A 57,000-nucleotide genomic window follows, 5' to 3' on the forward strand; every position below is an offset into this window, starting at 1 on the left:
TCCTGAGACTGTAACTTGGAAATGTCCCACAAGCACTTTCTCATCCCTTTGCTTAAGAAACTGAGGCTCAGAGAGGTAGAATCACTTCCAAGTAGCAGAAGCCCAAGTCCTCAGCTCCATTGTCAGAGGCCTCCCACATCATCCACCAAGTAGCTATCGTCAACAGACCCAAGCTTGGGCTCTTAATATGGAAACTGGAGCTGTTTGACTGGAGCATGCCTTCTCATCAATACATATGTGCTCAGATGGCTCTGGGCAGAGTATTGAGTTAGATGCTGATAGCAGAGAAACGAATAAAGGCATGGCCTCTGCTATATCAGAGGAAGAAGAGGCCAAAGTTAACTCTGCCAGGCAGCTGGTGGGTGAGCATTTGAAGAGGGTTTCATCGAGAAGGGGATGCCTGAGTCCACTTGGAGGCTGAGTAGTCAAGTAGCAGATGGAGGCAGCAGGGAACAGCATTTCCCTCAGAGGGAAGAGCCTGTGCTAGTGTGCAGAGGCATGAGAGAGGATGTCGAAGGATTCCTCCAGCTCTGCCTCAGGTGTTGGTGGGTCATTAAGGGATGATGAGGGAGAAAAGGTATGTGTCCCAGGATCAATATCTCAGAGGAAGAATAAGGGTTCTCTTTCCAGAGTAAGATTCTCAGGCTTCAGGGTCCCAGGGGCTGCCCTTGGAAAACATGTCTGATAATTGTAAGAATCTCCTAACCAGTTCTTGCAGCCCTTTAGAGATTATATTAGTTTCCTGTGGCTGCCATAACAAATTACCACAAACTGGGTGACTTAAAACAACAGAAATCTATTCTCTCACCATCCTGGAGGCCAGAAGTCTTTTTTTTTGTTTTGTTTTGGTTTGTTTTTTTAAAATTTTTTTAACATTTATTTATTTTTGAGACAGGGAGAGACAGCATGAATGGGGGAGGGTCAGAGAGAGAGGGAGACACAGAATCTGAAACAGGCTCCAGGCTCTGAGCTGTCAGCACAGAGCCTGACGCGGGGCTCGAACTCACGGACCGTGAGATCATGACCTGAGCCGAAGTTGGATGCCTAACCAACTGAGCCACCCAGATGCCCCGAGGCCAGAAGTCTTAAACCAAAGTGTTGGCAGAGGCATGCTTCCCCTGAAGGCTCTAGGGGAGAATCTTTCCTTGCCTCTTCCAGGTGGCTTCTAGAAGGTGGCTCCAGGCATTTCTTAGCTTGTGGCGAGCTACATCACTCCAATCTGTGTCTCTGTCTTCACATGTTGTTCCGTGTCTGAAATCTCACTCTGCCTTTCTCTTATAAGGACATTTGTCATTGGGTTTAGGGCCCATTTGGATAATCCAGGATGATCTCATCTAGAGATGCTTCACTTTATTACATAAGACCTTTTCTTCCAGAAAAGGTCACAGTGACATGTTCTGGGATGTGGATGTATCTTTTGTAGGGGCTACCAGTCAACCCACTACAGGGGTCAACCATCCCACAAGCCTTGTTTTGAGGACACTGAGGCTTAGCCAGGAAAGGCTTTTGCCTGTGGTTAACCAGTCAGTGACAGAGCTGGCACAGGGACCCTGGAACTGATGCCACCATTGTAATCATAGCATGACACACATAATGCTTAGTGTAGGCCAGACATTGTTCTAGGTTATATATTTTTCCATTCAGAATGACTCCATTCTACAGAAGACAGAGGCACAGAGAGGTCTAGGAACTTGCCCAAGGCCACACAGCCAGTCTGTGAGTTCCATAAGTTTATCTTTGCTGGGTATTGTGAATTCCTGTTTATCCAGGGACCCGCAGAGAGCCTGTACTCTCCCCTGAGGACCCCATGTGTCTCCTGATATGTAAGAGTCAGTACATGTTTGTGAGTACCAGCCATGGAATGGTCCTTTGTGCAGCTCTGGGAATTCAAGGGGCTAGAACAGGAGTCTGCAGTCTAGCTGGGGAGATAAACACATACAAGATCATTTCGTGGAATGTAGGGAAGATGTCAGCCTAGGGGTGTGGGGAGAAATCTCACAGGAGAAGAGGCTGACATTAGGAGGCCCTCAAAGGAAGAATGAAATCATACAGAAGAAAAAGAATGGGAAGGATGCCCTAGGCATGGAGACCAGTGGCACAGAAGCAGGGAAGCAGGAATGAGGCATGGCCTGGAATGAGAAGCGGCTTGGTTTTGCTGGAACATAAAATGACGGGGAACGAGGCCCAGGGGTAGACGGAGCACAGGCTGAGGTTTTGGACTCCATCCTGAGGGTACTGGGGAGCTACCAAAGGTTTTAAGCAGAAGCTACATGGGTTGATTGGTGTTTTAGAAAGATTACTCAGGCCCCATCCTTGCTCAGGCCCAAGCCAGGCCTACTCATTGCTGGGATTAGATGGGGGGGGGGGGGGGGGCGGGGGGAGTCTCTTCAGGGACCCCTCCTGAGGGTGCCGTATGCTTTGCACCTGGAGTTCAGCTCTGGTCCCTGTCTTGGCAGGTGTGAGATGAATCTGAGATTTGGAGCAGGAGGATCTGTGCCTGGTTGATTCCCCTCTGTCTCCCCTTCTATTCTAGAAGCCCAGGTCATGCTGGAAGACTGAGTGCGTGGAAGAGAAAAGGTCTACAGACAGAATTTAGCCCAACATCTGCCTTCATGTGGGGTAGGCAAATGGTGGCTTCTGGGAAAGATGCCTAACAAGGCATTAAAGGAAGTTGGCAGGTCAGCATTTCCCAGACCATGTCCATAGAAGGTAGTTCTGGAAGATCCATGAACACATTGTCTGCTCCATCCACATCTGGCCATCATAAAGGCTCTGAGAAGTCCTGCAATAAAGACATTTAAAAAAAAATTTTTTTTTTTTAAGTAAGCTCTACTCCCAGTATGGGGCTTGAACTCATGACCCTGAGATCAAGAGTCTCTACCAACTGAGCCAACAAGCCGCCTCTGAAGACATTTTTTTTATTTTGTTTAACCCAGTATTCCCCAAACTTTTTTAAAAATTGAAGTATGGTTGACACATAGTGTTACATTAGTAGATGCAGGGTCCTTGTATTCTCTGAATGCCAATGAATTTCCCCTAAGAATGGAGAGCAGTAGTACCCACTTTGGGCTGTGCTGGTGCAGAAGAAGGAGCACTGGGCCAGGAGTCAGAAGGCAGAAGTAAAGTTGGTCCTTGCAGAGACACCCCCACTTCTCCTCCCCACTGCCTCCTTTCGGGCAGTTGTGTTCTCTATTACAGTGACCTCATGGCCCCCCTGTAAAAGGGATCTTGTGTTTTCACTGTGGGGTTCTAGTGCCGGGCACAGAGCCAGGCACTGAATGAATATATGAATGAGAGTCTAAAATGAGACCTGCCTCTCCAATAGGATTATTAGGAAATTAAATAAATGAATGCCTGTGAGATGAGTTTTCCATTAGTAAATTTTACAGCCCTGGTCACCTGTAAGGGAGTATTTTTTAAATACCCTATAATCCGAGGGGGCCTTACCCCACACCAATTTGCCATGTGCCTAAAATTCCACCATTAGTCACTCATTTGCCTTAGGGTGCTGAGGATCCCAATTAAAATGTAAATGTGTGACCTAGCGGTGTCTCTTTTGGGCCACCAGCACTCTGACGCGGCATCAAACCGTCATCACTGGCAATTTGTCCACCAGATTAATCTAATCCAGATGAAACAACTCAAAAGGGGGAAGGTCCTATGTGGAAGAAGGGGGAATATGGGACATAAAATGATGTTGCTGGGGGGCTCTGAGGGGCTTGGGAAGCAGGGGTGGGGCTATACACTAAGCTTGATGGCTGTCCCAAAGCCACCCTCCACCACTGCTCCCATCCAGACAGGGCTGGACCATGTTCCTTCCTCCCAGGACATCCGGGTCAGGCGGTTTAGAGGGGGACGGGCCAGGGCTGGGAGAAAGTCTGGCCCATTTTGCCCAGCGCTGCCGATCTGCCCCTGGGGGGGTCTGAGCCGTGTCTGCAGGAAGCCCACGTGACGCAGCCCTCCTGGTTCTCCTCCTGGCCGCTGGGGTCAGGCCAGCTGTGGGCTCAGGACCAGACACTCCCGGGACCGGGTACAGGAAAACAGGAAGGGACGTAACTGCTGGTCATGGTCAGGATTAGGGCCTTCCTCCTTTTCCCCTTTCTACCCCTTACTCCCCGGACCCCCACCCTCAGCACCCACCCAGTGGCAGCCCCTGCTGGCTGGCAGCTCCTCCTTTCTGGGCCAGAGGAGCCTGTCTTAGTGGTCTTATGCAAGGGGGGTTTGGAAGAAGTATTGTCTCTTGGCCAGAACTGCTTCATTCTTGCCTTAAGCAGCCCAGGCAGCCCCAGCGAGGCAGCGGATGGCGAAACTGAGGCTCCTTCTCCATCGGGTCTCCACTCAAATGTTGCTTCCCCGGCCACGCGGCTCTGCCACAGCATTCCCATTATTTCCTCCAGGGCATTTCTCAACCTGCTGATAGCAGCCAGCGTGTGGATGTGTTTATCCTCTCTTATCCCACCTTGAAATGAAGTTGCATGAGAGCAGGAACTTGTATCCAGCAGCTTCTAGCACACAGTAGGTGTTTAATAAATGCCTGTTGAACAAATGAAGGAATTAAGAACTGGGCCCGGAGAAGAGGACCAGTCTTTGCCAAGGTCACCTGGAAGTCAGTGAGGGGCCAGGCCTAGAGCCTGGATCCCCAGGCCCGGGGCTCTTTCTATTTGCTTCCAGGATGCATCCCCAGGGAGACAGTGCCCACTTTCTTCTGCAAATATCTCCTCTATCCACCCCAAGAAAGGAGTATTTTACTCTGTGGGCTCCAGCCACACACCCCACCACCCTACAGCAATCATGTCCTGACAGAAACCAGAGCTCAGCCAACTTTTTTTTGTAAAAGGTCTGATATGACTTTAAGCTTTGCACGTCATAAGGTCTCTTGCAGATGCTCAACAATACTGTAGCATGAAAAGCAGCCAGAGACGATATGTAAATGAATGAGTGTGACTGTGCTTCAAGAAAGCTTTATTTATAAAAGCAGGCAGTGGGCCAGACTTACCAGACCCAAATATAAGACATTAAGTTAAATTTGAATTTCAGCATCCTGCATTTTTTTCTACAACCCTAAGCTCGTGGGCCAGTGTGCTGCCCGGGTGGAGATTCTGAATTGGCGTGAACCTTGGAAGTGACAGAGAAGAGAATCATCATGAAATGTTTATCATGCTGGTGGCATTGAGCTGGGAGCCTTCCTTTCATCTTCCCAGCAGCCCTGCAAGGGTGGGATGTGGGACCCCCCCACCACTGACACCGTACAAGAAAATGGGGACTTATGGAAACTGAGAAGCTCAGTTTTTCATAGCTAGTCAGGGACAGAGCCAGGATCCAAACCCAGGGCAATCTGGCCCCAAAGCCTGTGCTCTCTTAAGCCTATCTCATTATATTTTGTGGAAACCAATGTTCAGAGAGGTGAAGTGACATGTCCAGAGCACACAGCAATGGGGAGTCCTGCCTGGACTAGGATGAAGTTTTCCTGGCCTCTCATTCTCTGAGTTTCCGGGGACAACCCAACAATTCTGTGAATGAACTTGTGAGGTGTCCACCTTTTGGATTACTTCTGTGTGTGTGTGTGTGTGTGTGTGTGTATACGTGTATGTACACATGCACGCATGCATGAATGCATGTAACCAAGAGCAGAAGCCATGGGTCCAGTCAGTTTCTGGGGGGCTGGATCTTGTCTGGCTGTAGATTAGATGGTGCAAAATGATGTACTGATTGATGGATTCGTTTAACCAGGGCTTCTCAACCTTGGCACAGTCAGGCCAATGATTCCTCATGCAGGGGGCTGTCCTGTGCACTGTGGCACAATTAGCAGCACTCCTGGCCTCCACCCACTTACTAGATGCCAGTAAGTAGCACACCCATCAGTTGTGTGTGACACCAAAAATGTCTCCAGACAATGCCACACATCTCAGTGTCAGGGGAGGGGACGGGAGCATTGGGAAGAAATAGTCCCAGGCTGAGAGCTACTAATTTTGCCTGATTCAGAGATCTGAATCTCCACGAGGGTATCCTGCAGAAGCCTGTATTCACCCACCCTCCAGAGGCCCACACATCTCCCTAGACCTTTGGCGGAAACATTCTGAGCATCGAGAACAGTACCACTGGGAAACCCTGAAAAAGCAGAAGAAAGGGTTTATGGTAGCCAAGCCGCGATAAAAGTCGCTGTGAACACAGAATAAACCCCAGTCCCTGTACCTGTGCTCTGCAGGCAGCAGGTGATGCCTGAAGCCAGAGGTTCCAGAAACTGTCTCTGCACCAGAGCACCCCGGAGCTTGTTCAAAGACCCACTCAGAGCCTGTCCTCAGGGACCCACATGGACTCTGGAGGATAGTCTAGGAAGCTGTCTGTCCTGTATTTCCTCTTGGACCAGCAAGCTCTGTTCCAATAGGTGTTTGAGGCTGACTCCTGAAGGCCCCTCAGAGGGAATGAAATGGAGGAAACTGGGGGCCCAGGGTTGCTCTCAGGAAGACTCTTTGGACAGGAGACTTGGGGGTGCAAGACTCCTGCCACGTGGGTGGCTGACTTCTTTCCGTCAGGCTGGTCTGGTGGAGAAAATGACCTCACCTGCTTGGAAGAACCCTTGGCGGTTACTGGGATCTGGGGTTGGGGAGGGGTCCCCAGGGCCAGACAGAGAAGAGCTTGGGGGCTGAGAACACCTCCCCCCAGCCTGGCTGCAGCCCAGCCTGGCTGCCTGTGGTCTGGCCCGGGAGCAGGGGACAGACCTCCCCCGTGGCTGGCACCCGCTCAGCGGCCTCTTCCCAGCCACGGTGGGGAAAGTGAGAGGGGCTGACGTGGGGCTGACCTCACGATCGGCTCCTCATCCTCTAGCACCTCCCTCGGGGGTTCACTGCTGCTGGGAAGCAGGACCTCCCTGGGGTCACTGGGTGGGGGGGGGGGGAAGCAATTAGAGGATGCCTCAGGTTGAAGTGGGGGAGGAGGTGTTGGGTCTGGGTCCCTAGCAAGGGCCAGGGGTTGGGGGGGGGGGAGACAAAAGGTCCCCTTGCATCCCAATACCTCTTCTGTTGCCTACAGGAGATCTGAGGTTTCCCTTAGGAGATTCACCATGGTAGAGGGGGTTTCAAATTTCTAGAAAAAGAGGCTCCTGGGTGGCTCATTCCTTTAAGCCACGGACTCTGACTCTTGGTTTTGGCTCAGGTCATGATCTCACGGTTCATGGGATGGAACCCCAAGTGGGGCTTGGTGCTGACAGCATGGAGCCTGCTTGGGATTCAATCTCTCTCTCTCTCTCCCCCTCCCCCACTCATGTTCTCTCTCTTTCTCTCAAAATAAATAAATGAGCATTTTTTAAAAAGTTCTAGAAATGGATCAAAAATGGACAGCTCTTGGGGACACCTGGGTGGCTCAGTTGGTTAAGCGTCCAACTCTTGATTTCAGCTCAGGGCTTGAACTCATGTTTGTGAGTTCAAGCCCTGAGTCAGGCTCTGCACTTACAAGTGCAATGGGATTATCTCTCCCTCTCCCTCTCTCTCTCTCTCTAAATAAATAAGCACACAAAAAATGGACAGCCCTCGCGGACACCATAGGAAGAGGCAGAGGGGACGTGAATATTCATATGATACCTGGTCACTTAGCCTACATGCCAGATGTTATGGCATCTACTCCTCTCAATGGCTGTAGAAGGGCCATGTGACAGACAAGGAAACCGAGGTGCAGAGAATTTAACAAGCTTGGCTGAGCTCCCACAGCTGGAAAGATGAGAGACCCAGCCCCCTGCTGGGTGCTTACTGTAGGTCAGCAAATGAACAGAATCCCCTGGGAACCACCCTGAAATGCAGATTTCAGTTTGACCTGTCTCAGGTAGGGCTGAGATTTTAAATTTCTCAGCTCCCGGGGATGTGGAAGAAGCTGATCTGTGCTCTGCTCATTTTACATAGGCTAACACTGTTAAGTGCCTGGCACAGGCTTTCAATAAACGGAAGCTAATATTTCTATTACCTGTGTAAAGTACCTACAACATGCATAGTAGGTGCTCCATAAACAGCAGGTGTCATTGTCCTTGTGAAACAGGATCACATAAAGAAGAGCTAGGTGAATTCTAGAGCCCCATGCAAACATATAATTGGAGCTAAAATGGACTTAAGACAGTCAAACTGAAGGAGTCAAGGAAGACTTCATGGAAGAGGTCCATTTGAGCAGGCCCTTGAAGGACCAGAAAGAATTTTCTACTCAGAGAAGGAGGAGGGGCAAGGGTGTGTAGAAGTAAAAGGGTATGGAAATTTACCAGATCACCTCATGGCCAGAGGGAGGGTGGGAGGGAGTGAGGTGAGCCCAGAAGGTTAAGTTGGGCAGGATGAGCCATGTGATTCCCAAAATGAAAATGCAGGGTCCCTTGAAGGAGGTTGAATGGGTATATTCGTGTCCTCCAGCTGCTGTAACACGTCACCACAAACTGGGCGGCTTAAAACAGCCATCTATTCTCTCACAGCTCTGGAGGCCAGAAATCTGAAATCCAGGGATTGGCAAAGCTAATCTCCTTCCCAAGGCTCTAGGGAAGGAAACTTCCTCGCCTCTTCCGGAGTCTGGTGGCCCCAGGCATTCTTTGGTTCCTGGCTGCATCCCTCCAGTCTCTGCCTCCGCCTTCACATGGCTTCCTCCTCTTCTTTCCTCTGTGTGTCTCTTATAAGGACATTTGTCCTTGGATTTAAGGTTCACTTGGATAATTTGGGATGATCTCACCTGGAGGTCCTTAACTTAATTACATCTCAAAGATTCTTTTTCCAAATAAGGACACATTCACAGGTTCCAGGGACTAGGACTTGGATGTAGTTTTTCAGGGGCCACCGTTCAACCCACTGGAGTGGGCTATGTCCCTCTCCAAGATGGGACCAGAAAAGCAGGCAGAGGAAGAAGCTAAGAATTCTCCCCGTAGGCTGCCCGCGTCTGGCCTTTGCCTGTGACACACTCTTCTTCCAAGAGCCAACCGTCCTTCTGGGGAACTGGGAGGGTTCCAGCTGGCCTGCCAGGGTGGAGGGGTGGTGCCTTGGTGAACAGAGCCAGGAGAAAGCCTGCTGACAGGTAGAGCCATTCCTGGCTTTGATTCATTGACCGTCGGGGCAAAAGCTGGACTGAGCTTCTTGGAATTACAAAAATGCCTCACACATATTTTCCTCCCAGCCGGTGGTTTTGTTCTCAGCCAGCGGAGAAGGCCTGTCTGCTCCGTTAACCCCCGCTCAGCCTCCCATTCCCTCGCCCGTCTGAGTCTGCGGCTCCCTCATTCCCGCCCCACACCTCTCCCCCTAGAGACACCCTCTCTTCACCACCAGTCATTGAGGCTGGAGTGGGCAGGGCTTGACCACGTCCTCATAATTGAAATATTTGGCTCTTCTAGTGAGGCCAAAGCAGGGCGGTGCTTCCCCCAAGTCAAAGGGACAGATTCAAGCTGGGCTCTGCTTCAGGCAGGAGGGGGCGTGGGAAGTGTACTGGACACTGTAGCCAGTGGCCAGCAAAAGACTTTCTTCTCAGCCCCAGAGGATCCAAGTGGCCTTGGAGCAAGGCAGGGGCAGAGACTCAAGGTCCAAATCCCTGCCTTTGTCATGGTACCATCCTCCTCACCCCTCCCCTCATGGACCACCTGGCCTAACTCCAGGCTCACAGAATCCTCCAGGAGGGAGGAAGTCATCTGAAGTCCATTTTGTAGGAATATTGTACATCAGTAAAAAACGTTCTTCAAAATCCTAGGGACAGAGGGATCTTCTGAGGCACAGTCAGCCCCTGCTGCACCCTCAGGACTCAGAAGCCCACTCTTGGGTTGGGCCAAAGCCCCAGTTTGCACCTGTGTCATCCTAGGCTCTTGTAGAATTCTATTCTTTGGGCTGCATTGGATGCCGGGCATCAGGTTTTGCCAAGACCACTACAGAAACAACCCCTGGGAATCCACTCACTGCAAGACCCATCATACGACTATTACCACCCCCCATGGGTCTCAAGGGAGAAATCGCCTTTAGAACCAGTCCCAGGATAGGCTCTGTTTTCCCTGAGCCTCAAGAAAGCCTCCTCCTTTCTGACTTAGAGAATTGCACAACAGACTACATTTCCCTTTTTCCTTTAGCTGCCAGGAATCTCAGAGCCAACTTTGAAGCTCAATCAGGGTAATTATGTGGCCCCTTGTGATCTGAAACACTTATTTTTCTTTCTGTGATCTTAGTTTTCTCACTCTGCTTTTATATTCTCTGATGCTGATTCTCTTGATCCATTTTACCAATGTTTTCATTAGGTGCCTTATGTTGTAAGCTGCTTTGCATGCTGTTTAGGACAAAGAGGACTATAAATAAATAAATACATCGTGGTTCCATTTCAACATTAATTGTATTGCTAAAAATATGGTAGTTTAGCACGATAAGTGAATTCTCCTACTGCATTGTCTAAATTTAGGGCAGAGGTGACCCAGAAATTATTTTTCTTCTATCACTAATTCTTGAGGTCCTTGGGTGTGAAGCCTGGCACATAAAGGCCCTTACTGGTCTTGACCAGGTGAGTGTACAGATGATGAAAATAAAGATGAGCAAACTCGTGGGGCGCCTGAGCGGCTCAGTAGGTTGAGTGTTCGACTTGGCTCTGGTCATGATCTCGCGGTTCGGGAGTTGGAGCCCTGCGTCAGGCTCTCTGCTGTCAGCGTGGAGCCTGCTCTGGATCTTCTATCTACCTCTCTCTGCCCCTCCTCCACCTCACACATGCTCTTTCTCTCTCAAAAATAAATAAATGTTTAAAAAATGTTAAAAAAAAAAAGATGAGCAAACACGAAGAGCATCTCTCATAAGCTGAGTGATGTCAGGGTAGTCCTTTAGTGTTCTGGGGCTTCTGTTTCCTTATCTAGAAAACGGAAACAGTAATGTAGTCCCACCTTCAAAATGGTTGGGAAGATGTAGTGACGAGTAAGAAAACACTTTGTAAACTGTAAACTGTAGGACCATCATGGAGCCTGTGAGCTGGTGTGTCCAGGGGGATAGCTGTTGGTGATCGTCCTGTTGGGATGGGAGTTCCCCTGTTCTGTTGACCCCCTGAAAGCCAGGATGGAAGAAGGCTCAGCTGGGTATCTGGGCTGCCCCTGGCTCCAGTGCATCCCTGGGGTCAGAGGCCCCTGTGTGCCGGTCTCCTCCAAGCCTGGGGCTTAGGCCACCGTCAGAGGACCCATCAGCTGGAAGGTTGTCCACTTGGCTTGCCTCCTTTCCCATCAGCCTGGCCTCTGGCCGCCTGGCCTCCGAGCTGTCAGATTCTGCCTTCTGCATTCATGGGGGAAAGGACCCCTTCCCCTTCAGAGAGAGCGCCTGTGCCTAATTCATTCTGCTTCCTCCAACTCCACCTAGCCGGTCCTGATTCCCACAGTGTTTCCATCTCCCTGCTCATGGGATCCCTTTGGCAGCCCTTCGAAGCAGACAGAACAGCATTCATCACCGATTCCTCTTGCAGTTTCACTGATAAGAGAGCTGAGCTCACCCGGGAGGGTCACAGGACTGCACGTGGCAGAACCGCTGAGGACCCAGGCCTCAAGGGCAGGGCTTTCCAGGCCGAACAAAGGCCTCCCTTCCTCCCACCAACTGATTGTTTTCACCTCTTATTGGGACAGTAATCCAATAACCAATCAACAGTCCTTTGTTCTGTCTGGCCAGGGCAGGGCAAAGCACAGAACACCTGTCCTCTCCTCAGGGACCCAGAGTTCCGAACTCCCCTGCCTCAGAGGTGAGGGAAATACCTAGGGGCCCAGGCACCTGGCTGGCCCCACAGCACAGCAGACAGGATGTGACATCCCTGTACTTCCCTCATTTCTGTGCCTTGGTGCTTGTTTTGTTTTCCTCTTGTTTCCTAGTAAAGATTTCTTTTGAAAAGCTACAACCTTGTCTCCCAGGAGAGAAGGGGAAGGAGGGCAGTGCTGGTGGGGAGTAGCCTGACCATGGGATCCAGCCCGCTGGGAGGGGCCGTCACCGGCTGGACTTGGGGAGGAAGAGACCCCAAATAGCTGTGGGTCAGGCCCCAGGGACCAGGCAGACTCCCCCTCCCGAGCCACTGCCTGTGCCACCCTTGACGATTTACACTTGGCATCTTCATAGACTCAGGAGGAGTGAGAAAAGGAAGGACTGCAAGGTGGCCTTTCTCAGACTTGGATAGCCACACAAATCCCCTGGGATCTTGTTAAAAGGCAGATTCCTATTCAGCAGGTCTGGGGTGGGGGTGGAAGCAAGATTCTGCGTTCCTGATCAGCTCTCAGGTGAGGCCAACGTTGCCCAGTGTCGTGGGTCAAGGCCCTTCATTGCACAGACAGCAGGGAGGACCACCGACTGAGCCCCCTGCTGACACCCAGTGCAGTGAGTGCTCTCTCCACCTTGGCCTCTGGTACCTTCTATGTGCCTCTTTCATCACTCACATCCTCCCGGATGTGCTCAGTCATTGTCCCCACTGGCCCTTGAGCTTCCAGAAGGCCTGGACTGTATCCTATTCACCTTTGGAACCCAACACAGGACCTGACGCTTATAAACGCTCATGAAAGAGCAAGCAGGTGACTCTCAGAAAAACTGCCCGGATCCTCAAATGAATCTCAGCTGGGGGAGCCCCAAGACCCAAACCCCAGAGCCTCTATGTCTATGGCTATCTGGTCCCAACCTCCCTTATTCCCCAAGGAAGGAGTTCCAGGAGGCTAGGAAGAAGGTTGCAGTGGAAGGAGGTCCCCACATGTGAAACAGACAGAGGGACAGGACAGCAACGTTCATTATGGGAGGGCTGCTTAGGCCTAGAAGAGCCGGACAGAAAACCCCCGTCCCAGCCCCAGCATCCTGCACAATTCTGGACAGGACCCTTACTTAGATTTCCTGCTCCAAAGTCATTCATGCCTACGCCCTTTAGCTCCCCTTGGACGGTCACTGGGCCATTCCTTGAGGACCGCAGCTGGAATTTTCTAGATCCCTGAAGTTCCATGTAGCAGAAAGAGCATGAGATTTGGAGCTCAGGGGTGGTGCTAAACACTCTGCCAATAGGACCCCTGGCAAGTGGCTTTATCTGTCTGAGCCTCCCTCTGTTAAATGGCTCTTAGAGACTCATGGGGCTACAGTGAGAGGGCTGGGGCCTTTCTGGGCAACACTTCAGGGTCTGGAACCCACCCACCGTTTTCCACCTGTGCCTGTTCTGCCCACCACCCCCATGCACCCATGCCAGCACCCTTGCCCGGTGGAATTGCCCCCCTCTTCCCAACCGCCTGCCCTTTGTCGAGCAGAACTCCACTCAGTTGGGTGGAGAGACAGTCTCGGCCCCTCCAGCCCCATCTTCCCACATCAATACAGTCTGGAGAGCTTGCCAAGAGCAGATTCTTTATTAATTTCTCTTTTTTCTTAAAAAAAAAAAAGTATTCCTTCAGTATAAAAAATAAATATTTTAAATATGACATTGAATAAATAAAAATAATCTGTCAGTATGAAACATTCCCACAGGGTACATTCATCAAAGAGGAATTTGTCCCGCAAGGCCAAGTCCTGTCCAGTAGAAAGGAAGGAGGGAAACACGGAGGGACAAACGGAGCCAGCAGTGCGAATGGGAGAGATGTCCAGGTACTGGAATCGAGGTGGCGGGGGGGGGTGATCTAAAAGGACCTCTGTACCATCTGAAGGGAAATTCTCACTTGATTCCAGCCTCCAACCCCACATGCTGTGTCTATTCTGGAAAGTCAGCAAGGTGGGGTGGGATTGCTTCAGGAGGAAGGAGTTGGGGGAGTCCCCAAAGAGGGGCAAGGAGAGGAAGAGGAGAGACAAATAAACCAGCGGTGCTCTTTTTGTTTAAAATGTTTTTAAATAAATAAAGTCCCCAATATTCCTTTGTCCATAAATTACAAAATGACTGTCCTACCCCCTCCTCTGCTGACAGCCTCTCCCTTCTCCTCTTGACCCAGGATGCAGGTGTGGGTCCACACCAGCAGATGAAAAACGAGGAAAAGGGCAGCTTCCTGCCCTGCAAAGCTTTTTCCACACAGAAGCTCCATAATTCCAGGATGCTGTGCAAAGTGGTCTTCTGGATTGGTTCTAGAAAGAGAGCTGAGGATGGGGGCTGAGGGGCAGGGCAGGAAATAGGGGCAGGAAGGGCAGAGGCAGGAAGAGGGAGGCAGAGGGTCCGTGTTGGGCTCAGGGAAGGAGATCCCCTTGGTCCCTGGGCCTCAGAGGCTGCCCAGGTGGGCTCAGCACTGGGAGTCGGTGTACTCAAGGTGATGGGATGATTAAGGACCCAGCTGGCCCCAAGCCTTCTGAGCCGTGTTCACCAAAGCGCAGGGAGGGCAGCAGGCTCAGACACTGGATGAGGGTGAGTGTGACCCAGATGAAGACAGCCTCAGAAAGAGGTTCGTGGTCTCCTCTGCCACCTGGCACAAAATAGCCTTGCCAATGGGACGGACAACTCCCAACTCTGCACCCTTGCCTTGCCCCCTGCCCCAGGAGTCAGGACCCGCCTGCTGCCTCACCACCTGCCACCTGGTGTGCATGGGTAAAGTGCTCAGAGAAGACAGAGAGGTGCAAAGTGAGTGCAAAGTACCATAATCACATTGGCTGAACCACTAGGACCGCCACCAGCTTAGGGTTTGAGAAGAAGCCAGAATGCTGCTTTTAGCAGCTGCCCCAGCTCTGCACCCCCTCCCTTGCTCCCAGACTGGAGGGCGTTTCTCCACTAGCCTGGCCCCAGCACAAAGGAAAGGATCGGATTCCCTGCCTGGGAGCCCAGACATGGGTGGGGGCGTGGGGGGAGGTGGGGCAGCAGGGACCACAGCTTCCTGGTCCTCGGCCCAGGGCCTCCCTGTTCTCCTCTCTGGAGCAGGGAGCTCCTCCCTGCACCACCCCAGCTTCCCAAGGTCCAGCCAGGCCCTCTCGCCCTTTGTGGGTGTTTGGGCCACCCGAGAAGGAGCTTCCCCACTGTGTGCAAGCATGCTGGGCACTGCATGTGGATGTTCCAGAGCTCCTCAACTGCTGGCTTAGAGGCAGCTTGGGGACAAGGAAAGAGCAGCAGAGCAGGCCACCAGGAATGCCTTACCCAGTGCTCTAGGAGCACCATTTCAACCACGAATGTTGCCCCTGATCACAATTCCAGGAGGTGCCAGAAAACACAGTGTTGAATGAGCCCCCTGGAGCCAACCAACATGGCAGCCCTGTGGAAGGCCCCTGGCCACTCCACAAACTGGCCCGGCCTGCCTTGCAGCCAGGACCCTGATACCCCCAGAGCAAGTCACATTGGGATGGGGTATGGAGCTGGGTCCCCTGCTCCCCTCCCCCACCAAGGCTGACCAGTTTTCTCAGATCCTGACCCTCCTCTGAGCTTCACCCGTAAGGCTTATTCCACTTGTAACATCCTTGACTTCTGGACCAGTCCCTGCTAAGGCCTGGCCCTGGCTCCTATAGGAGCCATCATATTATTTCTGTTGGGTAGGAAGCAGGGAAAGGGGAATTAACTTTGCCATTTAAAGCACCAATAAGTTAATATAAATAGGACATCATAATAAATAGACAATCATGCTGGGTCAGACACACAGCACTCTTGGCTCTCAGGCTTCTCTGAGACCCTGACCTCAGGTTCTGCTGTTCCCTTGCCCTAGGAACCAGAGATGACCTCTGGGCCCCCTCAAGTACCTTTGTGTGACCTCACAGGGCCTCCCTGGGTCCCAGATGTGAGCTGCCACTCTTAACTACCTAGTCCTTCCCATCCCTTATAGACCATTGCCCAGAAGGAAGAATCTGGGTCCCCTCAGAACCTTCTCAGCTGACTTTGCCACCTGCCCACCTCCACAAACCCTACCTCCAGGTCCAGCCACCAGACCCTGGCCATCCCAGGCTTCAGGAAAGCCTGCGGGCAAGAGGGAGAGCTTGTCAAAGCTTTCCGGACCTCTCTTCCTTCCCAGGCCCCAAGGTGTCCTCTCTGCCTCCCTAGGAGCCTGAATGCCAGCGAGCTCATTCTGGAACTTTCTGCCTCATAGTCCAGTCCCTAGGCCTGAGCTCTCCAATCATGCTCAAGAGAAGGAGCATCTCAAACCAGAACTCCCTTCTCTAACTTCCTCTCGCTATACTTGTAGGGGCCAAGGAGTCCTCAGGACCCCAGCTCCTCTGGTCTGCCGAAGCCCAGTCAAACCTTCCAAAACCTACATTAAGGGGCAGCAAAGGCACCAATGGCGGTCATTCTGCGGGGCTGGGAGAGTCCCCTGATCCCTGCTGTCTTGCCCCATGGTCAGGGTCACCATGGACAACTTGTACAGTTTTCTCACAAAGTCCCTGGCCAAGGGGACAAGTGGGGACAGAGGTCCAGCCCATAATCCCCTGACCAGCCCGACACCCTAGTGCCTGGCTGCAGTCTCCCAGAGGAAGGGGTGCCTTCTTCTAATTGGCGCTGTAGATAGGCCCTGCCTTTGGGTGTTTTGATTCTGCTCAGCTTCATCACAGCCCACCTAGAGGGGAATGGACTGGCCAGAAACCCCTCGGGGTCTGCCAGCAGTCCCCACTTGGGTCTGGCGATGCTCTGGGCCCTGGCCACAGTTTGAGAGCTGCCTGAGCCTAAGATCTCAGGTCACTCACTGCATGCTTCAAGACCTCCTGTCTAGAAGGCCTGGGCCACCACAGCAATGACCTGTTTATACTTCCCCAGGAGCTGACAGCCCAGCTTCTTCTTCTGAAAGACGTCCTTGCCTGAGGTGTCAGGGCCATAGGCCACGTCCACGTGGGCCACGTGATACTTGTTACACAGGCGGCAGAGCACGTTGCTGAGGAGGCCCCGCATGATGTCTGCAGTGGCGTTCAGCTTGCTGTGGAGGCTGAGGGCATTAGGATTGAGGACCTTCTGGTCCCGGGTGATGTTGCCCAGGGAGGCACCAAGGTAAGCGATGATGCGGTACAGCTCCACTAACCGGGTCTTCTCTGTGCCGTTGGCATGGAATGGCGGGAAGTCCGTCACGTTGGGGCCGCACAGTTTGTCCAGGTTGTTGGGGAACGGCTCCCCCTGGGCCGTGTACTGAGGAGCAGAGAGGGAAAAGGGAGGTGATGTGGGGGTCAGGGACGCGTATTTCAGCCCGGCCACCAAGCCTCTGGGTGAGCTCTTGGGTCTCAGTTTCCCACCTCTGGCACAGAGAGCTGACTACTTGCCCCGTAGGCATCTTGGGATTGTTATGAGAGCCCAGAATAATCGTGGTGTGAACACACTTGGTAAAGAATCAAGGGCCACACCAGACAAGGGATCGTCATCACCACCAGCAAGAGCATCAGGGGACTGAAGGGAAACACCACGTCCCACTTCTTGCGGGCACACCACGCACACTTGCTCTTTCAACCCACCGTCCTCCTCTTCTTCCTCGGCGGCTTTGCACCTCCAGACACCCGCAGCCCACTTTCCCAAAAGCATCTCTCTGGCCCCCCTACTTCCTCTCTGTCTCTCATCGGCCTTCTGCTCCATGTGGGGGAGGAGTCCCTAGACCATCAGTGCCTGACCTCTCCCTTCTCCCCCGGCTCTGCCCAGGATGAACTGGGCACCTTGGGAAAGTGGCTTCCAGTCTCAGAGCCTGGGTTGAGGGAGGAGTGGGGGGCTCAGAAGCTGTGGGAGTCCACATGTGGTTGAACCAAGCCCTTTCCCCATTCTCTCCTTCCAGCTCCAAAAGCTCTCTTCCCTGACCAGCCCCGACAGCCCAGGTCAGTGCAGCGGCCCTCCCCCCTCCCTCCCTCCTCTCTCAGGACCTGGAAGGGGGACTTACATAGAGAATAAAGAGGGCATTGGCACTGCCATTGAGCTGCGCCAGTTGGTTCCTGATCTGGTTCATGAGGTTGCTGTGACATGGGTGGCGTGTGGCACAGGTGGCGTTGACAGGGGTGATAGGAAGGGGGCTCCCTGCCCCATGTTTCCAGTGCAGAACCAGCAGCAGGGGCACGACTCCTGGGAATAGGCAGGAAGGAGCCATGAGCAGGGGGTAGGGGGCGGGCAAGGGGGCTCATGGCAGAAGATGCGCCTCATCTCCCCAGGGACACCAGTGCCCTGGCTCCCCCTCCGGCTCTATCTTCCCCTGGTTGCTTCTGGTTTTCATGAGGTCACTGCATCTGTTTCTATGTTTCTCTCTCTCTAGCTCTGCTTCCCTCCACTTTCCCAGTTTTCCCTTCTCTTGCCTGAGAGGACACGAGCTGTTCCCACCAGCGGGGAGCTGGGTTCAGGGTGACACCAACCACTCAGCCCTTTCCCCTGAGGCCTCCTGCCCCTCTGGGTGGAAGGGACCATGCCCCAGGCCCAGTAAGTCTCAAGAAAAAGAGAGGCCCCTATCTTCCCACCTCGAAGGATGGTCCAGATTCCTGCACATTGTTTCATGCTCACTGACCCACTGCGGGCCACGTCTCCCAGATGGGGACCCCTTGGGACCCTGGTGGGGGAGGGGGTGGATTTTCTGTTGACACTCTTCTATCCTTTAAACCTGTCATTTGATTCTGACTTCCAGGGTCATTTGTCCCCTAATTTTGCCTGCCACCCTCCCCCATCTCTTCTATAGCTTTCCTTCTCGAAATGTGGCCACTCGCCTATCTAGGACCTTCAACCCCACCCAAATTCTGCAATTCTGCCCCCTCTCCAACCCCGAATCATCATTCAGAATTTCTTGTCTCCCCCCCCCCCCCCCAACCCCGGCACCTGCTCTGCACAGCTCCTGCCTCCATGCCATCCCCTCTTGTCCCAGGCCCTGGGTTAGGACAAGGAAAATCCTGGGGTCCCACAGGCCCTCAGAGCCTTAGGGAGGCAAAGGAAATGGTGCAACCAGAAAAGAGAAAAGGGAAAAGGTCACAGGCAGCCAGGTTGGCGGGGGAGGAAGGAAAGTGAAAGGTGACAGGAGAGCTGGGAGCTGTCCGGGCCTGTCCTGGGTCGCCCCTCCCTTCCAAGGCGCCTGCTTCCCCTATTTACTCTCAGGTCCCTTCCGAGGGGCTTCTCCTGGTGGCCCACCAGCAGGAGCTGGGGGTCTGCAGACCAGTGAGGCTGGAGAACCGGTGAGGCTGGGGTGAAGGGGGGTGCTGGAGCGCCTCAGGGATCTCCCCTGCTGGGGCAGTGGCAGCCTCAAGTTCACTTCTCCTGGGTCCCCTGTTCCTCCCAACATCCCCAGGCAGCTCTGAGGCCCCCGGGATGGTCGGGGGCCCCCCACACCCCCGGCTCACCTAGCAAAGACCACAGCTTTCCAGGCACTAGCAGATGGAGGCGGCACCTGCTTCCGTCCCCGCCGGAGTTTGCAAGCTGCTCGGCGGCCGGTGCCCCTCCCTGGGAGCAGCCCGGGACGCGGTTGGAAAAGAGAAAGCGGAAAGACAGAAAGAAAGAAAGAGGGAGGGTGAATCGGGAGAAAGCGGAGCGGGAAGAGCAGCAAGGGAGAGTGGCAGGAACAAGGAGGAGGAGGAGGAGGAGGAGGAGGAGGAGGAGGAGGAGGAGGAGGAAGCGGAGGAGGTGGAGGAGGAGCAGGAGGAAGGCTTCGGCAGCCCCCTCCGTTGCCCGCCAACCTGCTGGCCCCCGGGCAGGCTGGGCGCGCGGTGCCGGGACCATGTGTCTGCGCTCGCTCCCGGCCGCCACCCAGCGCCTCCGGCAGCCCGGGCCGGTTGCACGGGTGCCCCGAGCCCGTGTGTCTGAGGCGGGTGGGTGTCCCGTTCGCGATCGCCAAGTGCCCCAAGCTGCCGCAGCACCGGCAGTGGAGCGCGGAAGCCGGTGCGGGGCGGGTGGATTTACCTGCCGCCAAGACCTTCATTATGGGCTGGACTCCAGAGGGCCTTGGAGGAGACCTTAGATGCCGGCAGTTTTCAGAGATTCATGCTCAACGGGGAATTTGCCTGATTTATATACTGGAGCCTGTGTTGTAAGACAGAGAGAAACAGCTATATTTAGCAGGGATCCCCGTCCAGGAAGTTGTTTGAGGTGCATCATAGGAAATTATGAATGGAAGAAAGTGAGAGTTGAGGGGGGGGGGGGGAGTGAAGGGGGAGGGTGGAGAGAGCAGACTTTTTCCCTCTTCTAAGAATTTGATTGATAAAATTATAATGATAATGAACTCTTCTACAAAACAGCCTGTGGTTTTCCTGAATGGCTCGCCCTAGGAGTTGTTTGAAGTTGGAGAGGGCAAGGAGGGTTCCCAGGCCGAGTCATCGGGGTCCCCATGGCTGTAGGTGCTCCAGACAGCCCTGACTCACCTGGGTTTGGGGAGGTGGCTTGACCATAGGCAAGCAGATGGAGGCTGGCACCTGTGGCCCCCTGATCAAGGGATTTTGGGGGCAGTGGGGAGGAGGCAGGCTGGGGCTTGGCTGAGAAGGAGGCTCCAGGAAGAGGGGCTGGGGCCCTGCTTGGACTTTAGACAGTAATAAAGCAGAACTGAACGTGGGCACCTCAGAGGTAGCCTCCTCCAACCTGCCCATTGCCACTGGGCAAAATGGGGCTCCAAAGGCAACAGGTTGCCCAGAGTTCCACAGGGTCAGACCTCCTGACCACCATCAGCAAGCCTGCATTGCTGACCGCAGGTGTCTGTGAGGCTGGGCAGGGGCTGGGAAGATGGGGAGGGGAGAGGTTGCTGTGACTTAGTAGTTCCTTGGGGACAGCCTGAGAAACTTCTGGGAAGGTGTTGTGTGTCCGGGGTTTACCTAAACTCTGCAACCCCAGCTTGACCTTCAGGGGAAGGTGGTCCAGTGTTTCCATTCTGGAGGGACACCTGAAGCAGAGACCCAGGTTTCTTCCTCAGGATGCTGAGGGCTGGCCGGGGATGAGAGAAATAGCTTGCCCCTCAAAACTTGCCTTGGAAGCCCCTTGGGGCTCAGCCTCAGAGAATAATGGTGGCCCTCAAAAGGTGCCTCTAAGGTGTCTGTAAGGCAGGGTCACAAATTCTGGTGTCTATCATGGCCAGTTAGATTTGTAAATGAGTGAGGAGAGGCAGGAAGGAATGGTGGGGACCAGGGTAAAATGAGCACATGGACAGCTCCCCGCAAAAAGCATTTCCAAAAAATGATGTGAGTGAATGCTGGCCAGAGAACACATATCTGGCACCACACTGTCCCCCCAAGTTGTCAGGGGCACCCTTTGTCCCAGGAGATGTCTCATTCCCCTAGGGCCGGCCTGACCCCAACCAGAAAACAACGTGGGAGAGTTGGTTTTCCAAGACCAGGGAGACGCACAGCTTTTCCCTGACCCCCAACACCCTGTACTCACCCCCTCACCCATCCCCCATGCATGCCCCCAGCTCCTGCCTCTTGCCACATCCCGGACCTGCCCAGCCACGCGTTCCTCCCTCATCATGCCAGGACGAGCCCTCGTGCCTGCTGCGGTCGGTCCCCCTGCCCCCACACACACCCTGCCCTCTCCAGGCTCACTTCCCTCATGCTCTCCCAGCAGGGCCTGGGATGTGGGGTGATAAAACTGCCCATCCCAGCTGGCACTTCCCAGCAGGAAGGAGGCTGGTAGAGTCCAGACTGACTCTCCTTCCTCTTCCCTACCTTCCCCCTGGTCTCTTCCTTGGAGGGCCATAGAAGACCCCACCTGGCACTTGCTCCTCCCATGCACCTACTGTGGGGTGGGCATAGGCCCCCAGGAGGCCCACCTACCCCAGCCTAGCTCGGACGACCCCAACGGCACTCCTCTACTCTCCCGCATGAGGGCCTGACATGAACACAGAGCACATCAACATGAACGCTGCATCAGCCTCCAGTCCTAAAGCCACATCTCCTGGACCCCTGTCACCTGACTCAGCCTGGTGCTTCTGATGTGGACCCCAAATCCATTTGACCAAGGCCCCACCGTGGCCCCATCTATGGATCCCCTTGTTCCCCTACCTGAGACTCTCACTAGGTGCCCTGATTTTCCTAGAGGCTGCGACCCTGTGCTGCCACTCTCCTGCCCCTGTCTCTTCCCTGCATCCTTCTGAGTGTCCGGGTCCTCGTACTGTCTTCTGGCTCCCCAGGTCCCGCGCCAGCCCGACAATCCACCCCCAGTCACCATGTAATCTCAGCCCCACCCCACAGGAAACAGGAAGTGGGGGCAGAGTCTAGAAGATATTTAACTCCCTCCCCAACCGGCCCCCTTCCCATGCCTCAGTTTCCCCTCTCACGGTACCTGACTTGGTCCATGCTCCCCAAGAGCTGTGGGCCCCTTGGCACCCCAGGCCCAGCCTCCCTTTCCTGTCCATGTCCAGGCACCACCTGCACCGGCCTCTGGGGGGAAGCTTGGGCAGGGTCTTGGAGCCGCCAGGCTGTGAGCTGCCTGCAACGTGGCCTCGGTCCCCAGGAATCGGCCGCCCAGACCGCGCTCCAGGCCAGCTTTGGTCTCCTGGAGTTTGTTTTCTTCCCTCCCTCTCTACGCTGTGTGTGTGTGTGTGTGTATGTGTGTGTGTGTGTGTGTTTTCCCCTCGGCTTCCTCATGGAAGGCATCCTCCCTTCTTGGCTGCATGCTCCCAGGGTCGTGACCCCAGGCCCCACCCTGGAGTGGCAGCCCCAGCTCAGCCCCTTCCAGCTGTGACTTCATTCCCAGCCTGTCCTGCTCCTGCACCCTGGCCTGCTGGGGATTTGACCTGCCTCAGAGTGAGGGGGACAGGAAGGGTCCACATGGGACCCTTCTCCGCCTGGGCAGGGCACTGCCAGGTCAGGGCCCCAGGGTGCTGTCTCCAGGTGGCTGTGCCAGCCACTTGCTCATCTCCTCTCCAGGAAGTAAGCCCATGTGTCTACCTTCCCTGGGCCCCTCAGGTCTCTTTCTGTCCAACACAGTCTGCTGCATGTGGCCATCCAGGCCTCCTTTTCTGCTGATTCTTACCCTCCATCCATAAGCCTCTCCTAGAAAGTCACAAGTGTTTTATTTTTCAGATGGGGAAACTGAGGCTTGGAGAAGTCAAGGCACTTGCCCAGGGCCATGCAGAGACAATACAGCAGGGTCTGGAACCCAGGTCTCTGGCTTGCAGGCCACGGTGATGCCAGAAGCACCTCCCACTCTGAGGAAAGCAAAGGTTGATGAGGAACACATAGGCCACTTCTTCCAGGATGTCTCCCCTGCACACAGCCCAGACCGGCTCGAGTCTGCCTCATCCTGCCTGCTCTCCTTTCAAGTGGAGACAAGTCTTATTCCTTGCTCTTCGAGGGCTTGGATGGGGTCTGGTACTCATTTGTACTCTTGACAGCATCTGGCTTAGGGTTACACCAGAATAGATGCTAAGTAGCTTTTAAATGCATTTCACAATTTCCAAAAGCTCTCTGTGCCAAATGTCTCGTGGAGAGACGTTGTGGAGCTTCGTGGTTTGAAGCGTGGACTTTGGCCTCAGTCAGAGCCAGGTTGGAGGTTTGGCTTTGCCAGTTATGAGCTGGGTGACTTTGGAGAAGTGAGCACCCTGGGGCCTCAGTTTCTCCATCAATAAAATGGGAATAATGGTACCTACGCTGTGGGTTCGCCGTGAGGTGTCAGGGCTCAGCACAGTTCTGGGCACCCAGCAAGCCCTCTATACGTCAGCATTGATTCCTACCAGGTGAGGATCCTTACCTCACCCGTGAGGTAGGGGGTTTTGTCCCCATTTTACAAATGAGGAAAATGGGCACACTCCAGGGCTGAGGGAGAAAAGCTGAGAGGATAATGGAGGCAGGACACCCTTACAGACCCTTGAGGGACACCCCGGGGAGATCAGACAGCTTACATGGGGGGGATGGCGTGGCAGTCCGCTCACTCCCCCCTTGTCCCCTCCTGGCCCCTGACCACCCCCACCCCAGGCCTGAGCTGAGGACAGCAGCTGACCCCGGGCTCACCGCCCCCAGGAACTGATTCACCCCCAGGCCCCATCTGAGAAGGAAGGAGACATAGCTCAGCTCAGAGGGGCTTGAATCACCAGCCGCCCCCTGCGGAGCCCCAGGGGGGGATGCGGGGGCGGGGGCCAGCCCCCTGCCTGTCTGTCTGTCTCTTTCCTGGGCCTTGGGGCACTCAGGGGAGAGGGCAGTGTGGCAGTGGCCATCGGCAGGGGGGTGGCTGGGAGGTACCCTCACAGTCAGGCATCCTGTGTGGGCAGCCAGTAGCGGTTACTCACCAGGTAAGCAGCTCTCTGGGCATCGGGGAATTCCCCAAGACCAGTGACCCAGAAACAGTGCTCCGGGCAACCCCCACTGCCCAGGCCAGCCCCCTCCTTCCTTCACCATCCCCTCCCCTGTGCCCAGCTAAGATCTCAGTTCTCTGAAAAACCAACCAGCAGCTGCTCTTAGCCACCAGCTTTGCCCAGCCCCGTGCCTTGATGTTCCCATTTGGGAAATGAGCTCAGGGGAGTCAGATGGGCCCCAGGGAGGAAGGTGGGGGTCAGAGGCTGTGGTCCAGGACTAGGGCAAGTGAGGGGCAGCCAGAGTAGACAGGAGCAGCTCAGGAATTCCTGGCACAGCGCTGGAAGTTGGGTGTCCTGTCCAAAAAGGGAAAAGCACCTCATTATTCAACACTTGAGAAGTGAAAGTGTAGCTACACCTGTGGCCCCAGCCGGCAGCCCGCAGTACCACGAAACCATCCACATGCCCTTGTGGACTTTCCTGTGGCCCAGGGCTCCGTCTTGCAAGTCAAGCTCGGGCCAGCCAGGACTACGCTGGTGGTGGTGCCCATGGGTAAAGGTGTGGCTTAGAGCCAGGCGAACCTGGGTTCAAATCCTGCCCACACCACCTACCAGCTGTGTGACCTGGGGCAACCGGCTTCCTTTCTCTGAGCCGTGATTTTCCCTCTGGAAGTAGGGAATCCTATAATGCTGTCGTGAGGATGTTAAGTGGGAAACACAGATAAAGTGCCTAACACGTGACGGTCATTCTAACCAGAGATCTGAGTGGTCACAGGAGGGGCTCAAACCCCAGCTTGAGTCAGGGGTTTGGGTCAGAGAGTTAGGCCAGAGAGGGCCCCTGGGTCAGTACACAGAGCATGGCATGGGTCCTGGGGGGACAGGCAGCTTTCCAGAACCTCAGCAGGGGAATAAGTAATACTTCCCACCTCAGCATTCTAGAGAGCCCAGCTGTTGTTAGGACTCTTGAGGCCCAGGCTCTGGGCATGTAGTCTGCTCTTTCTCACCCTCACCCCATCACATCTCTGGCAGGGACCAACTATACCCCTCAGGGCCAAGCACAGGCCCAAAGCCATCCTGGCCTGCTTCCAACTGCCCCCATCATCATCCGGACATTTCCCGACTGGTTCTGCGTCAGGAATCACCCCCCTGGAGGTGAATCAGAGTGACTGCATTTTTTCTTCAATTCTGATAAAAGTTGCAAGGGAAGCAGCAGCCCACAGAGCCCTGATCCCATCACCAGCAGGGTCAGGAGCCTGCCTCCAAGGCCCATGTTGTTGCAGGAAGTCTGGTTCCACTCCGGGGTCTGCCCTCAGCATCTCCATCTTTAGAATGGGTTGCTCACCTCTCTCTTCATTCTTCAGCATACCCTCTGTAAACACTTTGCCCTCCTCCGGGCTCTCCCTGAGTCTGCAACTAGCTCAAGACTGTAGCAGGAACATGTCGAGAGCAATACTTTCTATCATGCTATAGGTTTCAGTGGCCTCTTAGCAGCCCATGGATTCAATTTGGAAGGCTTGCCGCAGCGCTTTCAAAACGGAAATGGAATGGCAAAATCACCGGGCATCGCCCGGAGCGAGGGCAAGCACCGTTCCACAAAACTTTTTTTCCCCGTTGTCTGTATGTGTCAGCGTGCACATCATCTTCTGGTTGCAAGGTGCAATGTGTTTGTAACTGTGGGTCGCGGTCAACAACGTTTGTAAGCCACTGGTATCGATGATGAAAGCCAGGCCCTGAGGGGCTGAGGAGTGACTTGCTCAAGGTCGCTCAGCGGTTGGCAGCATGGGACTCATGACTTCTATGTCATCCGCCATCCCTTCCAGCTCAGGAATGGACGGGAAGCGCTGCAGGTGGGGCGGGGCGGGGTGGGGCGGGTGCTCCTGGTGTGGGGTGGAGGCCTGTCATCACCTTGTGTGGGACAAAGGCCCTCCTGGGCCCCAACCTCCTACTGTCCACTCCCTTCCGTAGCCTCAGACCCCCAGCTCCCCACCCCAACCTGCCCCACCTGGGTGGGGTGAGGACAGTCATGGGCCTTTCCTCACTCATCCACAGGAGCCCTTCATCCTCACCAAAGGCGGTGGCTGGAGCAGGGTAGCCTACAACCCAGAGGCTAAATCCGTGTCTGGGAGTGCCTGCCGGGCATCCCATGGGTCTGTCTGTCTGGGTCTGAATGGGCTCTCCAACGTGAGTGTAGCAAGGGCCTTTGTGTGTCTGCACATCTGTGTTCAGCCATGTCTGACCCTATAAATGTGCATGCGTGTGCCTGTGCTGGTCTGTTTGCTTGTGGGAGAGAGCTGAAGCATGCACATCTCCAGCTGACCTTGTGAGTCCTCTGTGTAACTGCGTGGATGTGTAAGTGACTGTGTGTGTGAATCCTGTACACGTATGCATCTGACCTTGTGTCTGTGTGAGTCTGTGCGTGGCAGGGGGTCTCTGTCACAAACGGGGAGGCATGACCATGTGTGTGTGTGTGTGTGTGTGTGTGTCCTGAGTGTGTCTCCAAAATCCCTACCCCTCACCCTCCAGCTCCCGCCCCTGGGAACCGTGTGGCAGCCTCACGTCACGGGGGCCACCAGCAGCTGGTTTCCTCCCCACCCCGCCCCAGGCCCCCCCTGCCCTGGCCACCCTGACTCTTGGCACAGGGACAAAGCTGATGTCAGAGTTGAGCTGACAGCTTCCTTCTCCCACTGGATTTTCCAAAAGAGAGAGACCACAGCTCGGCTCCTATTAAATAATCATAGGGCCAGGGGTGGGGGGGGGGGGGGAGGGGGGGGAGGATGTTTCACTCAATGATTTCCTGAACTCAGAGGCAATAAACAGAACAGGAAGCAGCCCTGTGGACCCACTCAGCCTGAAACTGGCCAGCCAGAGGTGGGGCCCAGGCTCCCTCCCGAGTCAAGCTCACTGGAGCCACCCAACCCGACCCCAGAGATGATGTCAGGGAGGCAGTCAGGCCCTCTCTCCAAACTGTCCCTCAGTGCCTGCAGGGATTGAGGAAATGTTCTGAGGTCGGTGGGTGGGAGGTGATAAGATGGAAAGAGCAGAGTGGCCCCCTCCCAGTGGGTGGGGATGATGGAGGGAACGAGGCCCAGTCAGGGTTGGACCATTCTCTTCCCTGGGAAGAGAAGAAAAGATGAGTTCCCTGAAGTCAGGGGAGGGACAGGACCAGGTAGGGGAGCAGCTCCTGGGGAGCAAGGAGAAGGCCAGGCCTCCCCCTGCCTCCCTCAGGCAATCTGGATATGATGCCTGTCTCCCACAAACCCTGCACCTGTGGGCCACTCCAGCCCTGCTTCCCACCCTTTCTGGGGCACATGGCTGGCACACTTCAAACCCCAAAGGCCACCGTGGGCCTCTGTCCCAATTAACGTCCCCCAAAGCAAGCATTACAAAGTGCTTCCTAAAGCCCCCTATTAACTTCAGTCCTAGTCGGCACCTCCAAAGGAGGCATTTTAATCCTGTTTCACAGACATGGAAACTGAGGCTCAGAGAGCTGAATGTTTGCCCAAGGCCACACAGAGTGTGATGGAGCCGGTTCTCCCCCACACCCCCACAGCCTCCCCACAACAGGACCCAGGATGGCAAGTGTGGCCCGCAAGCCGGGAAGGGCCCACTGGCCACAGGGGCCATGGGGGTCCCTGGGATGTGTCGTCTCGGGGGAGCCCCTCCTTCTGCTTGGGCCGGTCACTCAGCTGCTTATCAGCCACAGGACTCCATGACACAATCCTGCTCTGATCTCCTGCCCAGCAGGGCCCCTTCCACCCCAGCCCCACCCCAGGACCCTGTTTCCGTTTCCTCCCTTTCTGGGTGGGACCAGGCCTGCCCCGGGATCAGAGTGGGCAGTTGGGAGAGCCAGTATCCCTGCCAGCCCCTCCGCAGCCAGGAGCTTCCACGTGCACTCTGGCCAGCAGGTGGCCAGCAGGGGACCCTCACAGAAGGAGGAGAAGGAGGATGGTGGCCTATAGTTCCCCATCCTTAGACTCTCTTCTGAAAGCCCACTTCTCCCAAGAGGTCTGAGGAGGAGGAGGGAACTTAGAGACCATCATGGCCTCTCTTGGCCTCGGTGTCCCCACTTGTAAAGGGAAAAGTTTGGGAAGATGAGACTGGGGGGTGGGGGAGAACTAGGTGGGCTCAGCAACTGGCCAGACCTCAGGTCCAGTCATATCTTTGACACTTAAGAGCTGTGGCCCTCCGACAGGGGCCCTCATCTCTCAGACCTCCAACATCTACAAAATGGGACGGAACATCGTCAACCGGTGAGGGCAGCAACACCCTCTGGAAGGTGGGCCTAAGTTATAGATACTAACCTAGCTGTTAAAATTCCACAGGTGGGACCCAGAGAAGGGAAGTCACTCTTCCAAGGCCACAGGCCACATAGCAAATTAGTGGCACATCCCCCAACAGCATGTGTGTGGTTTGCCTCACTTGGACTCTCAGACAGAGTTGGGAACCCTGAGTTTTAGTCCCCTTCGGTTGTGAGAATTCCAGAAGGAAGCTTCTTGGAGTCTCAGCTTCCTCAGCTGTAAAACAGTTCTAGAGAAGGCCATCAGTCTCAAAGGATCCAGAAACGGCTTTTCAAGATGTGGACTTTGGGGTCTGGTGGTGGAGGACAGAGAAAGTCTTCCAGGTGCCCTGGAAAGCTGGGCCTTGCATGGTTGAGAGCTAGGTCCCTGACTCGGAGCCCTGCGTTCTCCTCCGCCCAGCCACTTAGGTCCGCTCCAAGCCGCGGGCTGCAGCGCCCCCCACTGCCCAGTCAGCAGCAGCCGCCTTGGCCACAGCTCCACCAAGCCCTGGGATGGCGTTTCTCGCGCCGGTGCCTCCCCCAGGGCTGGGCAGGGCGGTAATTGGGAGGGGGGATTGAGGAAGTGGGCGGAGATGCCTGAGCCACCGAATGGAGGGTAAGCAGAGGCCCTTGGCCAAGACCGGGGAAGAGGACACACGCTTGTGGGTCCTGGGCGAACCTTGGCCTGGCCCAGCACCTACGTGGGGAAGAGAAGAGGAGAGCCCCGAGTACCGGCCGCAAGGGGGCGCCAATGACCACACTCAGTGGGCTGGGGTGGGGCGGAGGGCCTGGATCCAGCGGGAGATCTGGAAGGAGGGAGTTGGGGACACCACCGCCCCTTCCCACCCACCTCGGGCCCCAGAACCACCTAGTTCACGTAGGACAGGCTCTGGGGACAATGTCCCCGCCATCCCGGAAGCTTCTCCACAGTCAGGAACTGCTGATGGCAAGATTGGGGTCCAGCCCCTTCTCAGGTTATTTGTGCCAAGGTGCCCTCTCCTCTGGTGCAGAGCTCTGCACAGACTTCAGTTGTGTTTTTCCTTTTTCCTCACCAAGCTGGTGCTTCCACAGTTAGGCCCATCTTACAGAGTGAACAAAGCAGAGTGGTCGAGCCCTGTGCTTGACAAGGTCAAAAGTGTAGGAGCCGTGACCTTGACTGACCACACACCCCAGAACCTCCAGTGAGGGACTTCGCTTTGCCCTTCTCCCCAACGCATAGGCAGGTAGGGTCCCCCATGACCCACCACAGCCCCTTCTAAAGAGACAGGGACCCTCTGCCTGCCACATCTCCATCTGAGGAAAAACCAGGCTGCCATGGCCTCAGAACCCTCTACTTCTTTGGGGTAAAGGGAACTTGAGGGTCCCTTGGGAATCCAGGAATCAATACCCTGAAGAGAGGTGACCCTCTGGGATCACATAAAACCAGGATTCTGGCCTCCCCATCCAGTTCTCTCTCCTCCACTCTTCCGTGATCTTTAACCTTTAGTGACCCATAACACTTTCGAATCTAGCATCCGATCTATCCACTTTACCTCAACATCTTTGGTGAGATGGGCAGGGAATGTCTTCCCACGCCTGTTACACAGCTGGGAAGACTGAGGCTCGGAGAACTGTGCAGGACACCAGGAACCCCCACCCCCCCAAACACTGGAGGATTTGCTGGTGCTGAGGATAGATTTGGGTGCTGGCATCTAACCACCCCCGCCCCCCCACCACCCCGTCCCAGCCCTGCCCTGTGAGGGAAGCCTACCGTGGTCTGTTCTTGCGCAGGACCCTCTGGAGTCTCACAGGTGTTTTCCAGGTCTTCAATGGGACACCATCGACTTCAGGGCCAGGCCTCCTCTGCTTCCCTCTCTTGCTGAATCTTCTCTGGAGACAGCTCCTCACACTGCCCCCCACTTGACTTCCCGTCAAGTGCCGTGTGGCCCTGAGGCTCCCCCCACTTCCACCCCACCCCCTGGCTGAAGGGCTGGGTGCAACAGGGGCAGAGAACCCCAGGCCCCTGGCCAGACTGTGCCTAACAGGGACAGGATCTTCAGGGTGGCCAAGGGGGAAAAGTGGGGCTGCGGCTGGGGCTGGGGAGGGGGCGACCCTGTGCCCAATGCCCCTACCCAGTGCTGCGTGGCAAGGCCGCTGGGACCTGAGTCACAACTGACTGGGCCGCACCCAGCCTGCCTGGGTGACCCAGGCCAGCATAAGGCGATGACTGAGCAGCCCTCCGCATGACCGGCCGGGGTCGGCCTTAGGTGTTTTGACTCAGACCTGCCACAAGCCGTGTGCACCAGGGCCATGCCGCTTGTCCCTGTCCCCAGAAGAGTCACAGGGCCGCAGCTGTCCCCCTGGACACAGTGCCCCCCCCCCCAAGCCACCACACGCTTTCCGGACACCCACCTCAGAACCCCAGAGTCACCTGGCCCGTCTGGTTGGCCCTCCTCCACAGGCTCCAGGGCCCCACCTGCCCAACCCACCTCCCTGGGAGACCTTCGCCCCTCCCTGAGCCAGGGAGCAGAGCCCAGCCCTTGGGGCCACCCCAGGAAGCAGGGAGTGGGGCTGGCCAAGTGGAAGGCCTCCCCAAGGCTGACCATGGACTGTGAGCCTTGCCTCAGCGTGGAAAAGGTGGTCTGTGTGCACTCTGGGTCCCAGGCCTGGTGTGGAGGGTAGGGGGTGCAGGGGACAGGGGCACAGAGAGAAAAGCCATGAAGAGAGCAATAAGGAAAAAGGGAGAATGAGAGAGAGAAAATACAGAGAACGTTGCTTGTGCACCTGCTCAGTAACCGCTTACGATAATGCCGAAATAGTGCAGTATTTGTGTGGTCTCCTGGGAAATCTGTCACAGCCAGGGCGGTGGGCCAGTTCAGCCCATTGTACAAAGGGGAAAGCTGAGGCTCAACCCAGGAGGTCACACGGCTTTGAGGGCAGGGTGGCTGGGGGTTGAACTCATTTTACTTAACTCTCAAGTATTTTCTCATCCTTCGAGAAAGAGGAGGAAAAAAATCGCATTAGTAGTGGTGGACAGTGAAGGCCATGGAGGCGAAAAACCCGGCTCTGCCGTTTGCAAGCTGTGTTTGTTTTGTGGGTAGGTAGTAAGTGCACCCCATCCCCACCTTTTTCCAGCAGTGTCCCTGCCCTCTGGGACCCCTGTCCTGGGGAACTTTCCATCCTGTGTGTTACATGTAGTTGACTGAAGGTCTGTCACTTTGAAAACCTTGAAAAAGAAGAAGAAAATCTGGCTTCAAGCTGATGCCTGCAGCAAGGCCAGTACCCCTTTATCTTCCTGAGCCTTTGTCCCTTCACATAACCACTGGAGACAAAGCATACACTGTGGGCCCACAGGGTATCACCACTCCAGGAAAATGTGCCTGTATAGGATCAGCTCCTTCTGTGGCACAAAAGCATCATTTGGGCCCCCACCCCACTGCCTGTCACAACAATGATTGTGGGAACCCCAGTCTCACCATCAGAGAAAGCTTATTCTGACTTGAGATGCAGATTCTAGAAATGTCACCCTGCAGGCTCTCTGTAGGCCACCTGTGGCCCCCAGGGAAGCCCCATAAACCCTTCTGGATGGGGGAATCAAGGAGGAGGGGGAATTCGAACTGGGGCTCAGGGCAGAAGGGTAGGAGGCTGAGGCTGGGAATGGAGGGGGGAAGTCCAGGCTTCAGGGAGGTCAGGATGCCTATATGGGTTAGGGAGACAGCAAAGCATGGCTCGAACACAGACATGAGTGGGCAAAGCTGGCCTGGCATGAGAACAGGGGCCTGGCATGTTACGATGAGGGGTTTGGAATTGGTACCACAGCAGTAGGACAGGAAGGAGTCTCTGAAGGTTTGGGAGCAGAAGATATGGTGGCAGTGACATTTTTGACCGTGTCCAGGGAGCCGGGACCTGGCTGGCTGTCAGGAGAGCAGGAGGCATGTGCCAGAGATGGGATGTGGGAGAGATCGAGGGACCTTGTGATCAATGGACAGGGGAGAAGCTGAGAGAGGTGACGGTGAGGACTGGGGCTCTGAAACCTCTGTGGGAGCAAATAGGAAGCAGAAATCAGGTGTGGGGTGGAGGTGACTTTGGCCCTGAGGCCTTTGGCACAGGGCTCCTGGCAGAGGTTCCTAGAAGTCGAGTCTGTAGGCTTGGGAGAGCACCAGACTGGAGATGGCAGTTTGGGGGCACCTGCAGCTGTGGTCTCATCAGGGTATGACATAGAGGTGACAAGTCCTCAAAGGTGGGACCCCTGAAACTCCCTCCCCAGATTCTGGAGCTCCCTGATCTGCTTCCTACGGAGTGGGTGCTGTTCCAGCTCTAAGTCAGACACCTCTCCTTAGGCTTATCCACAGAGTAAGGGGTTGGCAAGGGGCCCAGGCAGGGGTAGGGGGCAGCCACCCTGGGCTTCCCAGCTCTTCCTCCACAGACCAACCTCTGCTCACTCCGTGGGCAACCGCACGCCTGCCGCAGCGCCAGCTCCCCTTCCGCTCCGAGAACCTGAGCGTGCCTGGCTTTCGGCGTCTGCCACCTCCCACCCACAGCTTCCCAGCAACTCAGCCTGAGGAAAGCGCCCCCCCCATCCCACCCCTATGCCGGGCAGGGCACAAAAGAGAGAGGCCTGGCCCCCTGCCGTTGGTGGCACCGGGATGGTGCCACCCAAGCCAGCGTCTCTGGCATGCTGCTCACTGAGCTCCTACTGGGTGCAGGCCCTGTGCCGGGTGCTGAGGCGGAGCAAAGGGAAGCAGCTGCTGTCTCCACGTCCTTGGCAGCTCTAGGCTAGTGTGGGAGGGAGATGGTAAAGCACCACAGCAGGCAAGAGCCTCCCAAGAGGACAGTTTTACAAGGACAAATAACCAAGTTGCTGGACCCAGACCATGGGTGGTAGGGAAGAATAGCTGAAGATGCACTAAGCAAAGTGACAGGGAACGGTGTTCCAGACAGAGGGAACAGCATAAGCAGAGGCCTCATGGTAGGACGGAGCCCTGGGCATATCAAGAGCCAAAAGGTGGCCTGTGTGGCAGATCCTCAAGAGCAAGGGAGAGCCCAGTGGGAGACGGTGGAAAGCTCTTATTAGGGACTTGGTAGGTCACCTGGAACACACTGGGCATTGCTGGGAAGACTGTTGGTTGGGAGTCAGGGTCCGGAGTTCTGTGCTGGAGTTCCCTCTGTGATCTTGAGCAAGATGCTTCCCTTTTCCGGGCCTTTTTGATATAAACCAGTGACGCCCCTGGCTCACTATATGCTGATCCTGGAATGCTTGGAGCCTGTGCCCTAGCTGTTTCTGCCACCTGGGGGCCCACCCCGTCTCCTGTGGCATTCAGATTTCAGAGTGGATGGAGAGGCTTCACCTCTCCCAGGGCCATGCCTGTTGCCTGAGGTTCTCACTCTATTACATCACCCAATTTCATTTTGCAGAGCTCATACTCCAATATCCTGAGTTGGTTCTTCTGCATGTCTGTTGCCTGTCTGCCCCCTAGCCTGGGAGCTCTGTGCCCTTAGGGACTCATGACATTGCTGGCCAAGTTACAGAGGTTGAAGAGTAACAGAAGATGCTCTGGCATCTAACAGACCTGAATTCAGCATGTGTCCGCCCTCCCAGAAAACGTGTTCTGAGGACATGGGCAGGTAACTCAGTCTCCCTGAGACTCAGTCTTCTTATCTGCAAAGTGGATCTTATCTATTGCAGAGAGTCCTGCCGGAAGCCCTTCAAGAAACAGGTTCAAGCGCACAGCAGGTCACAGGCCATGTCTGAGGCAGGGTCTGTTAGTATCTTGTCTATTTCACGTAACACGCATAAGCACACGTACCCCCCAGTCACACACCTACAGGGGCCCACACATTCCAGCTTTCCTCCCTCCTCTCTTGCTCCCAAACCCTCTAGTCCCTAGCATCTCAAGGGAGTCACATTCAGACACAGTAAATGCCCTGTTTGAGACACCCCCACGGTAAGGGCCCACCCCCCTTCCTCCAAGAGTCTAGATTCCCTCAAATTCTTTCCCACAAGGCAACAGAGAGACACAGGGACTTTAGAAACCAGGCAAGTTTTAAATATATGTTGGCACAATATTAACATTAAATACATATCATAAATAAGCCTTATAAATAGGAAACAGATAAAAACTGATAAAAATCGATAAATTAATCATATCCCTGCAAAGAATTGGCCCAGCAGCTTCTGGGACTCCCTCGCTTCAGCATGAGAAAATTTCATGATGCACCACCAGGGGGAGGAGCCAGCAGCCAGGACCCAAGACTGGGTACTTCCAGACACTAGGTCTTTACTCCATGTCCATTTGCACTGCATTTGATATCCACTGTATGTCATAGAATCCCAGCTACTGGCAAGCAGAGAGGGCTTTACACAGTCCCAACCCTCTTGAATCACAAAAAGAAAACTGAAGTCCAGAGAGGTAAGGTGGTCTTCCCGAGGCTACACAGTGAGAGGGCACTTGAGCCCCACTTTTAGACACCCTACCCCGATCAGCACTTCTTCTAGGACACTCTGCCTGTGTCACAGCTGCCTAAAATGAGGTCACCCAGATGTCCAGGTGTCTGGCCTGAGACTGGCAATGAGGCATAAGAGGCCAGCTCAGGCCCTGACCTCCCCCTCGGAACCATGCCTCCATGGAAAGGAGGAAGTCTGGGGTCAACAGCCCTGCAAGTCATGAGAGGGAAGGGCCGACAGGCCTCTGGGGAGCAGAGCAGGGGGGGCAGTCAGTCTGGCCATGAGTCAGCCTGTGTCATCAGACCCCTGAATCAATGGAAAGTTAGCCCCGCGTGGCCTGACCTGGCCATCCCACCGAGACTGGGGAACTCAGGGCTGGGGGTTCAATGGCCTGACCCTACCCTCCCCGCCTGGAGGAGGTAGAGGGGCCTGCTTGGCTCCCACCCCTTAAAGTGCGCTTCTGACGGGGGCGGGGGGGGGGGCGGGGAACAGAGGAGAGCAGGTTTGGAGGCCAGCGGGGATGGGCCATCCTACAGAATACCTGTGAGTCCTTTATCTGCCAGGGGTACCCCTAAGGCTACCGGGGCAGCCACCCTCTGGGCATGAGTCTTTTGTTCCTGCTGGAGAGATGTGTCCTGTGGGTCCCCTTCCGCAGGCCCCGGCGGGGGCTGTGTCTCCGGCTCCGACTCGGGCTCTGCCCCCACTCTCGGAATACCTGACCCACTGAGTGCATGAAGCGGTGGTAGCCATGCAGGAACCTGCAGCCCTCCAGCCTGCGCTGAAAGGCGTCTGAGATGGGGGTGGGTGATGGAGAAGCCCCTGGGCCTGTCGGAGTGGGCTCAGTCTTCTCCAAGGAGCCTGGAAGCAGCTGGGCCATGCAGTGGATATTGTTCTTGAACCCGCGAATGTTTAACTTTGCTATATTTAGCTTCTCTAAGTCCTGGGCTTTGGGGATGTCCTTCTGTAAAGTTCTCAGTCTGTGCAGAACGTGGCCCAGTGTGTTGTTAAGGATCTGCAGAAATTCCTGCCTGCTGAGCCGCTGCAGGGCATCTTTGCTGGGGAAGACCCCGGGGCGCTCCTGACAGTGCTCCTTCAGACCATCCTTGTCCAGGCCTTGGATGCTGATCTGGAGGGAAAGGAGAATCAGAGGGTGAGTGCTAGAGCCCCCACCACACACACACACACACACACACACACACAATTCTGCTCTGGTCAGCCTTGAAATGCTCAACCTCATGTATCCCATCCAATCCTCCCATCGTACAGATCAGAAACTGAGGCCAGGGAGGAGCAAGGACTCTCCCATCACTGCAGACAGGACAGAAGGATGTTGGGGGGCTGGCGGGTTGAGGTGACTGCACAGGCGGTGATTGTGGTGTGCAGAGTTTGAGTGGGTGTGGGTGGGTAACCTTGAGCTTTTTTAGGAGGATGGGACCCTGTTTTGTTCACTGTTACATCTCTGAGGCCTAGAGCAGGGCACATGGGTAGGTATACAATGGAGCTGAGGTTTTCACTCCGGCCCACTGAGCTGGGAAAGCTGTAATGTCTCCTTGGCATTTCAGAGGAGTGAAGTGCCAAGGAGTAGAACACTCCAAGGCCTGGAGTGTTCGATGTGTCCCCGGAATGACACAGGGACTTGGTTTCCCCACCTGCCCCATATCGAGTAGGGGTGAATGGGAGTCGGGTCTCATCTTCTCTGGGCTCACTGCTGCCCTAGGCCTACTATTCTCTGAAACTCAGATGCCACCAGGGGCCAGGCGCTCACATAGTGGTCCAGGAGCATGCTGGTGTGCTGCATGAAGTCCGCCTGCTTCTGAAGCTGCCCAAGGAGCTCTTGGTAGTTGTCCAAACAGCTGCCCATGGCCGGCGTACTCAGGAACAGGAGTCCGAGGACCAGACCTGGGGCAGAGAAGGGGGGTGTCACCTGACCTGGGGAGGCGGGCGGCTTTCAGAGGGGAGGGAACCTAAGAGGGCCTTAGAGGGCACAGCCCATCGTCTCAGGCTTCGTGCCATCACGGGTGGGGCTGGGCACCGTGTGTGCACAGGAGCACCTGCTGGGGCCACCACCACCTCCCCCGTGAGGCACCGCCCAGCATCCAAAACAGGGCTGCACTTCACCATGCAGGCCTTTGAGAGGAGGTTTTGGGACCCAGTTGGACCTCCTGCACTTGCCAATCTTCCCAACCCCAGGATCTGACACACAGCAGCCCAGGTGGGGCTGCTGCCTGCAAGACCTCCGGATCCCCCCATAACAGAGCCTGGCCCTCCTTGCAGGTGGGCTTAGCCTGGCAGCAGCCTGGTGCCCTGAGCTATGTCTGTACAAACAAGAGAGCCCCCATTTTACTGACAGGAAAATCAAGGCACTGAAGGAGAAGGGCTCACCCAGGTCACACAAGGCCAGCATTGTCCTCGACCTCTTGCACCTTCCTCTTCTCTCCCTTCGTGTCCCACATCTGTCAGGCCCACCAGATACGCCATGAGCCAGAATGTTCAGGGTGGGAAGAGCATAGTTACTGCCGGCCAACCTCCCCACACCCACCCCCCAGGCACCGGCAGCCATGTGGTCGGAAGGGGCCTGTGGCGCAATGGCCCGGAAGGCAGTGACACCATGTTCCCTTCCTAAGAACCGTTCAGCTGCTGGGGAAGGATGAGGGGCTGGCCACCCAGGCATGGCGACCACAGGGCACTCCTCGCCACCTCCTCAGGTATCTGCTGCTGGGCTTGGGCGGGGGAGTCGGCGTGAGCACCACATGCACGTGGGACTAGGGTGTCTTCATGGGCATGTGTCCAGGTCTGTGTGAGGTGAAAGGAAGGAGCTGGCCACGAACAAGCGTTGTGCGCTGTCCACCATGGGGGCCCAGGCTGCATGTGGGGGTTCCCAAGTTGGTGAGATTGAGGGCTCTGAATGACATCACACGGCTCTGTGTGTGCGTCACCCTGTGGGTGTGGCTATGTGTGCTGTGTGATTGTGTGGGTTCCAGGGTCCCTGGGCCTGGCTGGATGTGTGTATCCATTCCAGACCCTGCGAATCAGGGCAAGAAGGAGGCCTCACCACCCCACCAGACATCACACTGTTTTCCTCTTGGCTTCTGCAGCTTTCTCCTCTATCCAGCACGTCTCTCACCTCCCCCCTGCTTCTCTGGCTTCTCCTCTCAATCTATCCCCTTCCCTCACTCTCTTGTTCCCAGAGCTGCCTCTACGTCACCTCCCCCTTAGAAGCCTTCTGGGGATAGTCCTTCTCTACCTTGTAAAGATGCTGTGTTCTCAGTGGACCACTTGCTTTGCCTGACCTCCCAGCTCTCCCCCCTTCTCAGCATCCTTCTGGTGCCCAGCCTTTCCAGCTCCCAAAGGACAGAAGGTTCCTCTGCTCCTCGCTGGTGCCCAGGGGCACAGCAAGTGGGTACTGGTGGAGAGGAAGGAAGTACTTACTGAGCAGCGTCCTCCGCATAAGCTGTGCCCGCATGCTGGGTGCCCGAGCTCCGGCCGGCGCCTGCTGGGGGTGACACCTCCTGGCTGGGAGCCCTGCGGGCTAGCAGCCACTTTATGCCCGCCAGGGCGATTGGCCAACACCTCGTGAGGTGGGTGGGGAGTGGGGGGGGGAGGGGCAGGCCTTCTGGGAACATGACCCCAAAAACCAAAGTTTCCACGGGCGGCCAATGGGCGCTGGGTGCGGTGGCATGCCTGCTCCTCCTCCTGTTTTCTTCGAATTCGTTCTTCGAGGTCAGCCCCACGCCCAAGGATGATGCAAACCGCAGCCCCAGCCTTCCTGGGGCGAGTAGGGAACATGGGGGTCCGAGCCATGTGCAGGGAGCTGTGCCCAGGATAGAGGGGAGAGTGTGCCAACTGGGGCCTCAGAGGGCCCGCAGGCCAGGCTCGGCCCAGGAGCCATCAGCCTCACCAGCCACTGTGGTTTGGGACTGAGGGGAGCGAGACATCTTCCTTCTTGAGTGCCCTTCCCGCCCTCCTGCTGAGGCTGTTGGGACATCTGTGAGCGGAAACCACCGGGCTCTGGGCACAGAGCCAGACCCAGGCTGGCAGCCCCGAGATTGTGGTTCTGGCCCCAGGACCTGCATCCCCCAGTGGGGCTCCCAGCCATCTCCTTTCTCCCATCATGCAAACCCCTTGCAACCAACCTTGTTTATCCCAGGCCCATTGCCCACACCTAGGCTCTTTCTTTACAGACAGGGTCTTCGGTGGGAAAACAGGTGCTTAAAGCAAGAGAAACAGGAGGTTAGGGCTCAAGGGGGCTGACATACTGTGTGACCAGAGGCAAGTCATTTAACCTCTCTGGGCCTCAGAGGCCCCACCTGTAAAAGGAGGGTTCAAACAGTATTTCCTGGCTCAGGCTCACAGAGCTGCTGCTGTCATGGACATAAAAGGCAAAAGTCCTTTGAAGGAAAAAAGAAAGCTGAAAGTCTAATTCCAAGTACTAGCTGTTGAGGGATGGTGTGGGGGGCGGAGGAGATGGGGAAGCTGTGAGCTCAGAGGGGAAGCCAGGGTGGGGGAGTCGCCGTGGTGACGGTTGGGGACCAGGTTTCACTTTCTCTGAAAGATAGTGATTGTGGGTTGGTCCTCAGCTTCTCGCAGACCTCTGGACGTCAGAGTGAAGGAACCCTGGAGACCACGCCTCTCTAGTCTACCTGTTACTTTGCCTAGGGTGAAGGAGGCCTGGGCTAGGGCAGACAAGGGGGCAGAAAGGCTGGCTCAGGCCTGCAGGTCATGCCTGGCACCCGCAGCATATCTACCAGGCCTGGAAGGGGGTCTGTGGCCTGCACCCTCAGGAGCCCGGTGGGGAGGGGGGCCTCAGAAGGCTGGGAACCAGGGTGGGGCCTCTGGAATCTGCCAGGGAGGCCTGGGCTGCTCCAGCTGGGGAGAGCATTGGGCCCGTGGAGCCTGAACAAGGAGAGCTGAGGTGGCCAGGAAGGAAGAGGGTCAGACACCCTCCTGTCCATCCATGTCCCCAGCACCCATCATGACCACCAAGGCTATTCCTACCTGTTCTCTCCTCTGTATATACACTTAACATCACTCGTTTATTCATTCAAAAAACTTTTATTTGGCCCTTCTCTGAGCCAGCCATTCCCAAGTGCTAAGGATCCAGTAGTGGGTAAAACCAGACACACCTCCACGCCCAGGAGGCTGTTTGTCACCCCCCACCCACTCCCTGGCACCCCAGCATGGTGCTTACCACACCCACCAGCGCCACCCCCAAAGGCCAGTTCTGGATTTTCCTCCTTTTAACGTCGCTTCTGCTAAATTCCTCATCTCTGTGCCCACCCCCGCAAGACTATTTCCTGGGGCCCAAGCCAAGCTGGGATCCTTCTTCATTTCACATCCCTGATCTCATCTTGCAACAGCCCTGAGAGGGAGAGCACCCAGGCAGGGATGCTTTGGCTCCTTTTAATGAGGAAACTGAGAAGCTCGGGGCCTGGCTCCAAGCAGGAAAGCCACATCCAGCAGGAGAGCCTCTTGCCCCTCTCAGCTACTGAGGACCAACCTCCACACTCGGGGGAGAGCTACATGCCTTTACTTTCCCGTCCCCGCGTCACCCTGTGTGGGAATAGTTAAAAGGAGGGGACATTCAGCAGCGCCTGGGTGGCTCAGTCAGTTAAGCGTCCAACTTCGGTTCAGGTCATGATCCTGCAGTTTGTGGGCTCGAGCCCTGCCTCAGGCTCTCACTGACAGCTGAGTTGGCTTCGGATTCTCTCTCTCTCTCTCTCTGCCCCTCCTCAACTTGCTCACGTGTGCTCTCCCTCTCTCTCTCTCTAAAAAAATAAATAAACTTAAAAAAAAAGAAAAGAAAAAAGAGGAGAGGGCATTCAAACCAGGGCTGTCAAGTCTAAAAGACGACGCTCTGAGTACGTAGCTAACCGAGGTTCAGTGTGCAGGCCCCAGGGACAAAGGCCACCAAAGGCAAAGAGGGCTTCTATATTAGTTTGCACGGACTGCTGTAACAAAGGAGCACAGATGGCAGGACATAAACAATAGGAAGGCATGTTCGCGCCGTCCTAAGTCTTGAGACCCAGGTGTCAGCAGGGTGGATTTCATCTGGCAGCCTCTCTCCTTGACTTGTAGATGGTTGCCTTCTCATCTCCTCACATGGTTGGCCCTCTGTCTATCCTAATCTCCTCTTCTTATACGGACACCAGTCATATTGTATTAGCCCCACCCTCCCACAATGACCTCATTATAACTTACCTCTTTGAAGGTCCTATCTCCAAATACAGCCACATTCTGAGGTACAGTGGGGTTAGGTTTTTAACATATAAACTTAAGGGATAAAATTCAGCCTATAACAGCTCGCAAGTGGAGGGCATGGTTGGAGGGCTGCAGGGAGTGGGGATGATGGGGGAGTGTCCAGAGCTCGGTGGGAGGGGACAGTGATGTGTAGGAGGACAGGGAGTGGCCCCAAGGTGAGGAGACCCGGCTGGTCAACAGAGCAAAGCATGAGGGGAAGATGCGTCAGCGTTTCTGGTGAGGTCAGCACCCAGTGACGTCCCTCTCGCCAGCAGGAAAAGCTTGCAACATGGCCCAGCCAGTATAAATAGGCTCCCCGACCACAGGCCCGGGCTGTCCCCTCTTCCCGGGCCACGTCAGCTAGGTCCGCGTGATTTGAAGGGGGAAAGAGGACCAGCTTTGTTCCTTAGAACTGCTGTTTCCATGTCTTTCCGGCCCACCCTCCGGCTGTGGGGCTCTACTGCTTTAAATGCAATAAAAAGACCTGGGGTGACCTTTGTGAGTGGGTCAAAATGGAAGGCAGGAGGCCATTCATCTGGGAAGAGAGACAGTGATCTCTGACCTGTTAGGGTGGGAGGTGGAGATCCATCCAGTTACCGGTCTCAATTTGCTTATGAGCTCAGTGTGCTTGGCCCTTTCTGAGCCTCGGTTTCCCCTGTGGACTGCAGTGCCACAATTTAACAATCAAGAGACAACCCAATTTTAAAATGGGCAAAGGAGAAATGAATAGGTATTTCTTCAAAACAGACAAACGGCCAATAAATACATAAAAAGCTGCTCATCATCGTTAGCCATCAGGAAAATGCAAAATCAAACCCGCAATGAGACACCTCTTCATACCCACTAGGTGGCTACAATCAAAGACAGACAATAACAAGTATTGGAGAGGACACGGAGAAACCCAAAACCCTCACAGGCTGCTGGTGGGAATGCAAAATGGTGCAGCCACTTCAGAAGGCTGTCTGGCAGAACTTCAAACTGTTAAACATTAAGAGGTGTCATACACCGAACTATTTCATGCCTACATACACACCCCAGAGACTTGAAAGCATACAGAACTTGCACACAAATATTTATAGCAGCGTTTATTCACAATAGCCCCAAAGTGGAAGCAATCCAAATGTCCATCAGCAGAAAACAGATTTTTAAGCTGTGGTATATCCATACAATGGAATATTATTCAGCCACAAAAGGAATGAAGTACAGACACATGCTACAATGTGGATGAGCCTCAAAAACCTTATACTAAGTAAAAGAAACCAGTCACAAAAGATTGCTGGATGATTCCATTTATATGAAATGTCCAGAATAGGTTAATTCATAGAGACAGAAAGCACCTGAGTGCTTCCCAGTGCCTGGAGAGATCTAAGGATAAGGAGTGACAGCTAATGGGTATGGGGTTTCTTCTGGGGTGATGAAATGTTTTTGAATTAAATAGTGGTGATGGTTGTACAATCTTCTGAATATACTAAAACCCACCGAATTATAGACTTTAAAATGGTAAAGTTGATAATATACATATCTTGTGTCTCTATTTTTTAAAAAATGCAGTGGTAAGTGCTATCTCAAGAGGACAGTGAGGGTAATTTGGTGGATAATGCGTGCAAATGCCTAGCTCATAGCAAGTGCTCGATAAATACCCGCCAGCCACTGGGGCAGACAGAGGCGTACATTTGCTTATGTCATAGCATGGCTTTGAGGACGATTGGGAAAGACGACATTACATAAACCCTGGGGTGAGCAAGTATCTACCAGGGCCCTCCCCATGAGGCCAGCGAGGTCACCCTGGGCTGGAGGATCCTTTGGCTTGAGATGTACCACAGAATTCTTCTGGGACCTGGTGTGTCCACAGTGTGGGAAGCCTCTGTGTGTCCAGTGGCTCCCCCAAATTGGGTAACTGAGCCCCCTTCCAGAGGCCTGAACCTTCAGAGAAATGCAGCATAGAGATAGGGATAGAAGGAACTCACTTCTGTTCAGGAGGCTCACTGTCTTCGGCAGTGGGGAGGGGGGCAGGGGACAAGCATCTACTCTGAGGTGGGATGACCAGGAGATAAGAGCGCTGCCCTGCTATCTTCTCTCTGGCTGGCCTAGAACAACCACCCCCCTCACCATCCCCTCTGAGCCCAGGGTCCTCTCTGAGAGATGAGGGGATGGGCGAGATGAACACAGAGGGCCTAGAACCCTACAGGCTCTAAACACTGAGATATCACTGTAAATAAAAATAACCTTAACCATCAAACAAGGATCACGAAGTCCAATGGAGTCCTGACTTTTCTCATGCTGGGAACATACAATGCCTATTTTGAAACATCACATTCTTGCCAAAAATGTTTTGGTGCCCAGGTACGTGCCATTTGCCCAGTGGTAATAATCAGACGTTTCTGGAGCTCTTCTGTGGGCTGCACCCAGTTCTGAGCACTTCCTCCTACAGGCTGGCTCTGTGAATTCTCCCAACCATCCTCACAGAGATCATTGTGTCTATCCTGTAGATGGGGAAACTGAGGCCTGAGAGATGAGATATTTGACGGGAGGTCACACGGGTGGGAGGCAGCAAAGGCAAGTTGGGCTCCAGGCAGCTGTCCTAGGTCCACACGATTGGCCAGCACACCATACACGCAGTGGCTTGCCCAGAACTCATGCAGCCACATGGCTCAACAAACTTGAAAACAAATGGTTTTCACAGAGGGAAGATGGATATCCACTTGGTCAAGGACCAGCCAGGGAGTGATTGGGTGAGGAGGTCGGTATTTCTACAGGTCTGGGGTGGAGGAGGGGGGCGGGGAATGCCAGTTTAACTGGCAAAAATGCAGGAGAGAGATGCTACAAATTCCACATGGACAGGACTGCATGAGGTGATATGCAAGCAAGACTGCATAGGTCTGGTTTAGAGAAAAGCAGGTGTGGCTGGAAGTCTTAACAGAGAGGGAGGAAAGTCAGGAGGGATGAAATGGATCCACCCACCAAATGGCTTTACTGCCATTGCAGTCCCTCCAGGGGACTTGTACAATACAGCCTGGTGCCACCCTCTTGTTTAAAACACTCCCCTGGATTCATGCGGACGTTTGGTGAGGCCAAAGTTATTACCACAGCCACCAGGCCCTGCCCACCCCCCAGCCTCACCCATACCTTTCTAGCCCGCTGCCTTCTCTGACTTTCCTCAGTCCCTCAGGGGAGCAGAGCACTCACCTCATGGCCTTTGCATATGCTGTTCCCACTGCCTGAACCTCCTCCTACTGAATGAACTGTCATCCAGACATCAAGGTCCAGTCCAAGCTTCACCTCTTCAGGGAAGCCCCCCCTGAACTTCCTCCACCCCAGGCTGGTCCCTGCCCACCCCTGACAAAATTCCAAGAGGGTGTGTGCTGTGGTTGTGGCTCCTCGTTGCCTTTCCAGAGCACAGCACAGTCCACGTCATATAGTAGGTGCTCAATAAATCTTTAGTGAATGGATGAATGCATGACCACAGATGTGGCCATCTGCAGAATCCCCAGGAAAGGTCACCTGTGGCTCCCACGGTACAGGATCCAGATGTGTCCCTCCCATATCTAGTGCACCTGCAGCCAGGCCTCTGGAAGTTCAGGCCAACCTCACTGCTGGGCAGGAACAGGTTTTCTTGAAGCCTTTCTCATGCCTTCTCTTGGTCATCTTTCCCCAAGGAAATCAGAATTATATCACTCACAATACACCAAAGCACGTGATCCTTTTTTTAGGAAGCCTGGATTTTAAAGACGCTGACTTTTTCCTTTATGATATTTTTTTAAGTGAATTCAAAATATATTCTTTCACCCACTGCAGATTTCAACACTTTCCTGGAAAACGAACTGAAAAAGAAAAAGACAAGGCATTTCTCCTACTTCCTTTAAAGAATTCACTTCAGAATGAATTCCACATAAGCAGTACCTGACAGCCTGATAGAAAGGGGCCAGTCTTCACTAGAGGGCACAATCCTACATTTTCCAAAAAGAGACAAATCATGGTGGCTTTTCAGTCCCTCACTCAACCTATATTTAAGTAATTCACTGTATGTATCAGGCACCAGGCTAGGTATGGGGTAGAGATCAGCAAGAAAGACTAGGCTTATAGGTAAGTGAATTTGTTGTGAATATCTTTTTATGTCCAGGTTTTGAAGGGTGAATAAACATACAAGCCAACATCCAGCATGAGGAAGGATCTGGAAGACCCATCATGTGTCAGCCTGCTCATTTCTCACCCCAGGCCACAGGAGGGAGCACCCAACCCTGCCTGGCCCTTCGTGGTACCTTGGAATCCAGCACTACACCTATGTACTGAGCAGAACCAGTCACAATCCTTTCCCAAGACTGATGTCAGACTCAGGGGACACGCCTCCCTTGCATGGCCAGGGTTTCTGAGCTGGGATGTCACTGGTCTGATGCCAAGAAAGGTCACTTTCCCAACTCCATGGGGTGGGGCGGGGTCCCATCAAGTGGGTGACAACATGGCTGGCACAGCCAGGGAGGCCAAGCGACTTCCTTGAGTCCCTGGTCTCTGCCTGAAGCCAGGACCAACCCCTTGGCTAGTTCCAGCTACACGGGACAATGATGTCAATCCATTTTCTGCTAGTTGAACTGGTTTCCTGGCACTTGCAGTGGGGAGTCCTTTGTCCTGCCCCAGTATGAGGATGGAGGCAGGAGGGGTGGAGGCTACAGAGGAAGTGGGATGGGCTTGGAGCCTTCTCTTGGTGCCAGCTGCTGTGAAAGCTCAGAACCTCTGCTCAACAGAGAAAGCAACTGGAGAAAGATGGGTACAACCAGCCAGGGTCCCCAAGGGAATGTCTATGATAGTCCTGGTGCCAAGGGGAAGTCCAGGACAGAGGTGGGACTCACTAGCAGGGATGCCTGGAGGAAATGACCTGGGAAAGGTGCTGTGGAAGACCTGCCTTCTTCTTCCTCTTGTTCTTGGGGAGATGCCAAGGAAACTCTGGGTGTTTATCTTTTTTTTTTAATGTTTATTTTTGATAAAAAAAAAGTATGAGCAGGGGAGGGCAGAGGGGGGGCAGAGGATCCGAAGTGGGCTCCGCACTGATAGCAGTGAGCCCAATGTGGGGCTCAAACCCACAAACTGCAAGATCATGACTTGAGCCGAAGTCAAACACTCAACCAACTGAGCCCACCCAGGTGCCTCTGGGTGCTTATCTTGATAAGAAAAAAAAAACAGATCCTGCAGCTCCAAGGGGAGAAAAGGCCATCAAAGCTTGCTCTGTCCAAAGGCCTACTGGTGGACAGTAGGGTGGGCACCCATTCCATGGGTGATGGGAGTGTGGCCAGCTGGGGCCAGGACACCTTGTCCACAGAACAAGCATGTGAGGAAGAGAAGCGGAACAGTATGGCAGTAAACACAAATGTTGGGCGCCCTCCCCTAGTCAAGAAGGCAGAGCTTAACAGCCAAAAGGTGGGAACCCAAATGTCCGCCAGCAGATAACAAATTTTTAAAAAGTGGTGTGTCCATACAATAGGATGTCATTCAGCCACAAAATGGAATGAAGTACTAATACATGCCACCACCTGGATGTACCCTGAAAACATCAAGCTGAGTCAAACAAGCTAGAGGCCAAAAGTCACTTATTACAGAATTCTTTGTGATATGTCCAGAATAGGGAAATCCAGAGATAGACTGTAGATTGGCGGCTGCCAGAGGCTGGTAGGAAGAAGAATGAGTGACTATTGATGGGTATGGGTTTCCTTTTGGGATGACGAAAATGTTCTAGAACTATACAGGTGGTGGTTGCACAACACTATGAATGTGCTAAATGCCACCGAGGTATTCACTCTAAAATGGTCTGTTACGTACTATGTGACTTTCACCTCAATTAAAAAAATTTGGGGGGGGGGCACCTGGGTGGCTCAGTTAGTTAGGTGTCTGACTCTTGGTTTCGGCTCAGGTCATGATCTCATGGTCTTGAGATTGAGCCCTGAGTCAGGCTCTGCGCTGACAGTGGGGAGGTTGCTTGGGATTCTCTCTCTCCCTCTCTCTGCCCCTCCACTGCACGTGTGCGTGCACTCTCTCTCTCCCAAAATAAATAAACATTTTTTTTTTTTTTAAGGCAGAGCTTAAAAGTTCTGGCAACTCCAGAAAAACCAAGGGGCTGGAAAGCAGTGAGTCAGCGGCAAGGGAGCAGGAGAGAGTCAGAGGCCTCCCACGGCCCCTCCTGTTGCAGCCTGGTTAGCACTTGTCCCAGAGTTCTTGTTCGTTGACTTAGAGAAGGCTCACCTCAGCTTAAAAGGCCGGGGCATGCCTGCTCAGGACAGGGCCTGACAGCTGCCCCAGGGAGAGGATCCCAGTTTTGGGGAAGAACAAGTCTAGGGTGAGGCACTGGAGGTCAGAGCAAGCAGAAGAGCTGATACGGCCAGGAGGTCTCAAAGGCACACCTCCCGAGCAAGGGTCTACCCAAGGCTGGCGATCAGGGAGGGAGGGGACACACTAAGATTTTGTTGGGGAAAATGTACTTGTGCAGCCAGATGGCAGGGAGACCTGTAGGAAGTCTGGGGAAGCGCAGGTGAGGACAACTGTGGGCTGAATCAGGGCCCTGGCAAGTGGGGAGGGCCAGGCTGTGGAGGACACTGGAGCTGGGAAGCCAGGGGTGGGGGGGGAAGGGGGTCGATTCCTCTGTGTCCTGGTGGAGGGCCCACGTTGAGGGGCAGAAAGGCAGGCCAAGCTTGACTTCAGGCTGCAGACAGAAGAGGAGGGACAGAGGAGGAATGGGCAGAGAGGTAAGAGGGAGACCAGGGAGGCTGAGGCAGCTGGGGCAGAGGGTGAAAGTAGAAGGGTAGGATTGGGGGGCACCCAGCACAGCCCATCAGTCCCCTGGTGACTGCAGGAAGCTGGGCCTCCTGAGATTAGGGAGAGGCAGGGAGGCCTGAGAAGATGTGGGTCCGGGGAAGGAAAGTGGACAGGAAGGCACACACGGACACACACCTGAACATGAAAACACAAGATGCAGATATGTGCACAGGCACATGCAGACATAAAAAGCTGCCATTCCACAGACAAAAGCAGACATATAGAAACCAGTACCACAAGTGCTCACACATGCACATATAGTCACAGATGCACACTCCAGCCACACCTACGTGGGGCACACGCAGAAATGGAGCCAGGCACGCAGCTGATGTTCATATGTAATTGGATGTACGTTTGGCCATAGACAGAGGCACAGGTACACACTGGAATACACTGACATGGACACAAGTGTGGACAGACAGACACACTTTCTGGCAAAAACAGGCTTATCTGTAGAGACGCACACAGAGGTCTGCACTGACCGCAAGTACAGCCCTGTACATGCACACCCACACAGAAGACACCCATGCAGCACACACATCTACACGGCATTATGACCAACCATTCTACACAAAAGAAGCTCTGTGCACCCCTATTCAAGGCACCCGTGGCTCACCCCGGCACCAGGGCCCGCCTGGGAAAGTGAGACACAAACCGCGGCCATTGCCCAACACACCTACTGGGCCCAGCTCAAGGTCAGGGAGGAGCCAGGGCCAGTCCTCTCGTGCCTGCCCACGCACTCACTGCCATCGGCGGCAGACACCAGCCACCGACAACGGCCAGCCACCGACGTAGACAGCTGGGATTGCAAGGGATCTTGCAAAATCATCCCCATCCCTCAGGGTTCAGCTAAAGTGTCCCTTCCCCCACGGAACCTCTCCAGGCTGTGGCCACTGTTAGCCTTTTTGAATTCTGGTTTTTGCCACGCCCAGCTCTGTGACCTTGGGCAAGTCACTCCACCTCTCGGTGCTTTGTTTCCCCCTACGTAGAGCGGACGGTAATGAGAACATGTGTTGAGTGCATGAGCACATCCCTTCCCACCTCTTGCACAGATGGGAGAAGCAGCTTCCCAGTACTCACAGTCAGCTGGCTGTAGAGGGGGCTGCCCTCCTGCCTCCTGCTTGGTTCCTTCCCACCAGATGGGATCTTGGGGCCAGGTGGAACATCGAGAGGGTGTGGGTGTATTCTCCTTTCTACACAAAACCAAGAAGCAAGCTTTGGAGCAACTTGGCAATAAGCACGGGACCATACAGCCCTGCCTGGCAGGGGTAGGGACGACTTTAAACCCTGAGTTTCTGCTCAAATAACTTCAAAGAGGACTTACAAGATCATTTCCTCTGCATGGGCATGCAAAATCAGAAAGGGTGGAAATGAGCCACTGACTCTCCCCGCCTGAGGTTTCCTCATCTCCCGTCCCCACCCACCCAAGAGCCCCCACCTAGGTTCACATCCTCCCAGCAGATGCCAGACACTGGGCTGACAGTCAGAGGGCTAAGAGCACCTTCCTACTCCCCAGGGGACTGTGGGTACGGTTTTCCCCAGACACAGGCTACCACCTTTATGAGGATGAGCACTCAGGCTCTGCAGTCTGGGGCCTTGACCCTTGAGCTCAGGAAGGCTGTGCTGATGTGGACAGGTGGACTGGGGCTCCCAGGGTTGGAAGGACAAGGATGTGGACTGTGTGCCAGTGAGCACCCCCCAACCTCAGTTCTGAATGACCCAAGCTGAGCTCAACTCCAGGCCTGGGTTGACCATACTGACTTCCTTTGTTCTAGAACTCTTCAGGGGCCTGGGTGGGACCAAGAGGTGATTCTGGGAGCCCCCACCTCAGCTTGGGACAGCTTAAGGCCTGTCTATCTGATGGTATCCAGAGCATCAGCCACATGTGAGGTCCAGAGTCATGTTCCTTCTCAGCTGAGTGTGCCCCAGTCACCTCCCAAGCCCCGTGCCCTGACCCCAGGTGGGTCCTGGTCTTCCTGGCAATCTCAGAGCAGATCTCCCCATTTGTAACCTGCTGAAGGCCAAGCTGACTCAGTGAGCCCCAAGGACTCTAATGCCCTGGGAGCTAAGCCCCTCCACACAGATTCACACACATGTGGCAAAGAGACACACGTAAGCTCTAGGCCTGGGTCCAAGTCAGACTAGCCCACTGGGGCATGCCGGTGGCCCCCCTACCTGTGGGCAGCACGCCAAGAACTAACCAATGCCAGGTTAAGACCTGGTCTGAGGGACTGGGCAAAGTCTGATGCCACCTGGAAAGCCGGGATGACAGAAACATCCAAATCAGTCCATGACTCACAGGGACTCATAAGCAGACAGATGGACAGAGTCCCCAGAGCTGAACATGGGGCCCAGGAGCTCTCTACCTGCAGGTCAGGAGCCCTAAGGATTCTGGTGTTAAAGCCCCCACTCAGCCCAAGACATCCCTTGAACCAGGGCCCAGGATGGGTCCTCCAGAGAGAAGCCAGAACTCCCCAATTTCCCCCCAAGTCAAACTACAAAGCAATGCCACCTTCCCAGGGCCAAGAAGAATAGGGATCCTGAAGGAGCTGCCTCCTAGATCTTGATACACATGAGGAAACAGATGCTGAGGGGAAGGAGATGGTCTAGGGTCCCGACCGCTCACTCACCAGGCTGGGCTGTGCTCTCTGCTCCTTGATCCCAGGGTCCCAGGGGTAGGGCGGGCACACTGCCAGAGGCCTGGCCCCCGCTCTGGCTTTTCTGGGGAGCCACTGCAACCTCTGAATACGCCGAAGTCACACCCTTCTTCCTTTCCTGAATGTGGGCGGGTCTGGGCTGAGGGTACCTGATAACCTCCCCAGCACATCTGTAGGGCCCCATCTGGCCACAGTGGAATCCCAGTCTTGTGGAGCAGGGAGGCAGCCCCTCTGTGACAGGAAACCCGGGCCCACATGTGCTGAGCCTCTGGCCCAGGAAGGCAGCCTTCGAAGGCACACTGGGTTCCAGGTGGCCTCCAGGCCCCAATCCTCTCCCTCTGGCCAGGGGAAGCCCAGTGTGTGGACTCCCAGGTCCCCACTCTGGCTGGCCCCTCTCCTACCACTACTCCAGGAGAGCCCTGGTGACAAGAACTAACTGATTTTTTGGCCAACAGGGACTCCTGTGTGGGACCTCCAGGACTCAGGCATGGTCTAAAAGCAAGCAGGCAGCAGTCTAGAAGAAAGGTGCTTTTGGGCCCACCTTGGGGTGGCAGGGAAGGCTGGCGGACTTCCAGGTGGGATGGTCTGGGAATCTCTAACCATGTTCAGAACCTTCTGGACTATTGCAAAACAGCAAGAAAGGAAGAAAGATCGGGGCGCCTGGGTGGCTCAGTTGGTTAAGCGTCCGACTTCAGCTCAGGTCATGATCTCACACTCTGTGAGTTCGAGCCCCACGTCGGACTCTGTGCTGACAGCTCAGAGCCTGGAGCCTGCTTCAGATTCTGTGTCTCCCCCTCTCTGCCCCTCCCCTGCTCATGCTCTGTCTCTCTCTGTCTCAAAAATAAATAAAAACATTAAGGAAGGAAGGAAGGAAGGAAGGAAGGAAGGAAGGAAGGAAGGAAGGAAGGAAGGAAGAGGCTGGGCTTCAGAGGCAGGTAGCCTTGGATGGGAATCAGGTGACCTTGGCTAAGTCACATCACCTCTCAAGGCTTCGATTCTCCCCGAGGCGAGAACTGAGTCAGATGAGCCCAGCCAGAGCCAGCTACACAGGGACAAACCAGGACCTCAGGCAGAGGGGCTGGAAGGAGCAGCAGAGTAGCCATGGCTGAGCTCAAACAACCCCCATGGACCACAGCCCAACCCTTTATAACTATAAGCCTTTATTAATAAGTCAATAAAAAAGGGAGAAAGATGTAAAAATACTTTTCTTGGAGGCCCCGGGAGGGGCAGGCACTGTCAGAACTCACCTGGCCAGGGAAGGTGACCCAGCCAGAAGCAGAATGGAGACCAGGGCCCTGTCCAAGGGAGCAGCTGGCTCAGGGCACTGAGAGGGGGGATGTCTTGGGCCTCAGGCAGGGAATGTGCAAACACTGAGGCCGAGCAGGGAGTGAGGGGTGAGGGCTTCCTGGAGGAAGCCCAGAGCACCGTGTTCCCCTGCGTGGGCAGACACGCGTGTCCACGTGAGAGCCGGTGCCTGCACGCAGCTTACATACAGAGAGCAGAAGGAGGGGTCCCCCAGCAGGAATGGGGGTGGGGAGGACTCATCCCAGAGCTTGAGGAAATAGCTTAGAGAAGTCTCTGGAAGCCTGGGGTGAGGGGACAGAATGGAGGCCTCAGGAGCCCTGGCCGTCCTGCCGTCGTTGGAGGACCTCAATGGCGCTGCCGATGCCATCCTCAGGCACCTGCGGGCAGGTGGACGGAGAGAGGGGTCAGGGCCATGCTGACTTCCTGGCCCAGATGGACTACATCCTGTACCCTCCCCACTCTCCTGGGCCTCAGTGTCTTTCCAGGAGCCCAACCCATGGTGCTTACCAGGGCATGGTCAAAGTTGAAGGTGCTGATGTAGTAGGCAGAGATGTCGGCCGCAGCCAGGGGGCCTGCGATCTGAGCCACGATTCCACACTCATCTGAGGGTTATGGTGGGGGGGGAGGGGGGGTGCATGTGGATCATCCTGGTTGCCCCCCCCAGGTTCCCCCCAAGTCCCCAGGCCACAAGGAGCAGCCCTTACCAAAGCCCAGGGGCTGTCCACCGATGCGCACCATCCTCCACAGCTCCCCCGAGGAGCTGGTCAGCAGGAGGTCACTGGGGAACCTGGAGAGGCAGGCAGGCAGTGGGCAGGGCACCCACCTGTCCCCTCCCTGCCCCAATGTGAGCCCCTGGGAGCAGGTTGACCTGGTGACCTCAGAGTCTGATGCTCCACCTCCTCCTCCCTCCCTAGGACTGGCTTAGGATCTATGGTCCACTAGGGGCCAGGAGTCACATACTTTTTCTGCGTCTCAGCATCCATGACGATGGAGATGTAGCCCTCGATGAGGGAGAAGGCAAAGAATGTAATAGAGCTGGGTCCAGGACCACCAGAGGCTGCCTCCTTGGGGGCACTGGGAAGGGACAGAAGGCTCAAGTGCTCTTCAGGGCACCCGGCCCACTGCATCTCCTCCTATCTCTGGGCCACTCTCCTCCTCTGTCCAAGGGCCCTGATCTCCTGATGGTGTCAGGTGGAGGTGGGGGAGGACAATAAATCTCGCCTGTTCCAAAGACACTGGACCCCAGGGCTGGCAGAGGACCAGACCAAGGCATGGCTCGGGGTTGTCTGTTCACAATACAGGAAAGGGCTGCAGCTGTGGCATCGAGATCTTCCCTGAACATCAGTGAGGGGCACACGGGTATCACAGGCTGCCAGGAACCCAAGACATAGAACAGGGCACAGAGCTGCAGAACTGAGGGACAAGCGGAAGGTAGTGGAACACAGGATGGTGTGAAAACAGAAACAAAGTGCAAACAAGGCCCACCTGTATGAGTAGAAGAGAACATCGATGAGGGTGGTAGCAATGGCTGGCAGTGTCTCAGGGTCCAGCGTAAGGACACAGAAGCGGTTCTGTGGGCTCTGGATGGGATGCACAGTGGGGCTGGGCCCTGCTAGGAGGGACCAGGCAGCAGCCGGTGTTAAGGAGACTGTGGGTTGGGGTGCCCCCTGGTGGCCAGATAGGGCCATCTGGGTGGGGTGTAGGGTCATGCTCTACAGGAACCCACCTCTTTTCTCCACATTTCCCTGTCTTGTGAGGCAGTCAGTATCAGCTGGTATCCCCATGCCCGCAGACCAATCCTCACAAGGGAAGGGTCCCAGTGGGAAGAGGAGGCCCTGCCTAGATCTGGGTGTCAGAGGGTAACCTCACCATGCTGAGAACGGGGAAAGCCATTGCTGGAATCATCCCTGGCAACAGGCACAGGCTCCCCGCCCACTTCTCGGTAAATGTTGAACTCCTGGGATAGCGTGTGGATCACCACAGACAGGTCCTGTTCCCGCACCTGGACCACAGGGAGATGATATATCACATGAGCCCCCAGGCACCCATACCCACCCTGCCCTGCACTGGAGCTTGCAGAAAACTCACCAGGATGAAGTCCGTCTGGTAAGTAGACAGCATCAGCACAGACACATGGTGCTCGGCCAGTGGTGCAATGACTGAGCGCGCGATTTTGGTGACCCCAGCAGCCTGCACTGCTGCTCCACTGTGGGATGACACGTTCAGCACCAGCCATGTGGCCTCAGCCACTTGAAGGAACTCAGATGGGGGTAGTTCTGTGAGCAGGAAGTATACACCATGTCAGGACCTACTGGGCTGTCCCCTGCCGCTCAGTTTCCCTGTCTATGCCTTGGCAGGGGTGGAGAGGGGGGAGGTGGGGCATGCTCTACCAAGGTAGGAGCAGGTCTGGAGACTGGGGCTGTCTCCCTCTCCTAAGTTCTGCTCCTGAGAATTGCATGTATGTAAGGACTGAGAAGTTCTTCAGGTGCTGGCCTGCCAGGGATCCAAACTTTCCAGTTAAGACTGGAACTCCAGATTTAGACAGACCTGGGTTTAAATACCAGCTTCACCATTTACTTGCTGTTGACCTGGGGCAAATGATTTAACTTCTCTGAATCTCAGTTTCCTCATCTGTAAAATGGGATGACAGCATTATATCTCATGATGGCATTCTTTGGGTGAACAGAGGTTTTATACCACCTGGCACCACCAGGGGGCACAAGCAGATCAGGTTGGCAGAGAGATGCCCTTCTCCCTTAGCAGACCCAGACTTTCCCGCATTACAAACAGGGAAACTAAGGCCTGGAAGGGCCCAGCAGATGGGCCAAGCCACAGTTTCATGGCCTGAGACTCCAGACCTGTGAGGACGGGTCAGGCTGGCAGGAGTGGGAGCCAGATATCAGCTCCAGAGACCAGGGAGGGAGGAACCAGGCTGGAGTCCAGTCCGGAGCAGAAGCTGGGGCCAAGGTGTCTGCTAATCTCCCAACCGCAGCCAGGAGGCCCCCCAGGACCCTGCCCTGGACTGGCTGCCTGCTCCTGCATTCCTTTCCCAGCCCTCAGACTCCTGGAGTTCCCAGACCAGTCAGGGAGGGGATGATCCGCACCAGGGAGATAAGTCTAGTGTGAAATAATGGCCAGGGGGATATAAATGCCTCAGGAACACCCCAATTCTTGCTCTGAACTGTAACTGAAGCCCTGCTACTGGCCTGAGGCTGCCAAGTGCCTTTCAAACCCCTGTCTATAAAGTTCTCATGGGATTCTATTAGGCAAGAACCATAACTATACCCATTTTACATAAGAGGAAACAAACAGCTCAGAGAGAGGAAGTGACTTGCTCAAGGGCACACAGCCAGTGAGTGGCGGAGTCAAATTCGCATCCAGATCTTGGGACTCTGGATTCCAGCATCTAGTGAGAATGCCACAAAGAGGGGAGCACAACATCCTTCCCCAGCCCCCACCTTTGAAGCCCTCCTCGTCCACCATGAGCGTGTAATCCTCGGGGGTCTCCGTCAGGCTGAAGAACTTGCACCTGGATGGGGGTGGGGGGCATCTTCAGCCTGGGTGGGGCGGAGGGGGCGAGCAGACTTCACTTCAAGCGCCTGGAAAGACCCCTGCTTGCCCCCTCAAGCCCCAATTTTCTTCCCGGGCCAGAGGAGTGTGGGCCTCATCACCGGAATCACAAACTGTTTTTCGCCTCCCGACCTCCGCAGAAGCTCCGGACCGTCCATTCCGGAAGGGGAGGCTCACCCGCGGCGACACCCCCGGGGGCGTTGGACTTTGGGCCCCCTAGATCGGTCCCTCTGACCCGATGGGAGGCATCTGGAAAAAGCTCCCCATAGTCGCCAGGAAGGAACTGCGTCCATTTGACACCACTCGGAGTTAAGCATTGCCCACCCCGGGTTGTTTGCGCCTTAACTAGCTCTGGGAGGGGGCCTCACGGGGCCGGATAGGCGGCGGTCCCAGGGAGGTAGGCCCAAGCCGGATGGAGGCCGGGACGGGGGGGTGGGGGGGGGAAGGGGTGCGGGGAGGGCGGGGGGTAGAGAGGAGAAGGGCCCTCCCCGCCCGCTCCCGCTTGCCCCGCAAACATGTTAATCTCCCGACCCCGTCCCGGAACAACAGCGAAGCCCACCCCCATCTATGCCTCCGAACCCGGGCGCGCACCGGCTGCGGCGGGGTAGGAAGAGTAGCTTGATGAGCGGGTGGGTGTAGAGCCAGAGACCTGGGCGGGCGAGGCTCAGCACCCGCACCCGGTGCTCTAGGATGTGCAGCTCCATCACGGTCCGCGCGGACCCGACCGGGTCGCCAACCAGACCCAGACCGCCGCGGGGGGCGGGGCGGTGGGGGCGGTGCCGGGGGCTTAAAGGAGCCGCTCTGCAGCCGCTTCCACGCCGCCCGCTAAGCCGTGGATCTTCCTAGCCCCATGCCGTGTCCACCTCCCTGACGGCCACGCCCTCAGGAATGAGCGGCCTATCTGGAGTGGCCACGCCTCCTTTTTGAGGCCAGAGCCTCTTCCCTCATGTTCCAGCCCGCCGAGCCCCGCCCCCGATGACTCCGCCCCTTTAGCGTTGGCTGGAGATTTTAGGCCGATCCCACCCCATTGAGTCCTCCAGGCCCCGCCTATGCCGCGCCCCCTCAGCCGGCTTTTCCGCAGGACTCCTGCCTGCCTTGCTGGGGTCGGGAGCATGGGGGAGGTGTGGAATAGGTTTTTGTCCTTCGGGTCCCCATATGGGTCTTATGATTGATATCCTTGAGGCTCCGAAGGGCCGTGAGGCGAACCAGGGCTCAGCTGGGACCAGAGTGTCGCCTCCAAAACTCTGGAGTATGGAGGGGTATGCTGTAAAGCCCTTGGTGACCCTGTGATTCTCTCCCAACGAAGTGTCCTGCTGCCTTTCTCCCTCTTCCTCTTGCGGAGGAAGAATGCACTTACTCACGGGGGTCATAGAGATAGGGAGGGCCCCAGCCACTTATGTCTGAGCAACATACTGTAGGGTAGGGTAATGAAGGTGGCCAGGCTTATTTATGGCTTGAGACCCCTCAAGACTAAGCGCTTGGGCCAGGGATGCCCCAGGCTCAGACTTCAGTAGACACTCCCATGCATCTGGGGCTCATGGGTACTCAGATCTCAGACCTGAGACTTGAGCCCTGTTGAGACCTCCCAAAGAGTGAGCCATTAGCAGAACCCAGTTGGCCTGAGCACATGTAAACTTCCTTCATGCCCAGAGAGGCCCTCAGCACTGGCAGATGCCCCAGATCTGAGGCTTGTTAGGACCAACTTGGGCTCATTTCAACATTAGAA

At 55.1% G+C, this 57,000-nt stretch overlaps 3 protein-coding genes across 10 annotated transcripts; all 3 read right to left on the reverse strand.

Annotated features, from left to right (window-relative positions):
• Positions 1–13,300: 13,300 nt before the first annotated feature.
• LIF (LIF interleukin 6 family cytokine) lies at positions 13,301–30,726 on the reverse strand. Its single transcript, XM_058690790.1, has 4 exons — positions 30,034–30,726; positions 19,696–19,815; positions 17,708–17,886; positions 13,301–16,974 (listed from the first exon to the last, which is right to left on the reverse strand). Exons 2-4 carry the CDS (start codon positions 19,712–19,714, stop codon positions 16,564–16,566), a joined length of 609 nt encoding a protein of 202 aa, XP_058546773.1. The 5' UTR covers positions 19,715–19,815; positions 30,034–30,726; the 3' UTR covers positions 13,301–16,563.
• A 3,561-nt stretch (positions 30,727–34,287) lies between these two features.
• Positions 34,288–39,866, reverse strand: OSM (oncostatin M). Of its 3 annotated transcripts, XM_058690813.1 has the most exons (4): positions 38,137–39,866; positions 37,090–37,160; positions 36,473–36,606; positions 34,288–35,833 (listed from the first exon to the last, which is right to left on the reverse strand). In XM_058690813.1, exons 1-4 carry the CDS (start codon positions 38,328–38,330, stop codon positions 35,285–35,287), a joined length of 948 nt encoding a protein of 315 aa, XP_058546796.1. In that variant the 5' UTR covers positions 38,331–39,866; the 3' UTR covers positions 34,288–35,284. The 3 variants fall into 3 exon arrangements, with proteins under 3 accessions (XP_058546796.1, XP_058546797.1, XP_058546795.1); XM_058690814.1 differs by lacking the exon at positions 37,090–37,160 and having other exon boundaries at positions 38,137–38,299; XM_058690812.1 differs by having other exon boundaries at positions 37,090–38,279.
• A 2,137-nt stretch (positions 39,867–42,003) lies between these two features.
• CASTOR1 (cytosolic arginine sensor for mTORC1 subunit 1) lies at positions 42,004–56,228 on the reverse strand. Of its 6 annotated transcripts, XR_009250388.1 has the most exons (10): positions 55,452–55,651; positions 55,163–55,233; positions 53,793–53,980; positions 53,574–53,706; positions 53,190–53,316; positions 52,665–52,778; positions 52,409–52,491; positions 52,212–52,306; positions 48,823–52,081; positions 42,004–44,765 (listed from the first exon to the last, which is right to left on the reverse strand). XR_009250388.1 is itself a non-coding variant. In XM_058690808.1 (9 exons), exons 1-9 carry the CDS (start codon positions 55,976–55,978, stop codon positions 52,013–52,015), a joined length of 993 nt encoding a protein of 330 aa, XP_058546791.1. In that variant the 5' UTR covers positions 55,979–56,228; the 3' UTR covers positions 51,543–52,012. The 6 variants fall into 6 exon arrangements, 5 of the variants coding, with proteins under 5 accessions (XP_058546791.1, XP_058546792.1, XP_058546794.1 ...); XM_058690808.1 differs by lacking the exons at positions 42,004–44,765; positions 55,452–55,651 and adding an exon at positions 55,866–56,228 and having other exon boundaries at positions 51,543–52,081; XM_058690809.1 differs by lacking the exons at positions 42,004–44,765; positions 55,452–55,651 and adding an exon at positions 55,866–56,222 and having other exon boundaries at positions 51,543–52,081; positions 53,190–53,313.
• Between the last annotated feature and the right edge of the window lie 772 nt (positions 56,229–57,000).

Source organism: Neofelis nebulosa, chromosome 11, assembly GCF_028018385.1.
Source record: "Neofelis nebulosa isolate mNeoNeb1 chromosome 11, mNeoNeb1.pri, whole genome shotgun sequence".
Taxonomy (NCBI): Eukaryota; Metazoa; Chordata; class Mammalia; order Carnivora; family Felidae; genus Neofelis; species Neofelis nebulosa.

Bases quoted from the DNA above. Each gene is read 5' to 3' on its own strand.
- LIF (XM_058690790.1), bottom strand. The intron at 16,975-17,707 runs GTAAGTCCCCCT...TCTGCTCCTCAG, and splicing joins ATGCCCTCTTTATTCTCTAT to TACACGGCCCAGGGGGAGCC.
- OSM (XM_058690812.1), bottom strand. From the start codon at position 37,378: ATGCCTGGGTGGCCAGCCCCTCATCCTTCCCCAGCAGCTGAACGGTTC. The intron at 36,607-37,089 runs GTGAGCCCTTCT...TCTCTGCCCCAG, and splicing joins GCTGGCCTTGTGTGACCTGG to GTCTGGTCCTCGGACTCCTG. The intron at 35,834-36,472 runs GTGAGCGCCTGG...CTTTCCCTCCAG, and splicing joins GCATGCTCCTGGACCACTAT to ATCAGCATCCAAGGCCTGGA.
- CASTOR1 (XM_058690807.1), bottom strand. From the start codon at position 55,591: ATGCTTAACTCCGAGTGGTGTCAAATGGACGCAGTTCCTTCCTGGCGA. The intron at 53,981-55,162 runs GTGGGGGCTGGG...TCCTGCTCACAG, and splicing joins GGACGAGGAGGGCTTCAAAG to AACTACCCCCATCTGAGTTC. The intron at 52,082-52,211 runs GTAAGCACCATG...ACCTGCCCGCAG, and splicing joins TCAACTTTGACCATGCCCTG to GTGCCTGAGGATGGCATCGG.